Raw genomic sequence first — 60,948 nt, 5'->3', positions numbered from 1 at the left:
TGAGGGGTGCCCAATGTGGTACCCATGGGTGACATTCTGTCTGCTGGCATCTGCCAAGGGTTTTTGGGAAATGGGTGAGGTCAGAGGGGACTTTTGCCCAACAGGGACTTGGCCTCCTGTTCAGCCAGTTGATGGATGGGTGACAGAATCTTTCTCCTACTGTCACCTTCCGTGGATATCTCCCCTGGCTGAGGAAGATGGGGCAAGGGAAAGTAAAGGACTTCAGTGGAGTATAACACCATATTTACCACTGAGAAACCCCTGAAACATCCTTCAAGCTTCAAGAAACCCCAGAAGTGGCATGACCATGCAGAATATGGTTGGGAAGCATAGCTGTCAGGATCCCTCCCCTTCCCACCCCCTCCATGCCTATCTTGCCGATTTTGGGAGGGGTGAGTGGGTCAGCAAGACTATATATGATCTTATCACCCAATAAATATTCAACACATTTTAAAAATATATATTCCCACCCCTTCAAGAAGCCCTTCCACGGCCATCAAGAAACCCCAGGGTTTCACAAAACCCTGGTTAAGAAAGCCTGCCATAGAATCTACCATCCACAGCTGCCTTTTCCTCCAGGAGATCAGATCTCTGTAGTCTAGAGATCAGTTGTAATTCCAGGGGATCTCCAGGTCCCTCCTGCAGGTTGGCAACCCCAGACCCTCCAGGCTGTGCCAAGGAAAGGCATCTGAGCTATATAGAATCATAGAATCATAGAGTTGGAAGGGGTCATACAGGCCATCTAGTCCAACCCCCTGCTCAACACAGGATCAGCTCAATCCCCTGTTCAACACAGGATATATTTTTATCGTTCCCACCCCCCCTTACACCCACACACTATTTTGTGCTCACAAGGTTAGGCCAAGAGGAATTGTCAAGCCAAAGATCAGCTTCAGTGGATATGGCTGGGATTGGAGCCCAAGTCCCTGATTTCACCCTGTGACCGCTATTTAAATGTTTGAACATTTTTTTGGGGGGGGGGGGAAGCTGCTGCTGCTGCTTGGCAGGTATGAACCTGAGCAGCGCCTAGATGGGAGACCACATGAGCTGCCCTGAGCATTCCAGGGATCACTGGCAAGTGAGAAAATGAAATCTTGTCTGGCTCCTGCATGCCTTTGTGGTCATGATTCACTAGGCTCTCCCTGGTCTTGTGGATTTTGGGGTTTTGCATCCCACCCTCCCCATCCAGTTTCTCACCCTTTTACTGAAAGTTAGCGCATTGAGGACAAGGCCACCAGATTGAGGGGAATCATAGGACTGCCAGCTCTGGGTTGGGAAATTCCTGGATATTTTGGGAGTGGATCCTAGGAAGGGGCTTCAGCATTACAGTTGCCAGGTCCATCGGACCACTTGGCAGGGAATGGGGGGAATTTACAGAGAGAGGGCAGAAGCTTGGACAAAATGCAGGGCCATTCCGCACCGGGATCAATGTTGCAAATTGTTTGCAGAACGAAAAATCGCCATTTTAAATAGTGGAATTCGTCATTATGCATACCTGCCTTTGTAGTGGAATCCAGTTGCGTTTCTATCGTTTCCCACAGGGTTCCGGTCTCTGCAAAAATCGCCAGCCAGGAAGCGCTATTACTGAGCTGTGTCCCGCCCCTGGCCATCAAGCAGCCAATGGGCGGCCGTTATCATGCTCCCAAACAGCCCCTTTCCCTTTAAGGAAGGGTTTTTTTAAAAAAAAAACACCCGTTGCAACGAATATGCATTGATTCGTTGCAACTGAGAGACCCATCCAGCTCGCAGGTGGTGTTTGAGCTGCCGTTTCATCGTTGCCACGCTCCCCCCGAGTGAACCCCCCCCCTCACGGGCGCGATTTTCGGCCGAAAACAGTGTGAAAAATAAAGGGAAAATAAACCAGCAAACGGGCCTCTATGTTGCTTGTGCTTGGTGACTTTAAACAGAGGGACTGTAGCTGGGGAAGCCTCACTGGGTAAACGAAGGCTTGCCGGTGCGTTGATCTCCGCTCGCTCAGAGAAAAAAAAAACGGTGATCGCTTCGCCGGAAGATCAGAGGAGAGAGCCAGGGGGCAGGACTTTGCAGAAACCGCAACAATGGTAATGCACAGAACTTTCCCGCTGGTGTTGCAGATTGGTTGCAGGAGTGTAGCGCTTTCCGGAGGGTGAATCCACTTTTGGGGATTTCCCTGAAAGCGCTACAACGAAGCGCTTTTTGCGGATCGGTTTCAGGAGTGTTTCAGATTGTCAACAACGTTGTGCATAACGGCAAAACTGTAGCGATTTCAATTAGTAATCATTGTGCTATTTTGGACGAATGCAAAATGGCCCGCAGTCGTTTCTCATTACCAGAAAGTGATATAGGGATATCAAGGAGAGCACTCTGTTTTGGGGGCAAAACTCTATGGTAGAATTAGCTTCTTACCATAGATTCATAGATTGCTTCTTACCATGGATTACTTCTTACCATAATTCTACCACATGGGGAGGTAATAACCTTTGATCTCTAATAGCAGCATTTTGGTTTCTCTTTGTAAAGTACACTGAATTCTAGAGGATTGATTGGCTGTTTTGACAAAGGATTATCATTTTCTCTATTTGGTTATGACATGGTCTACTGATGTAACAGAATTGATTTTTGCTATATATTCCCTGTTATGTAAGGAGATCATAGTCTGACGAAGGGTGCTTGCACTCGAAAGCTCACACCTTGATTAAATCTTTGTTGGTCTTAAAGGTGCTACTGGGCTCCGATTTTATTGTGCTTCTTACCATAGAATTTTGCTCCCAAACCAGGGTCTCCCCCACCACAGTATCCCTATGTCACTTCTGAGTGACCATGCTTTTTTCAGATTTCCTGCCTGATTTTGTGAAGGATTTCCCCCAGTTTCTTAAACCCATGAAGTCTGGGGGGAGGGGGGAAGCGGGGGGTGGGGGGAAACCCCGCTGGGGACTGGCAACCCTAGATTCTATAGAATCCAAAGCAGGCAATTTTCTCCAAAGGAACTGATCTGTACAGCCTGAAGATCAGTTGTTATTCCAGGAGATCTCCAGGCCCCATCATAAGGTTGGTAACCCTAGTAAGGGAAGATTAACAGACTGTGACCTTTTAAATAACTATTTAATACAAACATACAAAGAGTGGCCAAAAAGATGTTATTGAGGTGCTCACAACCAGAGAATGAAGCAGATCCAAATCCTGTATTAGGCACAGTGTTGTGGTCAACATTTTGTGTCAGTTCAAGTGAAAGATGCAGCCTTCAATGTCCTCCAACAATCTGTGGCAAAACTTGAAGGAATAAATATGAGATAACTGCAGGAATTAATGGTATCCTCAGGAGATAAGAGAAGGAAGGGGTGTCTGGAACTGGCTACAAGTGCAATGACAGCTCCTAGTGCCCACTACCTGTAGGCAGGAGGTGCTAGAGAATGTGCATGATAACACCTGGACTGGCCATCAGGGGTTCCACAACACCCTTAGGAGACTGCTTTGCTGACCCTTCTGGCCCACCATGGTGCAAGATGTGCACAAGGTTTTCATGTCTTGTGCCATTTCCCGGAGGACATCAGAGAGAGTTCCACCCAGAATGCCCCTAGCCCCCTTCCTGTTATAGAAGTCCCATTTGATTGGATAGCACTGGATGTCATGGGGACTTTACCCAGGACACCAAAGGGAGCTGGGCACTATGCAACTGGGTGCTCATCGGCATATTATGAAAAGCGCCAAGTAGCTCGAGCTCTCATTTGCTTTTTTAAACTTACGGGCCCTCCTCGCAAGATTTTAACTGAACAAAGTCGGCTGCTCTAATTAGGCAGCTCTGCCAAATGCTAGGGATCAGTCAAATATTTATGTTGGTCTACCAACCCCACACAGAAAAGTTGGTAGAACGACTCAACCGGATTATAAAGGGTATGCTCACGAATCTCGTCCATGATCATTCTGCCAACTGGGATGTCCATGTTGATCCATTGTTGTTCGCCATCCAGGAGACCCTGCAGGTCTCAAATGGATATGCCCCGTTCAAGATCCTCTACGGGTGGATTCCCCATGGGGTCTTTGGCTTAGTGGGAGAATGAAAGGTGACACAATAACTGCATGTGGCATCTACTGGAGCAGTTAGAGAATCTGGACAAGGCCAGAAACTATAGTATGATCACAGCCCTTGCAAGCGGATGTTCCATTGGCGGAAGAGGTATTGAAATACTGGAATTGTCTGGAGCTTAATGTGGGTTTTTTTGGGAATGACCCTACAATATTACTCAAGTACTCAACCTCCTCTGTTACAAAGTGCAATGTGGGCCAACTAGGTCCAGTGGTTACATGTGAACCACTAAAAAGCCTGACACCCACAAGTCATGAACCCATACAACCTAGCCAAACATCCCAAGATTTACCAGTCAAGAGCCTGAATCCCCATGCCTAGATCCTACTCTTATCATAAAGTAGGTAAAGGATGTTCAATTCTTATTGAACAAGAATCTGAGTTCTATAGCCAGGCTGGACCATGTTGGGGACACATCATATCCGTACACTGCCCAGTAATGTGATATGGGCACTTTAGAAACCACTTCCCCAGAAGCAGTGGGCCATCATGCAGAAAGAGGTAGAAGAGATGTTGCACCTCAGGATCATCGATCTGTTCCGGAGCACCTAGGGAAGTCCCATACTGCCCACACCTGACTCTGTGGCAAGGAACCCTCCGCTGGCACTTGCACCTAAGAAGAAGCCCCAGGATACAACATCCAGTGGCACCAGGGCCTGTGGTGCGTAGAAGGATCCCAGCACAGCTCCAGGCTGGCTCTGCTAGCAACAGCCTCAACAAGGACCGTAGATGAGAGGAAATGGCTGAGAGGCAGGCAGAAAAAAGACAGAGCCACTGTGGATGGCCAGGGAGCAGGCTGGAAGTTTCAAGGGCTCTCGGCAGCCCAGAACTCTGAAAATTTCTGGCAGGCCAGGGGGCAGAGCAAGCCTGATTTACAGAGAGGCAGCCAAGGAAGGAGCCAAGGCCAGAGCCACAGGAAGCCTGGGGGGTGGGCTTTGAAGGGAAGTGGGCAGCCCAAGTGTGGTGGAAGGGAAGATAAAAGGAAGCTCCTGAAGAGGCCAGGGAGGATCTGGGCATGAGGCTTTTGATAGTAAACACAGAATCACAACTAGGGGAGAGCAGCTTAAGGACAAGATACCTGCTGCATTCCCATTCTGAGGCCTTTCCTGCAATGAACAAGATGGAAAAAAGCAGCATCGATAAAGGGGCGGTGAAAAATGATGTCATCTACAGAATGAAATCCTGAAATTTTACAGAACCTCCCTCTCCTCTTTTCAGATTTCTCTTTGACAAGCATGGAATTGATTACAAACAGTCTCCAAATTCCTAAAAAAAGTGTAATAGATTGTTGGCATTTCATAGAGAAATTAAGTAAAGAAGAATTAATATCTGATAACGCTTTTTTTCATCACTAGCAAGAAATGATGAAGGCACCTTTCTGAAATCTCCTGTGTGGTTTCAAAATTCCCCAGAACTCTCAACTGGAAGGAAAGCAAGACCCACACCAACAATCAGAGAGTGGTTTTGAAGGTTTCAAAATGGGTTTAAGCGGATGGATTATGTTTGCTGTCATACTGGTTTGTTTATCTGAGCAGTTTTCAGCTGAAAATAGGAGCTCTTTTCATTTCTTATTATAAACCAATGCAGAGACGTCTTGTTTCCACTCACTGTAAAAAGAACCATTTGTTTGATGGGACATGGTAAGCATACAATTCAGCCTTTAGTGAAGGGCGGGCATGGTGTGGCTCTCATTAATCAGAAAGGCATTGCCTGGGAAACCGAGTGACAAAAGGCAGAACGGTGAGCAAGGAGAGGAGATGTAGTCACACATTTGGGAGTGACCTGGACCGTTTATGCACTGGAGGTTTCATGCTGGGCTGCAGGCTGGAGTTTTAGTCATGGCAGGTTGCCCCACCTCTTCCTGCACCCACACGGGGGAGCATTTGGCCCAGTGCACCTCATCTGCCCACGATTTGTGCTCCTGCACGAGAACCAGGGCAGTGAAGTGCCCAGTGCATAAACGGTCCTGGTGATGCACAGCTAACACCCTGAGTTTTCTTAGGAACCGCTGGTCTCCTAACGTTTGCCGTCCAAACACATACTACAAGCATGTGGCTTTGCTTTGAGCAAATACACCCCATCTGTGGCTTGTCTGCATTCTTGCATCGATGGCCTTAAGGAGGTATCTCTTTTAGAGTGAATGCACAGAGACCTGAAAAGAAGAAATCAAGAAATCAACTTTTCAAACAGTTTGGTGACCGATAGCAATAGGAATTGGAACCTTGGTGCACTTAGGTAATATTGTCAAGGGTGGGGGGAGTAGAAAACCCCTTAGGACACGATCAGATTCACATGGGCTCTACACACTTGATATAATTATGGCTGTGCTGTATAAGGCGAACTTTGTTTATTTGTCACCTTTTTGTTCTCAGTAGCTTAGATCGAGTATATTGTTTTAGTGGATGGAAGAATTTCTGCCAGTAGGAGTTTCTCACCTGCTCCTACCACAGTAGCCCCAAATGGTTTCTCAGCGCTGCTTCTGGGGCACAGGGGACCCCACTCAAACATCACCGGGGGGCATTCTGCACTGAAACAGGAGGGGAAGGCAAGAGAGCGCCACTTGGTGGAGTCTTCTTTTCCACAGAAAAGCTCTGGTGTATCCAAGCCATTACTGCAATTTGTAGAAGGACTGAAAGTTGATAGGAACATGTGGAACCTATAGCATATGCATTTGTATGGAAATGAGACAGTCACCCCCAAACTCTACTTTTCAGACTGGGCCTCCACCCCCCCACCCCCCAAGGGCAGAGCGTCATCCTCCCCTCCCTCCCCCCAGCAGGAGGACTTGCAGGGGGAGGCATTGCAGTGAGGCTGCCAGCAATGGGGCAATATCACTTCCAGCACTCATCAGGGGGTTGACTTCAGTGTGTCACCAGTGATGTGGGATTGTCTGGTATGTGTGCAAAAACTCTATAGTAAAAAAAAAAAACATATAGGTTTTGCCTGAATATCAGAGCACTCTACATTGCTGGTGAAACAATTACATCACTTCTGGTGCATGCTGAATGTGACATCACCACATAGCCGTGACACCAGCCTAGGTCTGCCCCACTGACGTTAAGTCCCCAGTAACTCTCTGCTGGCAGCCAGGAAGGACCTGACAACCTTATTTTGGGTGAATGCTAGAGCATTGCCCAGTCTGATGCTTGGATTTCTGGGTCATGCCAGATGTAACGTCACTGAGTGGTGACTCTCTGCCCAATTAAATAACTGCTTTCTCATCTCCTGTTAGTTGCCAGGATATACCACATCCATTTCCCCAGAAATTTTTTGGTGAGCTGTAATGCCAACACTCACCAAACCTGGGGAACAGGTAGATGAGTGACAATCAGAGATCGCCTGCAAGTTTGGTATCTCTAGCTTGCCCAGGATCCATTCTATATACTCCTGAACCACCTGAACCTGCACCTGTCAAATTAACCATCTGTCAAATTGACCATCATTGACATGTGCAGGTTCAGGAATGCATAGAACAGATCCTGTGCAAAGCAGAATGATCAAAGTCACAAGGGACCTTCCTCAGGTGCTCCTCTACATGCCCTTCAAGTTCTCTCCCCCCCCTCAGTTGCTTTGAAGTTCGGCAAATATTCACACTGAATGAAGATAGTCTGCCTGGAAATGTATCCATTGAACAAACCAGCCCAGACTGCCATGAATAGCCTGAAGGTTCATAGACAGTTTGTACCAGTTGACCTGCCATAAAATTCACTTTGTGAACCATGAACCAGTCAAAATTCCTCACAAACTTTTGTTTGTGAGATGGCTCATGCCCATCCCTTGTTACTACCTAGATTGTTTTATGTCCCACCAGTGGTATGTTTACCATTGGCTGAGAACTACCAATTTAATCCATCAACAGTAGCAACAGTCAAGCTATTAAGCAGCATTTCCCATGTTCTTGCTGCTCTTCTGGAATACACCTCTTTGACATTCCCCATTGCTTTCCCATGACCTGAGTTGTGAGTCTTCTGCTAGCCTGGGGGAGAGGGACAGCTGTCCGTCACACTCTGTAATAACTTGTAAGCATTGATGCAATGACTTTGACTCATAGGATGCTTCAGAGAATCGTTTCTCATTCAGCTGGGGAATGCCAGTCATTTTTTCCTGAGTGCATACCTCTGCACTGCATGGTCTCATTTGTATAGGTACATGAAAGATGTCCAGAGTAGCAGCATGTCATCAGCAGCATACTCTGGATGAAGATTAACTCCTGATTAAAAAGACACTTACTGGAACCTGAAAGTGCTTGCCTTGAACAGGGTCTGTTTAAAAATATATATATTAGATGCCTTAAAGAGTTTTATCTGGCCTTCTGGCCCACAGAATTGACTATAGTTTTGCTGTAAAGGAGCCAACTAGCTATAAAAATTATTGTATATTTTGCATATGCTGGTTTTATTTGATGCCTGACCATTGATAAAAGCAGTAACGCCAAAACGTACCAGGTCAGTGGAGGCATTAGTAAGCAGGTATGCACTTATTTTATTGAGGCTATGCTAAAAGCCTTGGGTTTTTAATAAATACTGGTATTATATTTTTATAATTTTGTTCCACCCTGCATAAGCATAAGTTCATTTCCCTGGTGTTGACTTTTTTAGGTTCGCATCTCTCATTTGTAACATCATCAAAGTCCCTTTCAGGCTGTGTTGTTGTTGTTGTTCGGTGCGAAATCATGTCTGACCCATCGCGACCCCATGGACAATGATCCTCCAGGCCTTCCTGTCCTCTACCATTCCCTGGAGTCCATTTAAGCTTGCACCGACTGCTTCAGTGACTCCATCCAGCCACCTCATTCTCTGTCGTCCCCTTCTTCTTTTGCCCTCCAGCATTAGGCTCTTCTCCAGGGAGTCCTTCCTTCTCATGAGGTGGCCAAAGGATTTGAGTTTCATCTTCAGGATCCGGCCTTCTAAGGAGCAGGCAGGACTGATCTCCTCTAGGACTGACCGGTTTGTTCGCCTTGTGGGGCTATAGCAGAGCACAACTGACACTGTTACTTTTGCTGTACAAGTCACTGTGAGCCCCCCCCCTACACCCTCTTCCAGGGATAGCTGGAACTTTGGAAGCAACCAACAGCTTCACTTGGCTGCAGAATAGCCCAAACTTTGTTGGTCATGACAGCTGCCTAGTGTGGAACTTGTAGTATTTAAACTCATTTTCAAGGTCACCTGTTGCTATCCCAGTGTCAAACGGTGCCTTTGAACTTACCAAGGAGTGGCCCGAATGTTTTCATTACTCCTTCCATTCAGTTGATTGCTTGCTGTGGGGCTGACATGAAGCTGACTGTTTGCCCCGAGGGTGTCAAATTTCATGAATTCCTTGTGATTCTTTCTTTGTGCGCCTGTATGATTCTCAAGAGCTTGTGATGCTTAAGAGCTTAGAAAATGCAACGTGAGCCCAGAATTCATCTTCTGAAGAATACTTTAAGGCCATTCCGGTTTTGCTTATATGGGAAGCTTATATGGGAAGCTTGTGAAGCCCTATGGGCCAAGCCCTATGAAGATAGGTTGAGGGACTTGGGAATGTTCAGCCTGGAGAAAAGGAGGTTGAGAGGGGACATGAAAGCCCTCTTTAAGTATTTGAAAGGTTGTCACTTGGAGGAGGGCAGGATGCTGTTTCTGTTGGCTGCAGAGGAGAGGACACGCAGTAATGGGTTTAAACTACAAGTGCAATGATATAGGCTAGATATCAGGAAAAACATTTTCACAGTCAGAGTAGTTCAGCAGTGGAATGGGCTGCCTAAGGAGGTGGTGAGCTCCCCCTCACTGGCAGTCTTCAAGAAAAGGTTGGATACACACTTTTCTTGGATGCTTTAGGGTGCTTAGGGCTGATCCTGCATTGAGCAGGGGGTTGGACTAGATGGCCTGTATGGCCCCTTCCAACTCTAAGATTCTATGATTCTTATATGTGAAGCAGATGACCAATATGGGGAATGTACTGCTGCCAATAATGCACAGACTGCAACAGCTCAATGGACTCAATTCTATTCATTTTCCAAAAAAGCGATTAAAAGTGATTAAGGGCTCAGTTTAAGTATGCCATTTTCCAGCACTCTATATATTTTCTGTAGATTCAAGGTAGCTAGTATAATGCCGATATGGCAGGAAACAGGGTATAACCATCCAAATGAAAACAGCCATCCAACAAGACATTCATTTTGTTTAGAAGCTCACTGCAGCATCAGAAACCGGAAGTCACCTAACCAATAGTTCCCTGAAAGAGGCATTGTCCATATCCCTAAAAATAGCCTGTGCAAGTCACTCATGGAAATCTTGCCTCAAAACCAAAAGGGAGTCAAAATGGATACAGCAGGAATCTCCAAGAGGGCATCATAAGCCAACATAAACCCCATGGGTTTTGCACAGGAAGAATGCGCAAGTTGATAGAGGCCCTAAGGGAAAAGAGCAAATGTGCACATAGATACCACAGCAGGAGGGGAGGAGGGAAGGGACTGAGAACCTTGTATGAAGCCTCTGATTCCCATGAGGCATTACAGGAATGCTCAAGCATGATATGTTTCTGCGCTGAACAATTTGCCTGTCTTTGTCACTGATGACAAACACTGATAAAAGTAGCGATAAGGGATATGGACATCTTGGTGAAGTCTCTGTGAAAAATTGCTGTTCTTTTTATAAAATTGCAGAATGTGGCAGAGATCTGCTTGGAGGACAGTGACAGAGGACAGCGCAATGGCAAAGGGAACCTTTGCAGGAAAGTTAAAGGAGATTGTATGCGCAAAATCCAGATTGCAGAGAAATTGAACTTAATTAGGCAGGAGAATTTGTGGGCAGGGACATATTCTTCATCGGCACTTCTAACACAGAACCAGTGTGTCAGTGGACTGACAGTCAGGGTTTCTTCCCAAACTCTGTGGTGAGGAGGACATTCCTCTGGTCAAAGTTTATACACATGTGGGTCATTTGGGGAACAATAGGGACCCAAGTTGGTCATGTGACAAGGCTTCCTCAACCAGGGCTTCGAGAAACCGTGGGGTTTCTTGATGGCCCAATGTGTTAAACATTCATCAGGTGATATGACCATACATGGTCATGTTGACCTGCCCCCGCCCCATGGCCAGTGATGGGCCTGGAGGGAGTAGGAAGGGGAAGGGCCCAGCTATGCTTCTCAACCATATTCTACACCAGGGGTGGGAAAACTGTGGCCCTCCAGATGTCCATGGACTATAATTCCCATGATTCACAGGCAGTTTGCCCACCCCTGTTCTACACCATCACATCAATTCAGGGAGTTCTCGAAGCCTGACAAATGTTTCAGGAGTTTCTCAATGGTAAAAATGTTGAGAAAGGCTAGTCTACGGGCAAGCAAAAGATCATGTTAGGGAAAGATTCTGTCTGGAATTGTAGGGTAAGCAGACGGGGCTCGTAGGGCCCATGGCAGACCCAAGACTAGATCTCTTGATGTTTTGTTGCTTGTCTGGCTTTCATCCTGCCTTTCCTCCAAGGTGCTCAAGGCAACTTGCATTGTCCTCTCTGGTCATCCTCACAATGTGGCACATAGGCTTGGACCCCACATGGCTTTTCTGCAGGTCCAAAGACTTTGGGAGTCAATTACTTTCAGCAAAGAAGGCCATCGAATCGCGTTAGCCGAAATGCTAGCATTCATTTGCAAAGAATGCTGTCTTGATGGATGCATGGTTCCAACCCTGCGTGATTTTGCATAACAAGTTTATTTTTTAAAAAATGGTTGCGTCCTACTGTGGAAAGATTGGTTTTCTTTCTTTCTCACCTGAACAAAACACCTGAAAGCTTTTTGGCCGTCGGTGTTTCCTTTCCTCTTGCTAGTTACCAGGCCTAGTTGGCTGGAGTCTATCTTTCTGACTGCGTCCTGCTGTTAAACTGCCACCCACCATATAAGGTAGGACTCCTGGTGGAGAAGGAAGGCCTCACCAGATGAATCATAGAATCATAGAACCATAGAGTTGGAAGGGGCCACACAGGCCATCTAGTCCAACCCCCTACTCAACGCAGGATCAGCCCAAAGCATCCTAAAGCATCCAAGAAAAGTGTGTATCCAACCTTTGCTTGAAGACTGCCAGTGAAGGGGAGCTCGCCACCTCCTTAGGCAGCCTATTCCACTGCTGGACTGCTCTGACTGTGAAAATTTTTTCCTGATATCTAGCCTATATCATTGTACTTGTAGTTTAAACCCATTACTGCGTGTCCTCTCCTCTGCAGCCAACAGAAACAGCATCCTGCCCTCCTCCAAGTGACAACCTTTCAAATACTTAAAGAGGGCTATCATGTCCCCTCTCAACCTCCTTTTCTCCAGGCTGAACATTCCCAAGTCCCTCAACCTATCTTCATAGGGCTTGGTCCCTTGGCCCCAGATCATCCTCGTCGCTCTCCTCTGTACCCTTCCAATTTTATCTATGAGACCTGCACCAAATCATTCATCGGGCTTCTGAAAGCCACACGCATGCATTTCTATCAGTACACGCAGCCAGCTTCTGGGAATCCAATGCTTGTGCTCCTTTCATAGGCAGTGCTGTCTGCTGAAGCTCTACCTTTCTGTCCACAAAGCAGATAAAACAGATTCCAGGTGAAAAAGAGGAAAGGAATGTTGTGCTGGTGTGGTCCAGTGGGTAGAGTGTCATACTAGGACCAGGGTCATCAGTGTTCAAATCTGCACTACCACAATGGTTTGCAGATGTTTTTTGTTTTTTTAAGACACTGAAATGATGATTTGATGAACTTGGGCAGATTGTGAGTGGGTGGGCAGGAAGGGATGTGGCAGTGTTTTGTCTCTTGTGGCTCTTCCGTGCATACCCAGGGAATGGCTAATCACCACTGTGGGATGGTAGGTGAATATCCTCCAGGCCTGGCTGGCTTCTGGAGATTTTGGGTGGAGGGATCACTTGGCCATACAATTGGGGTCACTGTGGGTAGGCAGGTAGTCGTGAGTTCCTGCACTGTCTAGGGAGTTGGAGTAGATGACCCTGGAGGTCCCTTCCAACTCTAGGGTTCTATGATTCTACTGGACACATCTAGATTTCTGTCAGGCGAACCCAGTTCCAGTGCGAGGCAGAAGCAGTGCCTGCTACTTCCTGTTTGAGCTGCCATGGCCCCGCCTCCTCCAATCCAAGAAGGGATATTTCACTCTTTGAGCATGGTCAGCTTGACCGTTGACCCAGACAGGCCAGTATTTTCGCTGACTGTTCGGGGGAGGGGATGTCTTTTAAATGCCTAGTATTTTTCAAGGTTTTTGTCCTGGACAGTCAGTGAAAATAACAGGCTGTCCAGGTCAGTACTGTCCCAACTCTGAGATGCAGTCCCAAGACAAGCCCTTCTGGGACAGCCACACAGGAGCCCCAGGCATTGGGTAAACCAGGAGTAGTCTTTATTAGGGTAACACAGAAGCTGCTACAGGTTGGAAATCAGTTGTAATTCCACAAGATCATCAAGCCCCAAAATATCTTCTGTAGTGATGGGACAGGAATAGAAGATGAAGGAGGAGGAGGAGGAGGAGGAGGAGGAGGAGGAGTTGGTTTCCATATGCCGCTTTTCTCTACCCAAAGGAGTCTCAAAGTGGCTTACAATTGCCTTCCCTTTCCTCTCCCCACAAAAGACACCCTGTGAGGTGGGTGAGGCCGAGAGAGCCCTGATATTCCTGCTCGGTCAGAACAATTTTATCAGTGCTGTGGCAGGCCCAAGGTCACCCAGCTGGTTGCATGTGGGGGAGTGCAGATTCAAACCTGGCTCTCCAGATTAGAAGTCCGCACTCCTAACCATTACACAGCTTGAAAAAGGAATTAGATTCATGGAAGGTAGGTCTGTCAGTGGCTATGGTGACTGAGGGGAACCTCCACGTTCAGAGGCACTAAATTTCTGAATCCCAGAGCCAGAAGACAACATCAGGGGAAAGCCTTGGCCTCTATGCCCTGTTACTGGATGTCCAGAAGAACTGCTTGGCCACTGGGTGTGACGGGATGTTGGACTAGATCAGGGGTAGTCAAACTGCGGCCCTCCAGATGTCCATGGACTACAATTCCCACGAGCCCCTGCCAGCATTCGCTGGCAGGGGCTCCTGGGAATTGTAGTCCATGGACATCTGGAGGGCCGCAGTTTGACTACCCCTGGACTAGATGGACCAATGGTCTGATGCTGCAGGCCTCTTCTTCTGTTCCTATCCTATTTGAACACTAGGGGGAGCTGTAGTGTTTGCTTTTTACTGTTCCTAGCTTGTTGCCTGGTTTCTTCTCTGCCTGTAAGTTAGGCATGACCTGGAGGCCTCCCAGTTACTGGAAAATCTACAGTTAGTTAATACTTGCTGCAATCCTGTTGTTCCCGTAAACCTTGTACATGCAGTTCTGTGTGCGAGTGATGTAATTACTCCCCCATCTGTGCCACTGAGTGCAGAGTCAACAATTAGCTAACCGCACGACTGGTTCCATCCACTTTATGCCATGATGGCTGGTTTCTTCTAGGCTTACATGTGTGGTAGCAAAGTACGATTCCTCTGCGATGAAGAAAAGACACATGCCTTGGGGATACTCTCTTCCAACTATGTCATATGTTCCAAATCTAGGCCCCAGTGCTAAAAACAGATTCCCAGCCAAGGAGTCATTTTGGACTTCTTTGTGAACGCATGCAGGGGTGGCCAAACTGTGGGTCTCCAAATGTCCATGGACTGCCATTTCCATGCCAGCAGACAGGGGCTCATGGGAATTGTAGTCCCTGGACATCTGGAGAGACAGTTTGGCCACCCCTGTGGGAAACAAATAGAACTGGGGGTTGGAGAGTAGAAGCAATACTGAGGGCGGCATAGATTAAGTCGCAAGAAGTCTGCGTATTGTCAAGAGCTTTCCTTCTTGCCAGATACTCAACTTTGCTGCAGTAGTGCTAGGTAAAGGTATCCCCTATGCAAGCACCGAGTCATGTCTGACCCTTGGGATGACGCCCTCTAGCGTTTTCATGGCAGACTCAATACGGGGTGGTTTGCCAGTGCCTTCCCCAGTCATTACCGTTTACCCCCCAGCAAGCTGGGTACTCATTTTACCGGCCTCGGAAGGATGGAAGGCTGAGTCAACCTTGAGCCGGCTGCTGGGATTGAACTCCCAGCCTCATGGGCGAAGCTTTCAGATGGCTGCCTTACCACTCTGCGCCACAAGAGGCAGTAGTGCTAGAGGGCCAATTTTTTTTTAAAAAAAACCTCCCATAGAGACTACGCCTCTGCCCCAGAAATCAGATTGAAAAATAGAAGTATTTTTTACTCCACAGCTCTATATATAATATGGTATGTGATAAAACAATACACATTATATTAGGCACTCAGGTCTGACAGCAAAAGAAAAGGTAAAGAAACTAAAATCATAGGAACCCCCAAACTACCCTATGCACCCCTAAATTCTGTGCTGCTGCCATTAAGATGTTTTAAAAATTCACAGGAAAATAAGTCTTTGAGCATTTTTTATAATGGTCATCAATTTTATATAAATTATACTGTTTAGTTATGATATTATGATTCTGACTTTTGAATGCATTCAATATTTAACTTTATAATTTGATAGCCCAGCATTTATTGTTCTGGTCTAAATGACTGTACATTGTTGTTGTTGTTAAAGATGATAGATATTTATCCTTCCTAATGGCTATGACAAGTTAGTCACCTCAGGTTGTATGGTCACCCTTTAGAAAACATCTTTCAAAATCCATGATCTTGGATTCTTTTTTTTTTAATGTGTATTATCTTAAGCGTCACCATGGGCTTAATGGATCATGATTGTAATTATTTGCTGTAAGATGTTTTAGGGGCTGAGACTGATATCAAAGGGAGGCATCAGGGTTTAATTTAATAGTTTTTAACCAAATAGTTCTTAACCCATAGAGGTGTTCGGGAAGGAGGGGGAAATATGCAATTTGAAACACAGAAGATCACAGGAGAATTTCCTTGCCCTTCTGAAATACTACTCTGGCTGAGATCAAACCCCAAACCATGTGCCCTCATTCTCTACATGTCATGTGACTTGAAGAGGTGACTGAATGGGGGTGCCGGAATCTACGGAAAAGCCCCTTCGAGGATCAAACTTTCAAGACAATGGCTAGGATCAAGGATTGAGGTTTTCAGAGAGAAAGACGACAACGGAAACCGTACATTTAAAAATGACAATTGCTCTTTATTTGTCATGCAGCCTTGCATGGAAGAAAGACAAAGATCCATAGCTGTTTGGACAAAGCGTTAGAAGAACCAGTGTTACGGTTCGGAGAGCAGCCGCAACAGAAGTGATTGCCTTTCCCACCTTTGCTTCCCCTTCCAAGGAAGAACCGAAAGCTCCTCCTTGCCATACTGGAAATGATCCCTGTGCATGCTGGAACACAGGATGGGAACAGATCTTATCTGAACTGTTTCAGAAATAGTTCCTTTTGGCAAGGGCACGGTGATTTTATGGGGCTGCAGCTTGATCCTGCCTTCAATGAGATGACAAAGAACGCGCCCAAACAGGAGAAAAGATTTCCAAAAGCATGTTCTGAGACTGAGGGAAAAAAACCTTAGAAGCTTGCCAAGTGGGAAACTCCCATCACTGTCTATTGCCCAGCAAGGGAAGGCACTGAAAGCTGCTAATTCAGCAAAGAAATTAACTTCAAGTACAGGCGTAAATTCCATTGGCGCCCAAAGGGTTTAAGGATGAATCTGAAGTCAATGATAAAGCTTTTCTAGAAAAAAGGCATTTTCCAACCAAGGAGTAAGGAAGCTAGAACCAAGGAGTAAGGAAGCTAGAACCAAGGAGTTAGGAAGCTAGAACCTCTTTCACGTGGAATGCAGCCATCGATCAGGTAGAGATGGTCAATAATCAAGTGGCTTGGTCTCAGAGAAACTGAGCCTTGAAAGCGTTGAAAACTCATGGACTGCAATGGACTTAGAAGAGGTAACTCTGTTTAGGATTGCAGTGTAATTCAGCAAGAAGATTCAAGGAGCTGGAGGTAAATTGCTCTCTACCTCCTGCCCTGTGGGTCAGGATGTCTAGGAAAGTGCTGTATCATTGACCAGAGGGAGACAGTAGCAGCGACTTGCTAGTTGTGGAAGACTTGGAATATGTCTCCATATCATCGAGTTGGAAGGATCCCCTAGGTCAGGGGTGACCAAACTGCTGGCAAGGGCTCATGGTCATTGTAGTCCATGGACATCTAGAGGCACAGTTTGGCCACCCTTGACCTAGGTATTTAGAAGGGGTGGATTGCATGGTTTGTTCATGGATCAGGTTGAATCTAGACTAAACTTCTAATTTCCACTGATTTCATCTTCCTACTACAGATCATCCTCATGTTGTTCCATGGGGGTCTCTGACCCCCCAGGAGCAGCATTTTGGGGAGATCAGTGGGCTACAATCAGATGAAGTGGGAAAGACAGGAGAGTTCCACTCTGCTGATGGAAAACTGAGTTTGGATCCAATTCTGCATCCAAGTGGATCATGTGCCATTCCTGGGTTAGCAATGTGAATCTACAAAGCAATTTGTATGGCGTGTCCATTCTAACATCTAATGAACAGAGAGCTTTTCCCCTCTTCTCCTAGATCTTTAAAGAATTATTTACATGGTCCACACATTGCGGTTGCTTATCCAGCTGTACACAATGAGGTGCCCCTGATCCACACCTGCGAGCCTGTCTCTGCCCGTGGAAATCTCTCACTAGACTAGGATTCAACCACCTATATCCATGCAATGGCCAGCCTCCTGGGGAAAAGGTGAAAGGTCAGAGGGGAAGAGCTTTGCAGAGCTATTTACACACCAGATCGGAGCGTGTCGCTTGCAATTGGCAACGTGGCTCCCATACAGGTTGGTGGTGGTGGTCAACCTTTAATAGACTGTTTTCTTGGTTGAAGTGGTTTTTGATACAATTTTCACGCTGGAGCTTCCTCCACCGCCGGAGGACACACGGCCTCCTCCAGAGCTATAACTGCTACCGCCTCCCATACTGACCCCACTCCCATAACCAGCCCCGGAGCCAAACCCACTTCCCCCTCCAAGGCTGTAGCCGCTGCTTCCCCCGCCGTAGCTGCCGCCACCTCCGTAGCTGATGCCGTGTCCTCCTCCCAGGCCGACACCGTGGCCTCCTCCCAAGCCAAGGCCACTTCCGCCGCCGTAACCGACTCCAGTGGAGGTGCTGACCACAGCTGGAAAACAGAAATTTAAAAAGTTAGATTTCCTCTGTTCCTTGGAAAGAATAACCAGTTTTTAGAGACTCCTTTAAAAAAAAAAGAACTAATCCCAAGCAGGAAAGAGATACTTACAGACGCTAACATTTCCAACACCTTCACCATACAATCTAGTAGAAGAAAGAAAAGATTAGTGGGAGAAATCTGTGCAAAAGCTTTTGCTTTTTAACAGATTCGTTGTCTATTTAAAATAATCATGAATCTATTTTGAACTCAGAAGTATTATCATTTTCTTAGACAAGTAGAACGACCGAAAACTTTTCGGTCGCATATTCATGGGCCTCTCTTTTCTTCATCTTCTTATACAAAAAGCATGTTTGTTTTAATTTTGTTTATGTCAGATCTACATGGAAAGAGTCCTCTACCTGCAAATACAACCCTAACTGAAGGATGGTTAGGAACCGGAAGGGTGGATGTCCGTACAATGTAAATCATAAAATTATATGAACATTTCTTGAACGCAGTCCTCTGTGGCCAGGGCTGCATAAAAGCCATCTTGTGAACAGCAGGCTCCGTAGCTTTGCTGTTGCTCGGCCCACCAGCTACAAACTGTTTTCCTCATTTTCCAGCCCACGAGTATTTGGGCACTTTGTACAGCTTCCCCAGAACTTTCCCTTTCCCTCTGCTTTCCTCTCTAATAGAATCTCCCTATTCCACTCCATTCCTACCCTCTTCTCCCGGTCCTTCTTTACTGACATATGTAACGCTGCATGCTTGATGGACTTCATCTTTACTTTAAGAAGCAAAACCTTAAGGCCTTCATCCAGCTGTGGACATCATGTCCTCTTGTGCTGATCAATAGGGGCACTTGGCCTGGCTCTGTCACTCCCCCCCCCCCATCGAAAGAGCACACGGCTCCTTTTCTAGCAAGGATCTCTTTCCTCCTTGAGCCCCCTACCCACCTGCTCTCTTCTCCTTCCAGCAGCTTCCTGTAGGTGGCGATCTCGACATCCAGGGACAGCTTGCAGTTCATCAGCTCCTGGTATTCCTTGAGCTGTCGTGCAAGTTCCTGCTTTGTCTTCTGCAGGGCTTCCTCCAACTCGTTCAGTTTATGCCTGGCGTCTTTGAGGGCCATTTCCCCACGATCCTCGGCCTCCGAAATGGCTGACTGGAGATTGGCACACTGCAGACCGGAGCAGAGGAGTAGTTAATGCTTTCATACTGCCTGTAATATTTAGAGTGTTGGACTAGGAGACTTGTGTTCGTATCCCTGCTCTGCAGTGGTCAGTTTTTGGGGACCTTTAGGCCAACTGCACGCTCCCAGATTTGTGACTTGGATGATAGGAGGTTAGGAACGTTGGGTAACCGTAGAAGGGTATAAATGAAATGAATTTGGTGTTCTACTGGAATGGCTGCAGTAGAGTGCACATGCATATGGAGGGGAAGAATATTGTAAGCCTCTTTGATTCCACACTGGGAAGAAAAGAGGGATACAAAACTGTTTATCACCCTAAAGTGCTATGCAGCAAAGAAACCAAGCGGTAAGGTGGGTTTAATAATTGGGATCTGATTTTAATCCTTTCTTCCACGATATATCCCAGCTGCATCGTCTCAGCTCGTCTGTAGCGCCGTGCTGATAATCTTGCAGATAATATTGTTCTCATGGCATAAGCGCCACAGGGAAGTGAAGCAAAAGAAGAGAACAAATGACTTGTCTTTACAATACCTCCCGGGCATTGCAAATGAGATCAGGCATCTCTGCCACTTCCCCCCAGGTATCCCTGGCAGGAGGAACAGAGAACGTGGTTCCCACCATGGCACTCTCACACAAAGTGCTCCAACTTATTCCCAGAAACGTATTAATTCAAAGATTAGTAGACGATTAATAAAATGTCAGACTAAGCTTTCTCAACCAGGATTTTGTGAAGCCTTGGGGTTTCCCAAATGAATGGGAGTTGATTAATTTTTAAATTTGTTAAACATTTATCAGGTGACAGGATTGTATGTGGTCATGTTGACCCGACCCGCCCCTTCCCAAAATAGCCAACGATGGGCATGGAGGGGGTGAGAAGGGGAGAGGCCCTGGGTGGGCATGTATGCAACTATGCTTCCCAAGCATATTCTGCATGATCACACCACTTCTGAGGTTTCTTCAAGTCTGAAGAATGTTTCAGGGATTTCTCAATGGTAAAAAAGCTGAGAAAGGCTGACAGACAGTGCAAAAGACAAGGAATTAACCTCTTTATTATGTGATCAGCAGACTTTTCCTTACTTTACAAGCCTTTACTTAAATACCTCTGTTCAAGACAGTTGCTGTCACAAAAGACCAGCTCCCTCATTCTGCCCTTGGAGCAGAGGCATACAACAAGGCTATGCATTCACTTCCTTTTCTGTTTAACCTTTCTTTAAGCAATCTGTTCCCTGTTCTGGAAAATATGATCCCTGTTCTCCAAAATTAGCTCACACTAAAAGCCAAACTCCATGTTATGGGAGGGCCTGGGACGACACGGCCACCAATGCCGTTTAGAGGGGAATTTAGCAGCTCCAGGGGCCTGATTCTGATGGGGCACTTGGTTCAGTGGCACTGTGCAATCTTCTTCTCCCTCTCCCTTTTCATGGGCCAAAATAGTCATGGGGGGCTGTTGGGAATGATCACGTTATGGACGAGGAATATCTGCACTGGGAAAACAGCAATTTCAATTGCATTTCTCTAAACTTGGCTTTATAAATAGCATTCCTTCCCTCATATAATCAAGCTTTAACTGATAACCAGAGACCATACAAGTTGCATTGTACGAGTGCCACAAGATACCTACACAAGGACTCCTCAGGCACTGACAATGAAGCCAGGATTCTCCTCCCCTGCTTTCCCCTAGGTAGTGCCAGGCACTTGCAAAATGGCCACACCCTCCACATTCATCCAAGGAGACCCAGCCTGTTACCCAGTCTTCAATTATTGTTGCCACATTAATCACCGTTACCATCACTGTCAGCAATACAGAAGGTGTGAAATGCTGAGACAGCAGAAGAAAATCCTTCCAGTGTGGCTGCTTGTAGGGTTTTAATAAATTTTAGTAACTTAATTCATATTTTAATATTAATATATGGTTTAATCTCTTGTAATTAATAATGTTGTAATTAATAATGTAATTAATAATTAATAATAATGAGCCTCTTGTGGCGCAGAGTGGTAAGGCAGCCGTCTGAAAGCTTTGCCCATGAGGCTGGGAGTTCAATCCCAGCAGCCGGCTCAAGGTTGACTCAGCCTTCCATCCTTCCGAGGTCGGTAAAATGAGTACCCAGCTTGCTGCTGGGGGGTAAACGGTAATGACTGGGGAAGGCACTGGCAAACCACCCCGTATTGAGTCTGCCATGAAAACGCTAGAGGGCGTCACCCCAAGGGTCAGACATGACTCGGTGCTTGCACAGGGGATACCTTTACCTTTACCTTTTAATTAATAATGTTGTGAGACGCTTGGGCCTTTGGGGAATGGTGGCATAGAAACGTGACAAACAAACAAACAAATAAATAAATAAGGAAATATCGGCCTTTGAATAATTTTACCCTCACAATAATGATGCTGTGAGGTAGGTCAGGTTGAGAGGGTGTGATGGGCCCTTGGTAAGCCAGTAAGCTTCCATGGCAGAGTAGGGATTTGAACCCGGGTCTCCCAGTGCAAAATTTGACACTCCTGAAATAAATGGCTGTAAGAAGAAGGATTGACCCACTGCTGAACTGACAAACGCATGTCCAGGGCTTCTGTGCTCAAAAGGCAGTGTTTCAGAATTGCAATCAGCAAGTAATTTGGTGAAGTCAGCCTTGAAGGGCTATTTTTAAGCTGTCTAAGCTGCACCTGTGTGCTCACTAGTGGCATCTAGTGGTCACAGGTGAGGATGCAATGGAAAACCCCGAGCACACATCCTGGGGATTCCTTTATTTAAGGTGGGCTTCCGCTTACTTCCTCTTTCTTCAGTAATAGAAGATCAGTGTGTTCTTGCTGAAGCAAGGAGCAGCCATTAGGCTCTCAGCTCTTCCATATGTTGTCCTGCCTGCAAAGCTAGCCATAGAGGCTTGCAATGTGTTTTTTTTTTTGTAACTTTTGAGCTTTTGGACTCTGCTTCAGTAAGGAGACTGAAGCAAATGAATAGGATATATTTTCTGTAAATAACCATGCAGTAAAGATTGCTCTCCTTAAAACCGCAAAGCACTGTGAGTCTGAATCTGTGACTCATCCACAAAAGTAACTAGTAACTGCATCCTTCTGAATAGCTCCGTTATGCTGCAGCTCTATTTCTCTGGAGGGACCTAGGACCAATTCTAGTCCTAAAACCCCAACACTGTGCAAACAGACACAAAGTCTCCACTGGTACCTGTTTCTTCAAAGCATCAATTTCACTTCGCAGCCGCTGGATCATCCGGTTAAGCTCTGCAATTTCCGTCTTTGTGTTGCGGAGATCGTCTCCGTGTCTTCCAGCAGAGACCTGCAGCTCTTCATACTGATGTTCAGGAAGGCATAGAATGCAAAACGTATGGTTAGCATGATGCAGACAGGGAAATCCTGCTGGCATAGAAACATCAGGGAAGGAAGGGTGAACTGTGATACGATACAAGATAGTGTGCTGTTCCTCCAGGGGGACTGGTCTATGTAGTCTGGAGATAATTTGTAATTCCAGGAGAATTCCAGACCCCACCTTATTTATGTTCTCTGTTTGCAGCCCAGAAAGTGTTTCACAATAGAGTTCCTGGTGGTATTGGTTGTGAGGGTTGGAAGTTGGCCATGGGAATGAGGAATCAAGCACAACTAGACCTCTATCCCACATTTGTGGGCTTCAGATGGAACATCTAAATGCCCCCAAACACATACTGGAGGTAAAAATGCTGAAACAAGTTAAAGGGCAGCAAACGTTAATGACACCCCTTTGTTTGCTGCCTTAGACAGCTATTTCATTCCTTCAAATAATAGGAAAAGTTCTGAATAGTAAGAGGAGCTAAGCTAACAATATGATAAAACCAGAGCCCGTTCATCACCCAGCTGTCTACTTGGGGAAGTCAAATTGGGTAGGTTAGAACAGGTGGAAGTGGATGCCCCTATAGCCATGTCCTCTGACTCTACTTCTAATTTCTTTGGATTAGAAACTGTCTGATTATTATAGATTATTATATAAACTGTCTGATTATTCCATCAGTTGGAAAGGCTAATTACCTTGGATTGATACCATGATTCAGCTTCACTTCGGCTTCTGTTGGCAATGTCTTCATACTGTGCTTTGACCTCAGCGATGATGCTGTTCAAGTCCAGGCTTCTGTTGTTGTCCATCGATAACACCACAGAGGTGTCTGATACCTGCTGCTGCATATGAGATAATTCCTGCAAGGAAGACCACAATGGACTCAGCTAATATATATAGGACACAGTGGAGAATGATGGCGGTTCTGAAGACAGCTGAAGACATACCCTATCAGAGTACTGGTGAAAATGACTTCAGAAAGTGAAAATCTTAGCTCAGTTCTCCTAACCCGAATATGGCTTCGACACGTCCTGCAATCAATTTGGTTAGGTGTAGGGACCTTGAATCCCTGACTTGGGTGGCCCAAGGAAGCCTAAGTTGGTGAGATGTTGGTAGCTAAGCAGGGACAGAAATGATCAGTGTACTTGGATTAAAGACTGCCAAGTAAGCCCAGGGCTTCTACCATAGAGGCAGGAAATGGCAAACCCCCTCTAGATCTCTCTTGACTTGAAAATTGCCAAAAATAGGAAGGACCTCAAGGAAGGGGGAAATTATGTTGGGAGGTTGCTAGTTAGCATTATTATTTTTAAATCCATTCAAAAAGAATTATCCATCAAAGTTGTATTTCCAAAGGCAAATGTATAAGACATGTCTGAACCAGTGGCATGCATTGTTATGTAGACAATTACCCTAATCCTACAAGAGGGAGCTTTAAATTGGTAGCTGCTTTTAACCCATGGAGCCAAAGTAGCTAAAGACTAGACATCCCCACCCATACTGTGATGATTATCCAAGCCTCATGGAACTGACTTTTTTGATGTGTATCTTCAACTACTGGTTACATTTCCTTTGAAATATTTGCATTATCTCTCAGAAATGTCACTTTAGGACAGGGGTAGTCAAACTGCGGTGCTCCAGTTGTCCATGGACTACAATTCCCATGAGACTGCCAAGTAAGTCTCATGGGAATTGTAGTCCATGGACATCTGGAGGGCCACAGTTTGACTACCCCTGCTCTAGGAGTTCATCCAGGGTCCTTTTGTTTTACAAAGAGGTGGGTCACCAAAGTATTTGTTTTGATCATTGTCAAAACCTGCATAAAAAGTATGGGTGGAGGGGGGGGAAATGGAACTTCCCTCCCCTTCTTTGGGAAACTCACATTTTGAATCTTTGACATCTCACATCTTGGTACCAATAAAACAATATCATTGTGCAGGTTATTACACTTGACCTTTCAGAAATCTGCAACCTAACCTACAATTCAGATGCACTGGATTATATTGTGCAAAGGTGCAACAGCACAACATTGATGCCATTTGAAAGCAGGTTCTTATATTGACAAGACTTAAATGTCCCGTGATATCCCATGCATAGTCTCCATGGTGCTACTGCTGAATATTATGATTGCCTAACTCAGTAGTTGAACGGTAACGTCATCCTGAACAGATTCAATTTATTGCAAACGTTTCTCAGTTGGAGCGATTAACATGACTCAGATAGCCTGCCAAGGAAGAGGGTGGATTTCCCATTACTAGCAGTCCTCAAGTTCAGACTAGACATTGTCCCAAAGGAGATGATTTATTCAAATACGGTTTTACTTGTCTTGATCCTGAAATAGCTGGAGGAAATCGGGCTTAGGTTGCACAAGACGTGATAATTGATGTCACTAAGTTTCTACTTGCCTTAAAATCCATTTGTCTCTTCAAATAAGAAGGTAAGTGGAGAGGGGGGAGAATCACTGGGAAATGTGGCATGTCCAAAGGGGAGGGATGTGCTTTCAAATTTCTGACAGAGGAGTACACACGTACATCTCAAGAGCTGATGTGGGGTAATCTTTACAGAGACCTGGGCCCATTCCGCACACACTGGATAATGCACTTTCAGTGTGGTTTTTCAGTAGGATTTTCCTGTGCAGAACAGGTAAATCTACTTCAAAAGTGCATTGAAAGCACATTATCTAGCATGTGCAGAATGGGCCCTGGACTCAGATCTCTGCTTGATATGAAACTCATCATCTGCCAAGTCCATGGGAGGACACCGGGGGGATAGGGGTAAGGTTGCTATTCTCCATGTTGCCAGCATTAGATTGAGGCCAAGACTGCACACTTATCATCTGAAAGGGCTCCTCTGCCTAATCCCCTGCTCAGGCTTTTGCCTGAACCATTCCCCTGTCAGCAAAGCCAGGCCAAGTAGCCTAACCTCACCAGTCTCAGCATCAGGCTCAGGAGATGATTTAACTGACGGGGTGATTATGGTATATTTTAATGGAATTTCAAGTCTTGATGTTAGCTGACCGAGACCTTTTTGGAAGGAGCGGCCTACAAATCTAAGGAAATAAATATGAATGAATGAATGAATGAATGAATGAATGAATGAATGAATGAATGAATGAATGAATGAATGTTGGGAAACTGGAAGTCTGGGGGTGGAGCCTAGGGAGGACCGGAACGTCAGAGGGAGGGGAATTGATCTGTAATTCCTGGAGATCCCCAGGTCCTACCTGGAGACTGGCATCCCTATGGCTGACCTTGGGCCAGTCATCCTTTCTTAGCCTACCTTACTTCACGGGGCTATTGCAAGGACAGAAAACCACATAAACTATTCTGAGCTCCATGTTAAAAGTACATAGCGCTTTAGTAGAGCTTTGCAGGTAGGATATCCCCATTTCAATGCCCCCCCCCCCAGTTTAACAGGGCTGGGAAAGACCTGCCTGACCACTGGAGAGGTGCTGTGAATCAGATTAAACATTATTTGCGGATGTGATTTCATATGTTAGTTCCAGCTCTAGGGTTAGAAATTTGGGGTACCCAAGGTAAGATGCTCACCGCCTCAAATAGTGCTTTCAAGAACTCAATTTCATCATTCAGTGAGTCGGATTTGCCTCCAAGTTCGATCTTGTTCATATAGGCGCTATCAACATCCTGCAGAAAACACAGGGAAAATAATGTTCATTCAAAAGGAACATTCCCGCCACCCCTGTGCCCAAAGACTAACAAGTCCAACCATTCATTTGGTGTCTTGAACAATTCGGTATTTGAAATATTCAGTTGGCTCTCCTTTCTAATGATCTGTCGAACTACACAAGGACCTTGTGATTTGTGGGACTCTTATGAGTGAGAGTGCAGTGGGAGAGTGGAAAGAGAGTAGAAAGAAAATTCTCAGTTGAAAGGCTTAGCTATCATGGTACATGAGAGCCACTACTATCAGCTAATTCCCATGGAGGGGATGGCTGGGCCATTGATTGAACCTAGCATCAAGAGGATGCTTATTAAAAAGTAATCCTTACCTTCTTCAGCACAACAAATTCATTCTCTGCACCTGTCCTCTTGTTAATCTCATCTTCATATCTGTGGAAACAGCCAAGAGAAAAGATTTCATTAGTATGTTTCAATACAAGCACCTGTCATAGAGAGAAGAGTATAATGGCAGCCAAATCAATCCAGCCAGTAGGCTATTTTTCAGTCTTCTTTTCACGAATGTTCTCCCAAGATGTTTGGTCCATGGAGACTGGCTGCTCCATTTCCATGAATACTTTTTGGAAATCAAAGTGATTAAACCTTGCAGAAACTATCTCTGTGTTGCATAGTTTACCGTTAGGATTGCAGGACCATGGATTTCATTTTGTGTCTTGAACAATTCGATACTTGAAATGTTCGGTTGACTCTCCGTTCTAATGATCTGTCATACTACACAAGGGCCTAGTGATTAAAACCAGGGTTGCATAGTGGTTAGAGCCTAGAACCGGAGAAATAGAGGTTCAGGTTCACCGACAGAAAGCTTACTGACTGTCAGCCAACCATTCTTCCTCTCCCAGTCTAACCTTCCTCGTGGGATTGCCGTGAGCATAAATTGAAGAATGGGACAGCCATGTACTGAGCACCAAGTTCTTTGGAAGAAAATGAGATTAAAATATAATAGAAAACAATCACACAATAGTCTGGTCATTTGAACTTCCACTCATGTGTGAAAATGCCTCTATAAAATAGCAGGTAGATATTGACAGAAGCATGAATTCTGAGTCAATGTATCTAATTTTTAATTGACGGAATTCATCCTCCTTCTTTAGTAACTTGCTGGGAAAAGTCAGTTTATTTTTGAATTAATATTAAGAAATACCAAGTCAGATATGAAAGGTTGGGTTCCTTTGAAATCTTAATGGAAAGGGTTGGCCAAACAGATTTTTCTCCACCTTCCCCAAGTAGCTTCAAAATTCTCTCTGAGGATCAGGGAAGCCTTGCAACTCAAACGTACCATAGTACAGATGTGCTGCAGTGATGGTGGGTGAGATAAAATTACCTCATTCTCCCTCCTCAGCTGATGCAAGTTGCCAGAAGATGGAGAATGACACCAGTTCAGTCACAGCAAGCAGCTTGAGGAAGGAGATGGAAGGCTAAGATCAGCTCCGCCAACTCTTTCTGTGAACTGTTCTGTTGGCTCCAACCCTAACTAACCCATCAGCATTCTGCTATACTTTAATTATATAGATAATTCAATGTCATATTTTTACTATGGACTTAAGCTTGTTTCTCTATCATTCTGTCCTGAAAGAGAATACTAAGATGAGGGATAGGGATGACTGACATCCCTCACAAAGCTGCCTTTCCCATAATTCATAATTCCCAGGATGACCGTCAAAATGGAATAAAAGCAGAAGTTTGAGCAGAAGAAGTATATCCCCAGCTCTCCTACTCTTTGCTGTCTTGTACAGCATGTGACTTGATCTTCCTTATTCAGCAGTGTGGAACTATGAGTTCTGCTGGAACTCTTCGTCTTTCAGTGAGCACATGGTCAGTCTCTGAGACTCACTGTGGTATAGCTACATGGAGGGGTCAATGGGTGGTCCTTTGTTGGCATGAGGCAGGTTAGGCTACAATGTCTTTTAAGCCCAACATACTGCGATTCCCTTTTGCTAAGACTTTCTCCATCAGGTAAGGTCTTTTTTTCCCACTTGAAGGAGAGTAACTAACTGATCCAAGTTACTGGAATGGAGAAATTGAACCCAGCTGATCAGTTCTGTTGGCCAATATGGGTAGATCACAAGAATAATCAGTAAAATAAGAACAAGGGCTGCTTCCTGTATTGCATTTTTAGGTATACACTTAAAAGTTCATATCGCAATGAGATACATTGAGAAACACAAATACTGTATGGGTATATACAGCTATTTGTCAAATGTAAGCAAATTGGGAGCAAATTTATTTTATTGTATTTATTTATATTTTAACTTATATAACATTGCTCTCACAGACCCGTGGCAGTTTACAATAAAAGAATAAAACAACAACCCTTAAAATCCCCAGACATAAAAGATGGCAATTCAATAAAATTAACCCCCTATCTCCTTCCCTGTCCAGCTTGCAGTCCGGAGCTCTTTCATTAGGAGAAAGAGTCCTGATCTCATTGGTTCTAGGGGATCCCCTGATGGTAACTCTGGGACCACAGCCCAGCCTCAACCATATGCCTGGTAGAATAGCTCCGTCTTACAGGCCCTGCAGAAAGCTTGTAGCTCCGAAAGGGCCCTCAGCTCTTCCGGAAGCTCATTCCACCAGGTTGGGGCCAGGGCCAGGCGAATTTCCCGGGAGCAAAAATTCTTGCTGCCATGAAAACTATGGAATAGCCCTCCCAGTTATTGGTTGCAACTGTTGTAAGAGTATTGGTTGAATCCAACCGGCTTTCCTGCTATTGAAAAAGAAAAGAACAGCAGGTGTCCCCTCTGACCACCAGAGGTCTATACTGGGGATCATGGGACCTGCATGGGCAAGAGCCATATGGGGTTGCATCTGTAGTACGGAGGGGGATTTGGGGGGGATTAAATGGAAAATCAGGCTGGATCCAACCCTACAGCTACAGCTTAAAAGGGAGGTGCTACCTCATGCCGAGGATTAAATTTAATCCGTGCTTCTTTAGCTAGGCTTGGCAAAAAGAGCTGGTAATAGGTGTGCTCATGGAATTTCATGACTTCAGGCCCATTCAACCCATCGAGTAGACAAGATGGGGCTGGCATCCACTAGAAAAGAGACTGGAAGGATTTGTGTCTGGCAGGTTCTTTGTAAGGGCTTTTGATGCTAGGCTTTGGATTCATTTTGCTTTCCAGCAAATGACTTTCAACAAGTTTTGAATGGATGATGCTGGGGAGGAGCTTGGAAGAACCCATATGGGTTTCTGTGCAGTGTTGCAATGCTGTGAGCAGAAGTTAAGAAATGTCTGTCTCTCTATTGCTTTCAGAACTCTAATAGACATGACCTCCCTCTGCCGACCCTTGGCCAGCTAAGTGGGTTGGTTAAGTGCAAGCAACAACTTGGATATCAGTTACTGACATTTGTAATTTCTCATGCACACATTAGTGGTACAGCATCTGTCTGGATCAATTCAAGTAGGGCAAGTTTTAAATCTCAGTTGTCCCAGCCAATAAGGTGGCAACTTCACTTGCTGCCAGATCAAGGGGATACAGGGAATGTGTATTTGGGACTTGACATCAGATGAAACATGCCTAAGATTGTTCTGTCTATCTAGCAAGCAAGGCACTTAGAATTTAAAAGGAGTATTTTCATTCATGCAAATTGGGATGGATGGGAGAGGCTTACTTGTTTTTGAAGTCTTCCACCAAATCTTGCATGTTCCTCAGTTCTGAATCCAGCCTTCCTCGCTCACCAAGTAGACTATCGTATTGCCTCCTAAGATTATTAATATACACATCAAAAAGGGGTTCAATGTTGTTTCGTCGAACCGTTGTCCCCTGCTCTTGTAAGAGTGTCCATTTGGTTTCAAGGACTTTATTCTGTTGTTCTAGGAATCGGACCTGCAAGAGAGAAGAGGGGAGAGATTGGTGACATTGGATTACACAACTGCACAGCCACTGGAAAGAAAAGGATGCTGTCCAAGGTATGTGTGTGGAAGAAAGAGAAAGAGCGAGATGCAATGCACAGCTCTTCTATGGAACCTTAGCTTTCATCCCCAACTGAAAGGATAAAAACAATAAGGATAAAAGCAAAGAGAATTATTCAGGTGAGTAGCCGTGTTGGTCTGAAGCAGCAAAACAAAGTTCAAATCCAGTGGCGCCTTTAAGACCAACCAAGTTCTATTCAGGGTGCAAACTTTTGTTACAAAGAGTGCATGCACCCAAAAGCTTATACCTTGAGTAAAACTTTGTTGGCATGCCACTGGACTTGGACGGAGAAGGTATAGATGGAATTTTGAAAAGTGTTCTGGAACACTAGCAGTCCTTGTTTTGAGATTGAACCTGGGACCAGATCCTCTGCAAACACAGACCAACATAACTTAATTAGGGGCTAATAAGGACACCACTTGGTGTCTATTCCAATTTTGTCAGAAGGATAATAAGACATAAGCTTTTCCCCAAGCAGCATGAAACAGACTGACATATGCATGCCTTTTCAAATGCATTCCCCCCCTGTTGCATGTTATTTGTTGCATTTTTTTAAAAAATGTCTTCCTTCTTTCAAGAAGGTCCATACCTTCACATTGGCTCCCTTGAATGTCAAGTGTGTTGCAAAGGCATGTGTTTCATCAACCAAACTATTAGCAACACCATAACTAATAACAAGCATTCATGAAACCACCAGGCAGGCTGAAAAGTCTAATTTTGGGACAAAATAAGCTGCTTCTAAATCTACTCAGTTGATTCATGCAGATAATACACTCTGGACAAATTGCAGTTTCCAGGGGTTTTTTAAGCTGCAGTTAATGAATAAAGTACTTGTCCCTGGCCCCCTCTCTCTATTTTTGAAGCAGGGACCATCCCAACTAGACAACTGTCTGTTTTCTCTACTTTGAAGATCCATATTCACTTGGGAAACCAAAATGGCTTGAGGTCATCAGGCCAGAAGACTAGGAACAAGCAGTCCACTTCTCCTTCTGTGGTTACTTGTGTGTCATCAGTTATACCATAGAGCAAGGATGCCAAAATTAATTGCTGGAAGCCACTTATTTTCCAGACACTGAACCTATGGAGCTGTCTCATATTAAATCAAGCCATTACTTTATCAAGGCTAGTATTGGCTACTCTGCCAGTGGCTCCCCAAGATCTCAGAAAGAGGTCCTACTACCAGAACCTTTTCTCCAGAGATGCTGAGGATGGAGCTGAGTACCATCTGCACGCAAAGCTGATGCTCTACTGCAGAGCCATGAGACATGGTCCCTGGATATTACAGGCATCCTTGCCACAAAATTGCATGTACACAACCACTTTAGGGGTGAAATAAAAGAGCAATTGTCCCTTCTTACCTATCCCTACTTATAATGTAGCATTATGGAAGAGAAAACACTTGCCTGTTATAAATCATCTCAAATTATTGCAGTGGAAGATGAGTGGGATGAGTCCCCTTAGATTTAGAAAAGCTCCCAGTATTCAAGAAGGCATCAATCTGGGTACTTACCTTGTCAATAAATGAGGCAAATTTGTTGTTGAGTGTCTTGATCTGCTCCCTCTCATGTGTGCGCACTTTCTGGATCTCTGGGTCAATCTCCAGGTGAAGTGGCTGCAGGAGATTCTGGTTGACTGTCACCTCTTGGATGCCGCCGGGTGGGCACATGGGAAACCCTGGTCCACCTCTTCCACCAAAACCTGGCGCCCCTACTGCAAAGGCAGATCCAGGAACTCCAAACCCTGGTCCACCAAAACCAAAACCTGCGCCACCTGCGCCACCACCATAACCAAAGCCAGCCCCTCCACCAGCGCCGTATCCACCACCGAAACCTGATCGGTAACCTCCACCGTAGGAAATTCGTTTGTTTCCACCTATGCTGTACATGCTTCGACTGCCAAAGCCACCACCGAGTCCATAGCCACCACCTCCACCTCTGGCGCCTCCAACCCGAGCGACGGAGTAAGAGCTAAAACTTGATCTACCGCCGCCGCTACCACCAACAATGGCAGAACCAGAGGAGAAGCCCCTGCTGCCCCCTCCGGAGGATGTTCTATAGGAGATACGGCTCATAGTGGTGGTGGTGGTGGTGTTCAGAGAGGGAGAGGGGAAAAATTGCAAGGAAAGGTTTTGGCTACAAGCAGAGCTTCAGGGAAAGAGCAGAGAACGAAGGAGGCAGAACCCCTCTGAAATAGAGGAGCGGGAAATCTCCCCTTTTATGTGCCTGGAGAGGGGGGAAAAAAAACCTGGCAAGAGATTCAAGGCAATCTGATATGTACATCGGCTTGCCTTGCAGCAACTTGTCTCATTAAACACACCTACTCAACAGTAAGAAGGCGGGACGGGGAGGGGGAGAGGCATCGTCTGCAGACAGAGAGGAAGGCACCGGAGGAAAATGAATTTTCCCTTTTTCAAGGAGGGTGTGCCATAAATGACAAAAGAAATGGGAAATGAGATTATGACCACAGTGTTTGCATACCTGGGATTTTCGACAGTTCACCTTAAGAGTCTGTTCGCACAAGGGTAGGGAGAGGAACGTACTGTCTGACTTGGACATCATGACAGGTCAGGTGGATTTTCAGTGCTCCACCACGCGAAGGTCTTCAATGAGACTTAGGAAGGAACAAGAGCTAAAGCAGGCTGACCTCTGCCCAACTTGACTTCTTTTGGCTTTTTTGGGCAGTGATGGGCTCGAAGGATTTGCCATGGGCAACAGTTTGATCTCTGCTGTATGATTTAATATAATCAACCTCTTTAAAATGGTGTATAGTGGTTCACTGTTCTTAGATTGAGGACTTCTCAGTGAAATGGGCTGGACAGGGAAAGCACCTCAGATGGACACAGACCTTCAGGGCTTTGAGACGAGTGTTGTCTATTTCAACTGAGCCATTCTCTGGGATCACTGGCAGAGAATGGTCTCCCCACCCTTCTATCTGAGAGCCTTTCATTAGAAATGCATGAGATTTTAGCAGGGATCTTCCTCAGGCAAGAGGTATGCTATTAGGGTCCTTCAATGAAGATGGTCTATCCTCTGAATGATGCACAGAGGCTCCTCAGAGCAGGGTCAGCAACGGATTCTCCTTTAGAGAAGAAGCTAGCACTCCTTTCAATTGGATTTCATTGCCTTAAGGAGTCCCAGTTCCAAACATTCAGCTGTAACGGGGGAGTAATCTTCACATACCGTTCATTATCTTTGCGGAAGATTTCAAGCTAATCTCCTTTGCATCTTTCTAATTTTAGTACATGCGCTGCCAAAACAAGTACTCTTCGTGTACGATTTCAAAAGGCTTATACATGCGTTGAAAACTGGGTTCATGACGGGCATTGTGAGATGAGCGAAACAGACGGTCGGGGGGAATTCTAATAATATCTTTCCTCAGAACAGTTGCGTTGCAGGAGGGCGGCTGAATGTTGGGGTAACTGTCCGTACCCCAGAGGTGACTGGGAAATTGCGCCCTAGGTGTTATTACCCCCCCAAACGGAACAGGTAAGAGAAATCGCTACAGGTGTGTCCGTCCCCAAATTGTATTGTAGCTGGATTTTCAGTAATGGAAAAGCCTTAAGGAAGTCATGCATAATGAAGAAATATGATCCCTTTGAAAGGTTTCTGAGCCTGCAATAAAAGACAAGTAGCATAACTCAGCCATTGGGCTGTGATGCCAGCTCGTGTATCTTGAATTGAAGTGGCTTCCTCGATTTGCCTGGGTCATGCTCAAGTGACTGTAAGCTCAGTTCAAGAGCATATGGTGCTCTTCTTTTATTCCAGGGAAAGCAGGTCTCAACCTGCTTCCCATCTGGATGGAAAACAACCTTGGAGTCCCACAGAACCCACTCTGCTGCTCCAATGGGGGAGCGCGCCAATTGACAGCGTCAGCATGTTTCCATGATGATGATATCCCTAGTTTCGTTGCTGCTTTCTGCAGAGCTGCACAGAATTGCCTGGGATTGCAGAAGCTCACAATGAAAGGAGTTGCATAGTCAGACCTGTGCTATACAAGCCCAGAGATTGAATAGCTGAAAGGCATCGGCATGCTGGGAACATTGTGAAAAGTGATTGCACTCATAGATTAGCTTCTTCTGGATTTTTTTTTCCACATCTCCAATCTATTGGAAGGCTTGAGAGAACCTGAATCGAGGGCCAATTTCTTTTCTCATAGCAATCGGAAAAATCTAAAAGGGTGTTTGCACAATTTGTTTCGTTTCCAGGCATTCCTGTCACGGCACGCTGCCAACCGGGGTGAGTCATTCGCCCCTGAGGCTCACTTAACAATATCTGTTATTGTGTATTAATATTCTTTGGCGTGACACTTCGGCTGCATGGGCAAGCCTAGATTGTAGCAAGGGGGTGCTCTCATCTTGAAAAACAAGGAGCTCAGGAAAGCCTTACTTCTTGGGTGTTCTTGGCAAGCCTCTCTTGCTGTCCCTGATGGTCATTTCTTCATCCATTGAGAGAGATCTGTCCACTGTCAGATCTGTCCACAGCATGTACGCATGGACTGTCCATTGGGGTTTGAAATCCTTACCTCATTTTGCAACTGCTGTGAACGGTATGATCTCAGTGGTAGGGTGAGAGTTTGGGATTGCTCAATGGTGGTTCATTGACCACTTTCTAAGCTTCCTCAGAGCTCTGAGTGTGTGGAGCATTCTAACATATTTGACCCAGTTTTGGGCTGTGTATCCACTGAGATGCGTACGCAGGGCTCAGGAGTGCGGATGCAGTATTTTCAAAAAGGGCACTGAAAAATTAAAAATTGTGAATGCTTTTCCCTTTTCGCTGCAGTCCATAAGGAAGGAAGTCCTTGAAGGTAAGAGAGCTCCATGTACTCAGAGGAGCTCTTGGAAGAATCTGCTAGATTGGGGAAAATAGTCCCCAGGGTCAATCAGAGATCCACATGCATATTGGAGCCCCTGAGTATTCACCATCACCAGACATCAGAGATTTGAGACTGTCAACATTTGAGACTGTCAACATTTTCCATAAAGGACAAATCTACAACTGAATTGTTCCCCCCCCCCCCAAAAAAAATATTTTTGTTAAATATATATTGCAAGCATATTTTAAAAAAAAATCAGAATACAATTCATACTTATTATTTTAATGGAATGAACTGGTGTGTAGATTCACCACTTGACTCTTTTGGTACATTAACATTGCCGGAAAATGCATGTAGATCTTTTAAAAACTCATTCTTGAGGATACAAACATGTCCAGGCATTCCTTTTTTATTACGGTAGTATGAGATTCTAAGTGTCAAACAGCTTTTTACATACATCCGTGGCCCATGTAATGATTTCATATGGAGGCTTCTAACAGTTTAGTTATAAATAAAATTTGTGTTAAATACAGAGCTGTCATTTGGGATTTCAATTACTGAAAGGGAACGAGAAAAGATGCGGTTCTTGCTAATGAAGACAGAAATGGAAAACAAGCATACGTGAATATTGTTTTCTTGCTTGGGTTGCTGGGAATTCTTCAAGCTTTAGTTTCTGACAGTCTTTTGGGTGATGGAAGTTTTGGAGATAATTTTCAGCCCAGAGACGCTTCCTGTCCCAAAGCCTTTTCCACTCCCGGAGCTGAAATTACTTCCTCCAAAGCTTAACCCGCTACCACCCCCACTGTAACCGCTTCCTATGCCACAGCTCCCAATGCTGCCACTCCCCCCAAAGCCCAAGCCACTTCCAAGGCCAAACCCCCCTCCTCCTCCTAGGCAGCCATAGCTTCCTCCTAGGCCAGCTCCACCACTGCCAACACCTCCAGCGCTGGAACTGACAACAGCTGTAGGGAAACATTGACACATTAGATACACATAGACACAGAGCGGCCTTTGTACATTCTATAATGATTAAAGAAATGGCCCAATTGTGTGGCAGGAGTTGCTGCTTGAGACCATTGATCTTCTTCCCTGGTCTGTTTCAGAGGACAGCTGTGTTGGTCTGTAGAACAGCAAGATTTGAGTCCAGTAGTATCTTATAGACCAGATATCTGAAGACGGGAGATGTCACTCTTAATCGTTGATACTCCCCACCCAAATTTCATTGGTTTCTAAGGTGCTACTGGACTCAAATGGGGAAGGCACTGGCAAACCACCCCGTATTGAGTCTGCCATGAAAACGCTAGAGGGCGTCACCCCAGGGGTCAGGCATGACTCGGTGCTTGCACAGGGGATACATTTACCTTTACCTTTTACTGGACTCAAAACTAGCTATTCTACTGGTCTACGTATTTCAACCATGTATCTGAGCAACTGTAGCAATTGTGGGCCACTGTGATGCCTCTGGGATTCCTCTGGTCCGGTCATTGTGTCAGGGAGGCCCAGCGATACTTAGCACCTCATGATCATGTTGCTGTCTGTACTTTGCAAGATGGAGCAGCAGTACCAATGGCATTTCTGCTTTAGTGATTACATGCAACATTTTTTTTCCCAAGCACACTTCTACTCCTTTCACCACACGCTAGGGTACACGGCCCAGTTAGCCACTTGCAATAATGTACTACTGTGTAATAACGTACTATTCTTGGCCAAACTGCCAAGCAAATAAACAAAGGACAAATAGCCTGGAGCTCCAAGCTGGGGCGTCACCAGTATGCTGATAACACCCAGCTATCTCTGCTGATGGGCAGCCACCTGTCCACCCCTCCTGAGTCTCTGTCTGGTGGAACATTCTGCCAAAAGAGACCAGAGCCCTGCAGGACCTATGAGTTCTACAGGGCTTGCAAGGCAGGCCTACAGTTGAGGACTAACAAGAGCTGACATCAGATCTCTCAGACCTGTGGCTTCCAGACAAACGTTTCGGGAAATTTAGAAGAGTTGGTTCTTCTATGCCGCTTTTCTCTACCCAAAGGAGTCTCAAAGCGGCTTACATTCGCCTTCCCTTTCCTCTCCCCACAACACTGTGAAGGAGGTGAGGCTGAGAGAGCCCTGATATTACTGCTCGGTCAGAACAGCTTTATCAGTGCTGTGGTGAGCCCAAGGTCACCCAGCTGGCTGCATGTGCAAGAGCGGGAAATCAAACCCGGCTTGCCAGATTAGAAGTCCGAACTCCTAACCACTACACTATGCCCTCCCTCCTCAATCCCACACTAGGATTTTATGGGCAACATTCAAATTAATTTGTTCTGAAATGTTAATGTAAATTTGGGTTTTGATTGTATTTTATTATTTTATGGAATTCAAATATGTTGCAATCCACATTGAGTCGCCCAAGAAAGGGCAGAATAGAAATTTGAAGAATAAAAGAATAAATAAATAAATTCAAGCTACTTACAGATGCTCACGGGATTGACACCCTCTCCACTGAGCCTGTCAAAGAAGGAATGTGAAACTGGATGAAAACATGTCCATTGGCCACTGTAAACATGGGATGTCACATATTCTGGCTGACCTCTGACCTGGGGATTCCAGTCCTGCATTCGCTGGCAGGAGCTTCTGGGAATTGTAGTCCATGGACATCTGGAGGGCCGCAGTTTGACTACCCCTGCTCTAGTGACTAGTCACTCCCAGCTGCAGTCCCCTGTTGCTTCCTCTGGTAGCCCAACCCAATTGGCCCAACTAACATTTCCTCAGCTGCAGCGATTTTAAGTTGTACATGTTAAACAGGGCTAGCTCATTGGCTTAAAAGAAATCACATGATCGATTTGTTTATTTAGGGTATTCTTAGGCCATCTCTTCAGAGATCTGCTTGAGGTGGATTTACAAATAAACAGGCCATAAAAACCACCATAAATGATTAATATTAAAAAGAAACCAATAAAACCAAGCCAGGGGCATATAAAAGGCATAAACTAGCCATTGTGCAGCCTGAAAATTCCATGAAACACACCTCAGGCTAGAAGCCGACTATTAAATGCCCGCAAAGAGATAAAGACAAATCCTTTGTGAATCCCAGGTGAAAAGAAATGCTTTGGCCCTGAGTTCAAAAGACAGTATGGCAGGCACCAAACATAAGGCATCTCCATGGATACAGCAACACAAAGGAAAAGTCGTCTGACTCAGAATGACTGACTGGTGTGTCTTACTGGCATCATTTGTGCAAGTGCTAAAAAAAAAAAAAAAAGGAAAAGGAACAGAAAGAGAAAATAAAAGGAAGCATAGCTCCAAGGAATTCATAGTAGGGATGGGCACAAACCGGTTCATGAGCCAAAATTCCTCAAGAACTTGGGCTTGTTTGTAGCCCCTGATGTTCAGGGAAGGCTCCATCCTGAACATTTACTGCACTTTTCTCTGGCTCAGGTATTTGGGCCATTTAAACCTAACAGCTAAATGGTGGAGTGGGGTATCTATTAGGTTTTAAAGGCTACAAGTCTTTTAATCTGTCCTGCCCCACCTGTAAAGTTGGGCCATCTGGCTCCTTAGAAGAAGAAGAGGAAGAAGAGTTGGTTCTTATATGGCGCTTTTCTCTACCCGAAGGAGGCTCAAAGCGGCTTACAGTCGCCTTCCCTTTCCTCTCCCCACAACAGACACCCTGTGAGGTGGGTGAGGCTGAGAGAGCCCTGATATCACTGCTCGGTCAGAACAGCTTTCTCAGTGCTGTGATGAGCCCAAGGTCACCCAGCTGGCTGCATGTGGGGGAGTGCAGAATCGAACCTGGCATGCCAGATTAGAAGTCCGCATGCCTAACCACTACACCAAACTGGCTTATCATGCCCTTGGTTGTTTTGGCTGTTTCCTTCCTGTCTAGAGGTGTTAGCTGTAAACTGTACTGTCCTTTAATGATAAGAACTATTCTGTGTGAAACTGAAATGTGTACGAGAGGAGGGGGGATTTGCCTCTAAAGTTGTTTCTTGTTTCCAGTTGCCTTGGTCTTCAACAACACAGAGGTCTTGTGATGCCGTCTGTACTCTTCTGAATAAACTACTGGGTTTCTAGCCAGGACTCTGAGTTTGCTTCTTTTGGGGAGAATTGCCACTGAACATGGCATCAGCCGTTAAACACATCCATTGAGCTGGGAGCCATTTATGCCTTTCTGGGTAACCCTCCCCCATTTTCTCCCGCCTGTAGGGAGAAAGGAGGTTTGAACTGTTGGGCCAGTTCAGGGAAATTCTGGCTCAATTAATTTCAGTGTTCAGTAACTATTGCTGGGTCAGGGTTTTTCCATACACATAGGTAACCTCTGCCTTCAAAATCTTGTATTTCTGTCACTCTTCAAAAGACTTTTGGAATAAAAATATTTTACAGCCTGAAGTGATGGTACAATTCTGATCTCTTTCAAGGAGGAACTTCTACATTGTATGATAAGTGATGTATCTTTTATGTTTTAAGGCAGTGGTGAGTCATAGAGCCCCCAGAATCATAAGCCCCCAGAGAACGAACTTTTTTTCACTGCTGTTTGGAAGAACCTGCTTCAAAGAAAGCCAACATGCATGATGAGAAAGGCAAGATGATGAGGCAATGCTCTTTAGTGACAAATAAGATTTTTCCATAGCTCTGCCTCTTGGTTTGCTCCTCACTATGAGACACCTTGTGAAGTTTGCCTTGTGTTTTCTGTCCATTACTCAGTGTCCTAGTCTTGACATTGTTAAGGTAATTTCCCTGGCTCTTCCTCTTTCTGTCATATAACTGAAAAGTCCGATGACTTCCTATCACAGGCTTGCAGCTCAGTGAGTCCTATAGTTGGTGGTCCCAAGGTCTGGAAAGGCTGAAAACCACTGCTTTCAGATGCTAATATCCATTGACAAGAACATTTGGAGCTGCCTTATACAGCATCAAGCCATCAGTTCATCAAGGTCAGTATTGTCTATGAGAGCTGGTGGCACCTCTCCAGGGCCTCAGGCTGAGGTTGTTTCATATCAACTACTACCTGATCCTTTTAACTGGAAACGCCAGGGGTTGAACCTGGGAATCTTTGGTGCGAAGAAGAAGAGGAAGAGGAAGAGGAAGAGGAAGAAGAAGAGGAGGAAGAAGAAGAAGAAGAAGAAGAGGAAGAAGAAGAAGAGGAGGAGGAAGAAGAGGAAGAAGAAGAAGAAGAAGAAGAGGAAGAAGAAGAAGAAGAAGAAGAAGAGTTGGTTCTTATATGCCGCTTTTCTCTACCCAAAGGAGTCTCAAAGCGGCTTACATTCGCCTTCCCTTTCCTCTCTCCACAACAAGACACTCTGTGAAGGAGGTAAGGCTGAGAATGATGCTCCACCACTGATCCAAAGCCTTGGAAGGAGAATTCTCAACTTTCCTAACAGCCATTGAGCTCCCCCCACCCAATTCTTCACACTAGAGACCTTAAAAAGAGATTGGTTTAATGTCAAAGATTTTGCTCGTGCCTGGTCACACCAAATCAGATCCTACAGGTAGCTGTATCCATGGAATGACATTCAACATAGAGTGTTTTCTGACTGTTGCAAGGTGTCCATAGCAATAGCTGCAAGTCAGCACTGATATTAGTCTTTGCACACCTACCTGCTCTCTTCTCCTTCCAGCAGCTTTCTATATGTGACAATCTCAATATCAAGGGCCAATTTGACATTCATCAGATCCTGGTACTCCCGCAACAAGCGCGTCATCTCTTCCTTGGCTTTCTGCAGAGCATCCTCCAACTCAAGGAGCTTGGCTTTGGCATCTTTGACAGCCAATTCCCCACGCTCTTCAGCATCTGTAATGGCAGTCTGCAGACTGGCACACTGTAAGAGTAAAGGGCACTGTTCAGTTTCTCCAACGCTTTTTAGTTTTTTTTGTCATTCATATAATTTAAATCTTTATTGCTATTGTTCCATTTTTTGTTTCAGCATTGGAAGAAATTAGGCTGCAAGTCTAGGTAATAAGTGGCACTTACACCAGAGCAAAATGTATGGCTAACTGGGGGACCTAATTGATTTTTACAACATCTGTTAGAGCAGGGGTAGTCAAACCGCGGCCCTCCAGATGTCCATGGACTACAATTCCCATGAGCCCCTGCCAGCAAATGCTGGCAGGGGCTCATGGGAATTGTAGTCCATGGACATCTGGAAGGCCGCAGTTTGACTACCCCTGTGTTAGAGGATTAAACTTAGAAAGCTTGCAGCCTGCTTTAACAGTGGCTTTCAGATTTCCTATGCTCAGAGAACTCTTCCAATATCCGTTTTGTTAGAACTCTTATGATTTGCAAAAGATTATGAGGACTGTTTTAGAATGCATAAAGGCTGCTTTCTGAAATCGTTGGCCACCCCTGCTCTCTAGTAATCATTTTCCGCTGGTTTATCTTGCTTATGCTAGGAAAGTCCACTTGTGAATGATGTGCATAATGCAACAATAGCACAATATGCAGCAATGCGTGTTGGCCAAGCTTTCTGCGATTTGCCACACAGAACATCAGAAGCCATCTTAAAACTCAGCTGCCATTGGCCAATGCAGAGGTCATATTCATAACAGGCAGCTGGCTTTAATCCACCCTTACAGAAGTTCACGAGAGATTCCTGATGAGGTTCTGATAAACCCCCGATGTTAGAATCATAGAATCATAGAATTGGAAGGGGCTATACAGGCCATCTAGTCCAACCCCCTGCTCAACGCAGGATCAGCCCTAAGCATCCTAAAGCATCCAAGAAAAGTGTGTATCCAACCTTTGCTTGAAGACTTCCAGTGAGGGGGAGCTCACCACCTCCTTAGGCAGCCTATTCCACTGCTGAATGACTGTGAAATGTTTTTCCTGATATCTAGCCTATATCATTGTACTTGTAGTTTAAACCCATTACTGTGTGTTCTCTCCTCTGCAGCCAACAGGAACAGCATCCTGCCCTCCTCCAGATGACAACCTTTCAAATACTTAAAGAGGGCTATCATGTCCCCTCTCAACCTCCTTTTCTCCAGGCTGAACATTCCCAAGTCCCTCAACCTATCTTCATAGGGCTTGGTCCCTTGGCCCCAGATCATCTTCATCGCTCTCCTCTGTACCCTTTCAATTTTATCCACGTCCTTCTTGAAGTGAGGCCTCCAGAACTGCACACAGTACTCCAGGTGTGGTCTGACCAGTGCCGTATACAATGGGACTATGACATCTTGTGATTTTGATGTGATGCCCCTGTTCATACAGCCCAAAATGGCATTCGCCTTTTTTACCGCTGCATCACACTGCCTGCTCATGTTTAGTTTACAATCCACAAGTACCCCAAGGTCTTGTTCACACACAGTGTTACCTAGAAGTGTATCCCCCATCCAGTAGGCATGCTTTTCATTTTTCTGACCCTTGAATAATTTTTCATTTTTCTGTTCCTTGAATCACTTAAACTTACTGCTCAAATCTTGGAGGAGTTTTGTATAGGAGACATTTTATATGTGACTGAAACTGGAATTCACTTCTGCAAAGATCAGAGTCCCCAACTATTTCTTTTCCTTCTCATGCAGGAGTTTAGCAGAATTTTTGTGCAGGATGTCTGCATTAGTATTCTGGATTCGGAATGATTTATGGATCATGGTTTCCCTTATTCCCCCTCCAGCACAAGCAATATTAACTTCACTATCACAGCCAATGAGGAAAAGACCCTTCCTGGGCAGTGAAGGATACCTCTAAATCTTGGAGGAAAACTGAATGGAGCATTAAACTCTGGAATTTACTGCCAGTGGATCTAGTGATGGCCAAAATAGACCTCTAATAGAGTTAGATAAATTCATGGAGAAGAGGTCCACCAAGGGCTACTAGCCATGGTGAGTAAAGACAGCCTTTGCATCCAGAGGCCGTAAACCCCTGAATACCAATGCTGGGAGAGCCTTGGCCTCTATGCCCTGTTAGTTTGGCCTGCCCAGGAAGCTGTTTGGCCACTCTGTGACAGATGATGCTGGTCTCTATAGACACTGTTTATGTTCTTTATCTTATGTCCTGTATCCACAAGGATGGGCCCCAGATCTGCTGCCATGATGGGTTGAATCTGGTAACAACTCTCCCTGTACCACTATTGGTAGGTATAGAGGAAAACAAAATCAGTCTTTGAGATATTTTTGTCCACCAGAAGAATATAAAAAGAACATTGCTGCACCAGACTATTCAGCTCAGCGTTCTGTTTCCAAATAGTGGCTTATGGGGGGGGGGGGATTTCATGTCCATGGTGACCATGGTGACATCAATCATTCTTTCAAGCGAGCTGTAATGAATTGTCAGCTTTATGGGGAAGGGGAAGACATATTGATTAGAAACTTCCTCACCTGGTTCCTGGTATTTTCAATTTCAGCCCGTATCCTCTGGATCATCCGACTGAGCTCTGAAATCTCTCCTTTTGTATTACGCAAATCATCACCATGTTTCCCTGCTGTGGCCTGGAGCTCCTCAAACTAGAAAATCAAAGGGGAGGAGAACAAATTCATGGTCCGGGACAGCAACTACTTTTATCAAAGTAAATGGTAAAAACCACCCCTAGATAGCCAGTTGTTCTGTCTTGGATAGCCCAAGTTAGCCTGATCTCATCCAAGTGTTGAAGTTACAGCAACAAGTAAGGAAAGGGTTAAAATTCCCCACTGACAGAGAAACTTGAGGAACAGGCAGATCCAAGTGTTCTGCTTTGCCAGCAACAGCTGAGAGGGAATTGATATATTAGCTGAGTGCTGGGGGGAGTTTATTCTGATTCCGGTTCAGACAGTGAGCAGATTCTGACAGAACCTGCCCGTGTGTGAGCTAATATCTGCTCTGAGGAGAAGAATTTCAATCAAAGAAAAGAGTCTGAAAGCAGATATCCACAGTATCTGGAGAACTGTATTTGTCAGTGTCAGTGTCTTGCAGGCCTTCTGGAACTGTCGAGGGTCCCAGGACCCTGATCTCACCAGGAAGAGCATTCAGCCTATTGAAAAAAAATATGTGAAAAAAAAGCAGGTGGTGGGAAAAAATAGATTTCCAGTGAAAGGGGACCTCAGCTGGTGACTCTACCCACCTTGGTTTGATACCAAGACTCAGCTTCAGCTCGGCTCCTGTTGGCAGTGTCGTCATAAAGGATTTTCACCTCAGCAATGATGCTGTTCAGGTCCAGGTTTCGGTTATTATCCATGGAGAGGACGACGGCAGTGTCGGACATCTGGGTCTGCAACTCAGCCAGCTCCTGGAAAACACCCCCACCCCAGAGCAGGGTTGGGGAAAATGCTTCCGATCAGTGGGCCTCAACAAGTAAGGAAGTCGGAATCAGACTGCCGCTTGCCCCTTCATGTGCACATGCACAGGACAGTGTAAATCAGGGGTAGTCAAAGTGCGGCCCTCCAGATGTCCATGGACTGCAATTCCCAGGAGCCCCTGCCAGCATTTGCTGGCAGGGGCTCCTGGGAATTGCAGTCCATGGACATCTGGAGGGCCGCACTTTGACTACCCCTGGTGTAAACGATTATTCAATCTCCTCCGGAACAGCATGTAATTATTTCAGAATTCATCTTGATCTTGAAATCTGACTGAAAACCTAAGCCTGGCAGATGGGTCCTAAAGAAGTAACGTGAGGCCTCACATCTTCAAATTATTTTATTTTTCCCTCTAAAAATTCCTAATTCGTAACAGCATCCCTAATTATGAATCTTGGGAAGGGGGGACAGTTAAATTGAACAGGGTCTGATTTTTGCAAGCAAATGGGCAATAGGAGAATGTGTTTGCAGATTCCATTCGCCACCCCCAGGCAATTTAAGTCCTACATATTTCTAGAAGATGAGTGACCAGGTGTACAAGATTTACCGAGTCCCTTATAAATGTAGCAGTCTCTGCAAAGGTGGATCAATTGCTTTTGCACATGAAAATGAAAGGCTATCTTTCATTTTCAGTTAGCTCAGAGGATAGGTCCTTACCACAACCCAGCCAGTCTGGCTATATGAATCTATGCCATGACAGCTTTGAAGTTATTGTAATAGGCTCCACATTCATCTTGTAATAATAATATATAATAATAATAATACAATTTTATTTTTAGCCCACCCTTCCAAATTGCTCAGGGCGGATTGTAGCATTCCTAAAAACATCATACAAAATTGTCAAAACATTATTAATCTTGAATGCAATTGCCCCCAACTAATATTTTTCACAGATAGGGTTTTGGGACCAGGAACTCCCCAGTTGTGAGGCCAGCATTCACTGGTTGTGGTGGTTGTTATTTTGCATCCCACCCATACATCTGGTGGAATAGCTCCTGCACTAACTCTACCAGGTACAGAACGCTGCAGCTCATTTACTATTGGGAGGTACAGGTGGTATGTTTCCAGATCCAGTTCAAGGTATTGGTTATTACCTACCAAGCCCTTCATGACCTAGGACCTACTGGTATACAGGACTGCCTCTGTCAATGCACTCTAATGGGACAGCTTTGGTCATCTCAGCAAAGCCTTCTGAAGGAGCCGCCCTGCAAAACTGCTGCCCGTAGCAAAACATTCTTTGTTGTCACTCCTACCTGATGCAATGGCCAAAATGATGAGGTCAGGAAGACTCCACCACTGCTACCATTTCTCAGAAGGTATCAAATGGCATGTCCTGACCTGGATATCCCAGGCTAGCACAATCTAGTAAAATCTCAGGAGCTAATCAGGGTTGGTCTTGGCCAATATTTAGATGGGACGCCACCAAGGAATACCAAGGTCATGACATGGAGATAGCTAATGGCAAACCACCTTTGAATGTCTATTGCATCAAGCCAGTCTGCTATAGTGGTTAAAAAGGCAAACTCTGTATTAGGGATTATTAGGAAAGGGATTGAGAATAAAATGGCCAATTTGTAATGCCTCCGTATAGATCTATGGCGCAGCCTCATCTGGAACACTTTGTACAGTCCTGTTCACCATATCTCCAAAAGAACATTACAGAGAGGAAGAAAGTACAGAGGAGGGCAACCAAGATGATTAGGGGGTTGGAGCACTTTCCCCACGAGGAAAGGCTAAAAAGTCTTGGACTTTTCAATTTAGAAAGGAGATGGCTAATGTGGGACATGCTAGAGATATATCAAATTATGCCTGGGGTCGGGAAAGTGGGCAAAAAGAAAATGTTCTCCCTCTCCCAAAATACTAAAACTCAAGGGCATCTAGTGAAGCTGATGGACAGTAGGTTCAGAATGGACAAAAAGAAATACTACTTTACACAGAGTGTAGTGATTGCCACAGGAATAAACAGCTTTCAAATGGGACCCAAGGGGATAACTCTAATTAAGCCTCTGAATCCCAGAGCCAAGAAGCTACATCAGGGAAGGCTGTGCCATGTTGTTGGCTCTCTAGAGTGATTGGTTGGTTGCAGTGTGAGACAGGACACTGAACTAAGTGGACTATTGATCTGATCCAGCAGGGCTCTACTTATGTTCTTATGCCTTGAAAACCCCACCAGGGGTCACCATAAATCAGATGTAACTTGAAGGCATTAATTAATAAACAAAATGGAACAGTTTAGGATGGCATTTTTACAAAGGGAATAGGGATGTGGTTGAACCGAATTCTGCAGGAGGGTACTTTCTGCAAAGGTAATACGATCCTAGTTTTAATTGCCTGGGAAAATATTAGGCCGTTTCTCTCCCTCCCTTTTCACACTATGCTGCTTATTGGAAGAGCTGCACTGTGCTTATTTCATTGTCCTCCAGTTATGAAATGCAGTTCTTGGGATGTGTTGGACTGGTTTGGTTTTATTGTTCTTTAATTGCGTGAGCCACTTGCATTGTTCACCATATGTTTTTTTTTTTCCTCCTTGCATTGCTTTGCTATCTCTGTCATCCTCCATGAGTCACTGTAACCTGCCTTGGGGCAATGAGCCTCTGCAAAGGGGGCTGCCATGTTGCTGGAGATGGGCACACACATCTGAAGCCTGCTCTTCATCACTTCATTGGAAGAACCCAATTTTCAGAAGCTGAAGCTGATTCCAAACCAATTTAAAAAAATTCTGGAGTGGTTTCTCCCTGTATTTTCAGGTGAAGACTTGTAGGAGTGAATCACTTGTTGTCATGCATGTAGCAATTCCTTTCAGTTCTGGGATTTGGATCAATATAACATTTATGTATTTATATGGCAGAAACAGCATGATGCTGATTCTCACTTGGGCTCAATGAGCTGATTTCCCATTAGGAGTCTTTTCTTTTTTTGCTAGAGATCTCCTTGGAAGTACTCTTAAAGCAAAGCACCGTTATCCTACATCAGTGATCCCAAATACTGCACCAATGTGCTCCATGGTGCCTACTGAAGTGTTTCATTTACTCACTTGCTTCTTCCCCCAAGTACTTGAGCACATAAGAGGAGCCTTCCTAGATCAGACCAGTAATCCATCGAGTCCAACTTCCTACCTTACACAGTGCATTTATTTCTTCCTCAAAACAAAGACCTGGTTCTAGTACTGTCCAACTCATTAGAGCAGGAGATGCTTTGGAAGACCCTGGAAGGCATCGCCTTGGGGTCTGCTTTAGAGTTGTCAATAGACCAGGATAAAAATGTCTTGCTCCTTTAATAAAAGTGTGATGTATGGAATGGACAGATGAAGTTTTCATGGCCTGCTAGTAAAGAAGTTCAGGTGGTGAATCACATCCTTTTGAGCCTCTGTTGAAGCCACTTCCCTCCAGGCAGTTGGCAAGCCAAGGACCCATTCAGAAATAGTTAATTGGCTTAGTCCCACTCAGCATTTTGTTATTACGTGCCATGTCAGCCATACTGTGGTGCATCTCACTATGTTATATCAATATTTCAGAAGCACCCATCGGCTGAAAAGGGACACCTGTTCTTCAGGTTGTCAGCCTCCCCTGGATCTGGCAACCCTTTATGTTCTAAGTATTGGCAGAAAGCCCACAATCAGAATCCAGAGCACCAACTATCACTTCACAAAATGTCAGCCAATGCTTTGTAAGCATGTTTGTCTTAAGTCTCTTTGTAATTTTACAAAACTGTTCTATTTCCCAAGTAAAAGAAAAGTGAATACCGCATCATAGAGGGCCCTTCGGAAGTTGAGTTCATCTGTCAGGGAGTCCACCTTTGCCTCCAGCTCCACTTTGTTCATATAGACAGCATCCACATCCTGAAAAAAACAACAAGGAACAATGTTGATCTAGGAACTACGGGTCATTGTAACCAGGAGTGGATGAAGGATTTGCAGGGCAGAGGGGAAAGGAGTGTCATCCAAGTGTCCTTAAAGAAGGGAAAGGGGGGAAGGGGGGAGAGTCTATGGCATTGAGCCATTGCGGGAAGGCACCGCATTTGGCCCATGGCACAAATTTAATGTGCTACATGGACAAACCAGCCCTGGCAGGAGGCTTGATTTAAATGTGACACTTAGGCTGGAACAAAGTTTGCTTGGTTTGCATTCCATACATCTTGTTCAAACCAAGTCACCTTCACTTTCCAAAGTCTCTGTGGCCGGGATCAGATGATGCACTGACACACTGAAATGATTGCCCATGTAGGAGCTGAAAATCCTATTTAAATAAGCATGGGATACTGCCCAATTCTGTTTTACTTACATGGCTTCACAGAGGTCTTAGTGTGGATAATGTGAGAACAGATGAGTACTTGTCATGGGCCAGACCAACAGCCATGGCTGCCAGGCTGAGCCTGACAACTGGCAGGAGGGCACTGAGTGGGGATATGGAGGGCACGATGCCAGTGGTATTGTCATATCACTTCCAGGAAAGACCCAGGAGTGATGTGGCATAGCTCTAGGGATCACTGGAAACCCTTTGGAAATGCATAGAGTTTCTGGCAATTCCTAGAGCTACCCTACATCACTTCCAGGTTTTCCCCAGAAGTAATGTAACGATGCTACTGATGTCATTGGCTTTTTTCTTTTCTTCTGATGCCTCCTAAACAGCAATGGGTGAAGTGGGCTGCCAGCAGAAACTTGGCAGCCCTACCTCCAGCCCATCTACTCTAGCTCCTGATTCACTCAGTGCCCAACCAGTTCAGCAAATCAGACTTGGAGGCCAAACTCCCCACTATGGTTGCTCTAGAGAGATGCTGCCTCTGCACATGGCAGTTCCATTTGGTCAGCATGATTGATCTATCCTTCATGAATGTGTCTAATGCAAGTGTACCAAACAAGTTCCTTACATGAAGGCACCACACTGCAGCTTCTCAGCATGCTAACTCTAACTCTCCAGGCATTTCAGAAAAAGTGTGAAGAACAGCTTCTCATATTAACACATCAACCCAGAAAGAAGCAGTGTCACAGCAACACTGTGGCAAGACCAGGGTAAGGATCCATTCTAATCAGTGATTAGGTTATCATAGAGTTGGAAGGTACTTCCAGAGTCATCTAGTCCAACCCCCTGAAAAATGCAGGAACTCACAATTACCTGACCACTCACAGTGGTCATATTAGCTGAACAAAGAGGAGTCAAGTCATTCCTTACTCCATGTCATGTATTCCAGTATGAGATAGACCAAAGTTCCAAAAGCCATCAGGCTCACCTGTTATTTTCCTGTTTTCCCCCTTGACCCCCCTCCATCTTTCTTCCTCATTGGGCTCTCCGCCCGCACATCACCTGGTTCTGACCATCTCTTGGCCACTAGGGCCCGTTCCGCACACATAGGATAATGCACTTTCATTGTGCTTTGGCAGCTGGATTTTCCTGTGCAGAACAGGATAATCTACTTCTAAAGTGCATTAAAAGTGCATTATCTATTGTGTGCAGAATAGGCCTAGGTGTAAAAAGTGTAACTTTCAATTTGTTCGGTTCTTTGAAGATAAAAGCCCTTCTGCCATGGGAAGAGCAAATGGTGGGAAACTGAAGGAATGATAGACTGGGGGTAGGGGGGCGTCAATATGTATCCTAGGACTGACCATTTGTTCTTAGCAATAGATTTTCTATCATAAAGATCCCAGATGTGCTCTCTTGGACACAATAAAACTCTGGACTCTTCAAAGAAGAATGTCTCAGTTTTTCTCATCTCCTGTGAGAGAGTAGCCTTGATTAATCACAAGAGGATTCACAGATACTGCAGTTCCAAGATGACCACAGGAATTTGTTGGGCCTTGTTTTAAGAGGGTTTCTAAAGGAGGTAGCTGTTTTTCAGAAGTACCACAATTAGAGAATTAACTCAGTGCTGCTTTCCCCAATACCACATGCACATAGAAAACAATAACATCATTAGCTGTTTTAGTTGTTGAGGTTGGTGTTTTCCCCTTTAACATATATATACACACCTGGGGACTTCCTGCTGTATTTTAAAGGGGAAAACTATGAGTTTTGTCAGACAAGAAGCCTGAAAAAACCTGTGACGTTTCTATGTCAACCTGAAGTAGGTATGTCAGTGACATTGAAAGGGTGATACTCTGGTTTTTGAGCAAAACTATAGTAACAAGCTAATTCTATCATAGTGTTTTGCCCAAATACCAGAGCGTCAGCTCCAATGTCCTGACATCATTTCCAGGGCCCATTCTGCACATGTTGGATAATGCACTTTCAATGCACTTTAGAAGTAGATTATCCTGTTCCGCACAGGAAAATCCAGCTGCCAAAGCACATAGAAAGTGCATTATCCAACGTGTGCGGAATGGGCCCTGGTGACAAAGAAATCTCTCTTTTTCAGGCTTCTTCCCTCCCCACATCAGGTAAGTCCCCCCCCCCATGCCCAGGCAATCATAGATCTCAACCACATAGGAAAATGAAGATGTACTCCTTCACCCTCCCTAGATGGTATATGTGGTTTTTACAGCTCGCAAAATATGCATTTTTTTAGACATAGTTATTTCTATCCAGGGAATGAACGTCGTCAAGAAACACAGAGACACCAGATACACCGAGACAGCAACTGCGCAATCTATGCAGAGCTACTGATCTAACCCCAAGGATTTCACCACAAGTCAGTCGGAGACAGTATCATTTGATCAGACGGAATATGTAATCAGCCGAACCCCAAATGTCCTCGGGAGTATGGCGCCTCACCTTCTTGAGCATGACAAATTCATTCTCTGAAGATGTGCGCCGGTTGATTTCATCTTGATATCTATTGGAAGAAGAATGTATCCTTAAGCATTACTTCATGTTGTTGCTTTTAATTTGTGTCCTATTTCTGATCCCATTTTAGTATGCAAAACAGTGACATCAGGACATCTTCCTTGGTTGCAGGGAATGACAGCAAAAGATGCTAAAACTGGATGGCAAGAAAGCAGATTCTGCCCTCCCACCTGGTTCTTGTGTGCCTCAACTAAAGGTAAAGGTAAAGGTATCCCCTGTGCAAGCACCGAGTCATGTCTGACCCTTGGGGTGATGTCCTCTAGCGTTTTCTTGGCAGACTCAATACAGGGTGGTTTTGCCATTCCCTTCCCCCGTTCTCCCCCCCCCCCAGCAAGCTGGGTACTCAACTAGCAACAGCTAATTTACTTGTAGTAAGGAAAGGGTATCATGTCCGAGTCTACCTCGAATGAAAAGGCAACATCAGCATCCCGCCGAAAATGCAGGTGTAAGGCAATAACCTGTCTGCAAAGCGAATTCTTCCAGATGACTCAAGAAAGTGAGGCAATCCACAAATTCCCTAGGTAGACAATAAAATCCCCGAAGGCTTATTAAACAATGTGATCTGGAGGAAGGGAAGAAACCTTCTCCAAATTAATCTAGCCTCTCAATGACAGATCTCCTTTGTCTGTTGCAGTGCTGCTTGGGGAGGGGGGGGGGCAGATTAGGGAAAACAGCAGGAGTTCCCAGGAGTGGATTTTCCCAGGATTATATAAAGGAAAACAACCCCTCTGCAGAGCCTGGATTCAGAGTGGGATCATTGAGTTGGAAGACAGGTGGCTTAAACCTTACTGTGATTGTGATTTTGCTGGTAAAAACTGACCTCTTTAATGATATTACTATCCTGGAAAGGACAAAAAATAGACAGACAAAGCAAGAATCCTTGCCCTTTTCTCCTTCTAGGACTATCAAGAGCATGGGGGACAGTGCATCAGTTACAATAGGTAACACCTATTTACATTGAAGCCTAATCTAAATTACAGCCTCCCGGATCAATAGTTTCCCTTTTGAAAACAGGGGGGAGATCCATTCATTTGTCTCCTCTGCATTTGGCTCCAAGAGGAGAGCTCAGGTTATGGCTAATTGGGTCAATTAAACGTAGGCACTTTCAGGTACGGTCATAACTAGGGGGCTGGAATAAATGTGAGAAGGATCTGATCAGAGAGGTTCTAAATCCCTTTCCTGAATTTTAATTTAAATATTAATTTAAAAAAATAATCTTTAGTCTTATTTACAGAGATACAAGTGGGGAGGGGCACTGCATCCCCATAAAGTGTATCTTCCAGGAGTCACAACAGCTCAGGACAATGACAAGAGCAGCATAGCAGGGCCAAATACAGATAAGGAAGGGGTGTCCACATATTTGTGGGACTCCTTGAGTAGGTGCAGAAATGTGACTTTTTAAATTACCCTTAAAAGAATGCCCCCAACCTTATTCAAATCGAGCCAACAAGGGCTGAAAGTGCTTCAGAAGAGATGGAATGCTGAGAGCTGCAGGGACAGGGGAAGAAATCAGCTCTGCAAAAGCCAGTGAGAGCTTTGGAATTCATCAGATGGTAGATTTGTCTTATGGAACCTCCGTTTGCCGTCAGCCACACAGAGAAGGGAGGGTTTAACTCTCGCTTACTCCATACTTGCTCCCATGCTTCAGCTATTAAGATTTGTTCATCGTTCCTTCATACAGTCAATCCAGCAGCTCTCAGAATATTGAACTATACGTGAGGAGGGCCTTGATGCAACAGATCCAGCTTGTGATTCACTGGCTTGACTCATGTATATTTCTTGGGATGAAGTTGAAGTCTGAACTCAAAGCACCTTTCCAAGGTTTCATGCAAACACTTTTCCCCAGCTGTGTTAGCTGAGATCCTTACAACAGCCGATCCTACAGGTGATACTTGAGCACTGACAGTAATTAGAAAACTGTCCAGCGTACAAATCAAGTCCATTTCAGGTTGATTTCATCACACTGAAAAGGAATAGTTGTATGATTCAGGCTTGAATCAGCAGCCCATTCTCACTGTTCATTGCTGTTATTTGAGTCCAACGGCACCTCTACAATCAACAAAGTTTTATTCAATAAACTTTGTTGAATAAAACTTCATTGGCCTCAAAGGGGCAATTGGACTCAAATTTTGTTTTCCTATGTCAGACCAACATGGCTATCCCCCTGAACCTCCCTTACTGTTATTGTTACGGATGCAGTTCAAGCTCATAATTTTACTTTATTGCATTTCTAAGTGTGGAGAAACACCCTCTGCCCTATAATCTGCCTCAGTATTTATTGGTCAGGCCTGTATTCTATGCATGTTCCAGAGGCTACAGTGCTGGTATGAGGCCGGCAAAAAAGAGAGTATATACAGATTGTTCAAGCATCAGGCTAAGCAAGAATAAAAGCAAATGGTGGAAACATGCAGTCCTCTTACCCTACACTCTATGCTTATCCTAAATGGTGCTTCGTTAGGAAAGGCCAGTCATGCTTGAGATTGCAGTATTTAAAGTCCATCATCATCTTAGTTCTCAGAGTTGGAGCTTCTCCCATTGTTCCTTGCATGTATACAAGACACAGTCCCTGGGCAAAGCCTTCATCATCTGTGCTTTGTGCCTATCCAAGGAATAGATGGTGTTCTAACAAAATGACACAGGAGATCAATAGTGCCTGAAAAGCTAACACTATTTATTTCAGCACCAGCTTTTGTGTGTCAGAGCTCACTTCTTGAAATGCTTAGAAGTGTACATCTTTCTTTCTTTCTTTCTTTCTTTCTTTCTTTCTTTCTTTCTTTCTTTCTTTCTTTCTTTCTTTCTTTCTTTCCTTCTGCTGTTGAGATACAGCTGATTTATGGCACCTCTTATAGGCTTTTCAAAGCAAGAGACTTTTCGAAGTGACTTGCCTGCCTCCGGGATATGAACCAGGTATCCCTTGGTGGTCCTCCATCCAAATACTGGCCAGGGATGACCTTGCTTAGCTTCCGATATCTGACATAATCAGGCTAGCCTGGGCTGCTCAGATTAGGGTGTATATCCATCCAGTCTGCTTAAATACTCAGCACAAAGGGGAGAGGGGCAAAATGTCACAACGAGAAGCTCATGTAAAACAAGACCCAATCAAAAGAGAAAATAGCTTATCCAGGGCATTTGGAAAACACTTCCAGCCAACAACAGCACAGTAGAGTGAATTTTAAACATGTAGTTTGGAATGAAATAGCAGAACAAATAAACGTTTTCTGGATCTTTAAAGATTACAGCAAAACTTTCGACTGTGTGGATCATGAATAGCTATTGTTGACATTAAGGGAAATTGGTGTGCCACAGCATCTGATTGATTTGATGGATGTTATACTTTGGACAAGAGGCCACTGCTAGGACAGAATATGAAGAAACCTAATGGTTTCCAAATGAAAAAGGTGTCAGACGACGATTCATTTTATCTCCCTGTCTCTCCAATCATTCTGTACCCAGAACATATCATAAAGAAGGCTGGATTAAATTTAGATGAAGTGAAAATCTGTGAAAGGAATATGAACTATTTGGGATATGCAGATGATACCGCATTAGTAGCAGAAAACAGTGAGGACTTGAAACGACCACTAATGAAGATTGAAGCAGAAAGTGCCAAAGCAGGATTACAGCTGAACATCAAGAAGATAGCAGTAATGACGACTGGCAAATTATATGACTTTAAACTTGACCATGGATGGTCTTTGGTTGAGGCCAGAGCAGCTAAGATCTGTGGCCTCCCTGAAGGGGCTAGAACAACTGCCCACCCTTTTTTCCCCATCTGTCCCCTGAGGCACACATCTTGGCAGTCCATTGAGCAGGTTCTTCACCACTGAGAGGTATAGCTGTTTTATTGTTTTACGGGGAAATTTATTGTGAGTTTTTTATTGTGCTACCAGCCATGAACCAGCTTGGCCAGGAGTAAGTCCTGTAAGTCAAATAAATAAATAATGAAGAAATTGTTCAAGTTTTCTATTCCTTGGCTCTATCATCAACCAGCAAAGAAGACTACACCCCAGATCAAGCCAAGCCTAAACTCTCCCTAGGTAATGACTAAACTGAGGATAAACTGAAGGGTTGTGTCAGTACTTGGCTCTTGTGGCCCTTTCCTATATGTCCAGGGAGATGTCGATCGCCACTTTTGGGTTGGGAGGCACATTTTCTCCAGGACAGACTGGCCAGGGATTCTGTGGTTTTTTTGGGAGGGAGGTGGGGGGGACATCATCTGAGCATGGAATTGGGGTTACTGTGGATGGGCAGATAGTTATGAGTTTCTTCTGTTGTGCATGGAGTTGGACTAGATGACCCCGGAAGTCCCTTCCAACTCCATGATTCTATGACTACGTCATGAGATGGACTGACCACATTAGGGAAACCTCAGCCCACAGTTTGAAAGACCTGTCTGTTCATGAGATCACATTTTGGAGGACATTAATTTCACAGGGTTGTCATAAATCAGAAGTGGGCTGATGGTACATAACCTCCACAGTGGAGGAATGATTCTCTGCATGTGAGAAAGTGAACTCAAACTTATGAAAGCTAAAGCTGAAATAAATATTTTTAGTCTTTACGGTCCTTGTGGACCTCTGTATAATTACCATCTTAATAAGGCCCACTATGGTGGAGACTGTCATTGCCAGTTGTGGCATCTTACTATGACCTCTGTTACCATTCCTTTCCCATAGCTATGACAAGTAAACGTCTGATTCCCAGCTTTGAAATAGCCACTTACTTCCCTTTAAAGTCTTCTACAAGCTCTTGCATGTTCTTCAGTTCACCATCCAGTCTCCTCCTTTCATTGATGAGGCTACTTAGCTGCTTCTTCAGATTGTTAATGTAGGCCTCAAAGAGTGGCTCAAGACTGAGCTTGCTGGAGCCAGATTTCAAGCCTTGGTCCTGCAAGAGGGTCCACTTGGTTTCGAGAACTTTGTTCTGCTGTTCCAGAAAACGGACCTGAAACAGAATATATGAGGGTCCTGTAAACTGAGTCAGGCCAAGATCGAATGCTTTAGCCGGCAATGGCTCTCAGAGCATTCCTCCCTGGGATGATTTAACTGGAAATACCAGGGACTGAACCTAGGACCTTCTGCATGGAAACGTTGTGATTCTACCATTAAGCTCTGGTGCTTTCCAAGAGGAGACATTTTTAAACAGGTAATGTTCATGAACAGAAGCATTCACCAGTCTGCTTGATGATGCTTGGGGTGAGGAGAAAGAAATATGGAAGAAGAAGAGTTGGTTCTTATATGCCGCTTTTCTCAACCTGAAGGAGTCTCAAAGCGGCTTACATTCACCTTCCCTTTCCTCTCCCCACAACAGACACCCTGTGAGGTGGGTGAGGCTGAGAGAGCCCTGATTTTACTGCTTGGTCAGAACAGCCTTATCAGTGCCATGGCGAGCCCAAGGTCACCCAGCTGGCTGCATGTGGGGGCGTGGGGAATCAAACCTGGCTCACCGGATTAGAAGTCCGCACTCCTAACCATGACACCAAACTGGCTCTCTGACAAATTAGACAAATTAGACCTGTTGGTTGACTGTTTAGAAGAAAATGGGGGGGGGAAGCAATTGGTGCTTGTAGGGAAAGATTCTTAATATTTGTGAAATCCCAATGCATTTTGCGTAAAGCTTCTTCAGAGGGATGTAAAAGGCCCTCTCTCTGTTGGCAACTGCTAGTCACTGTCTCTTTCAGCATGAATGGTCACTATCAAGGAAGCATTTACCATTCCCCTTACCCACTCAGCCAGTCTTCCTCCAGCAGCTTTTATACTGACAAAATGTGAAAACCAGCCACAATTTAAAGAACAAACCCAAAAGCGCAGACTGCAATGGTTTGGCCACATGTGCAGAATGAACACCAGCAGACTGCCTCATAAACTCCTCTGGCGAGAACGACCAACTGAATGGGAGATCCAATGACTGGCACCAAAGAAAACATGGCTTAAACCAGGGGTAGTCAACCTGTGGTCCTCCCGATCTCCATGGACTACAATTACCATGAGCATTTGCCGGTAGGGGCTCATGGGAATTGTAGTCCATGGACATCTGGAGGACCACAGGTTGACTACCCCTGGCTTAAACAGATCAAGGAAGGCCTTAGAAACCAGCAATTGACTACCACATGGCCAAAATGACTGCCACCAATCGGCAAGAGTCAAAACACATTATAAACAAGGGGGGGGGGAAATGCAGCGGCACATACAGCAGCGTATTGGCTGAGAGGACAACCTGCTCCACCAATCACCAGCTAAAGGATGAAAAGAAGAAAGAAGATACTGACAGCACATAAAAAGAGGGCCATATGTAGCATACACTTCTAGAATATAAGGGAGGTATGCCAAGAATGTAATGCCCAAACAGAGGATGTTAGAAGAAGCCTAGATGACTTATAAGGAGCAGTTGTCTAAATTACATGAAAATGGAAATATTGATTGTGTAATTATCGGGCTAAATGTCAGCTTGAACTGCATAAACAACAGTTTAACTCTGAATGTTTGTTGCCCGGTTCTTTTTAAAGATTTGAAATTGATTTTGACAACATAAAGGTCTGGTGCAGGTTGGTGGCTTTAATAAATAAGCTGGTAGTAATGTTGGCCATCTTTGAAGCCAGGGGAAATTCACCCACTTGCTGGCAACAGCTCACTACAAAACTAGTGTCTTTTCTTTGAAAATAAGGTCCCCCCCCTCCTACTAATTACCATCCAAAATGTTGCCACTTTTATATCATATAATAAAAGAGGGGTCAGAGTTTGGAATTGTTATTTGTCCTCTAAAAGCAGTAAAGGCATTTTTGGTCAAGTGTTTCAAAGCAGAAAAAAAATTATCAGGACATTTTTTTTCACAGTCAGAGTAGTTCAGCAGTGGAATAGGCTGCCTAAGGAGGTGGTGAGCTCCCCCTCACTGGCAGACTTCAAGCAAAGGTTGGATACACACTTTTCTTGGATGCTGTAGGATGCTTAGGGCTGATCCTGCGTTGAGCAGGGGGTTGGACTAGATGGCCTGTGTGGCCCCTTCCAACTCTATGATTCTATGATTCTATAGAAAGGAGATTCATTCTCAAAGTGTCTCTCTCATGCTAGGCTCAACTGGCAGGCTTCAGCCTATCTAAGGAGTGCCAGGAGAGTGTATGAGTTGCCCTTTAGATGCTGTACTCAGAGTGTGTGAAACACTTTCACAGCCATCTCCTGGCACTCAGATATTTGAAGAGTCATGGAACATTTTGAGATTTCTACTTGGGCTTAACACAGGAATTTCGAGGGATGCAAAAAGAGCTATGACTAGCCTACCAAAATTCCATAAGGAAATTTCCAGTGAAAATATTTTTAACATCCTTATCTCCTTCTCTATTTCTATTCTTCTACCCTTCTTCTTTCTTTGTCTTAAGTTACATTTGTCTATTTTGGCAATCAAACAAAAGTTTGTGTGTGTGTGTGTGTGTGTGTGTGTGTGTGTGTGTATGTAATGCATGGTTTGATAGGCCATTTCTTTGGCAAGTTTAGTTTTGACATGTCCACGGTATTCAACATCTTTAATAGCATTTATACATTATTTCAAACCATTCATGCACTTCTTTTTCTGGGCAAAAGGATGGTTGCAGTAGTGAGCTGATTGTGGATAAACTATGAAAGAAACCTGAGTTTCCAAACTGAACCATGAGATTCCATAACATCCCTTATCTGCCTTCCTGTATCTATAATTCTCTCTGCTTATCCCCACACATGTTCTCCCTCACACACCTCCATACTGGTTTACAATATCCAAAGGAACTCCTACCTTGTCAATGAATGACGCAAATTTGTTGTTGAGAGACTTGATCTGTTCCTTCTCTTCCTTTCGCACCTGTTGGATGTGTGGATCAATCTCCAGATTCAGGGGTTCCAGGAGGCCCTGGCAAACAGTCACTTCTTGGATGGTGCCAGTCCCAGATCCGCCACTACCGAAGCTTACGGAATGTCTAGGCGTACCGAGACCCCCACCAAAACCATACCCCACCCCTGCACTTCCAGCACCAAAGCCATTCCCTCCACCAAGACCAAATCCAACCCCAGGACCAGCACCCAAACCAAACCCACCACCAGATCCTCTGCAAAAACCGAATCCTCCACCACTGAGTCCACTATGCAGGCTGCTCCCTTTGTGGATGGAAATTTTCCTAGTGCCACCAAGATTGTAAAGACTCCTGCTAGCCAAACCACCTCCACCACCACCACCAGCACCAGCACCAATGCTAATCCTTCCCAAGTTGCCACCCGCACCTGCTCGAGCAAGAGATACTGAGCTGAAAGCAGCTCGGTTGGCACTTGGGGTGGTGGCAGAGAACGCACCAAAACTCCTACTGCCACCACCCCCTCCTTCGCCTCCTGCTTTAACGCGGTAGCACTGCCGGATCATGTTGATGGTTGTTCTCTGAGAAGATGCCACAGAGGAAGGAAGAGCAGAACTTTGGAGGGGGAGTGCCAGAATCTGGCCTCTTTTATCCTCAGGGGTACCTGTGCTTGGTTGCACCTGGAATCAGCCAATGAATTGATTAGTGCATTCATGCTTTTGACACACCTGGGAGGCAGGTGTCTAATTGGACTTATTGAATGTTAACTGAACACAACACACACCGATGGAGAGGGATCTCTCTGTATTGCCAGAGGCTTTAACCCCTACAGTTTGCATGCAGACATGGAATAAGGACCGCTGATAACTTCTGTTGGGTACAAAAAAAGAGCCAAGTTTCTTTGTTGACATTGATCAACTAGGATCTGTAGCGGCCACAGGCCAAAACCTCATTCCAAACCCAGATGCAATGTGGGAGGCAGAAGAGTCAGGTCTCCTCTTGTTTGTGCATCCCTGGATTGACAGGTAAGACCACCCAGGTTCTGAGGTGCGAGCTGTGAGCTGTCACATACATATGGCTCAAACTCTTTGAGAGATCTAGGTGCCAGTTCCTTGCCCACTAGCTATGCAGGCTATAGGTCAAAGATAAAGGCACCACTCAAGGCTTCCTGTCCCAGGTCCAGGTAGGCATGAAGGTTGCAGGCCTGGTCTGAAGGCTAACCCTCCACCATGCAAATGATGCCCCAGGGTGCTCACCTAAGCTGCACTGGGTATCATTCAATCAACTTGAGCTGCACTGCTACTGCCAATATAGAATGCCAGTGACTAGGCATCACCCAAAATGGTGGATGACCAGATGCCCTTTTCAGACCTAAGTAGGCAAGAAATTCACCCAGGCCAATCCAATGGGGAAAAGATTCCTACTTAGCCCCACTGTGGGTGACCAGTTAATGCCCACTCTGAATTAAAGGGAGGGGTGGATGTCTCCCTTGTTGGTGGTCAAAAGAAGAGAAGGGGCGGGGCACATGCTGCACCTTATATGGCTTCATCGCCCTACCTTCAAATGCACCTCAAGGTGGTCGCATCGTCTACCCAGCTCTCCCTTCTGGCCACTGATGCAAACTTTAGTTTCTTCCCAACTCTTCCTGTGTCAAGAGTTCAGGAACTCACTTTGCTTTGAACTCTTGCCAGCAGCTTCTGGCATTTTCCATTTTCACTGACCAGAAAGGGAAAGTGCAAATTCTGTGCCATGTCATAAAATCAGGGACAGGAGCTTTTGTATCTGAAAAACACAGATCACCTTTTGGGGTCTGTTTTAATTTGTATATTACGATTTGTTGGTTCATAATGCCATGTTGTTTTTTGCAGTGGCTAAAATGTGTTGATTTGAATTCAATCTTAGAGACCAGGGGCACCTTTAAGGCCAACAAAGTTTTATTCAAGATATGAACCTTCATGTGCATGTACATTTCCTATATTATATCTGAGGAAGTGTGTGTGTATGTGTGTGTGTGTGTGTGCA

The 60,948-nt window shown here is 45.0% G+C and overlaps 2 protein-coding genes across 2 annotated transcripts; both read right to left on the bottom strand.

The window, feature by feature from the left end:
* Window positions 1-16,172: 16,172 nt before the first annotated feature.
* LOC143833273 (keratin, type II cytoskeletal 6A-like) lies at window positions 16,173-32,485 on the bottom strand. The gene is made up of 9 exons (XM_077328885.1): window positions 31,796-32,485; window positions 29,984-30,198; window positions 26,686-26,746; window positions 26,225-26,320; window positions 23,375-23,539; window positions 22,542-22,667; window positions 19,133-19,353; window positions 18,306-18,340; window positions 16,173-18,188 (listed from the first exon to the last, which is right to left on the bottom strand). The coding sequence occupies exons 1-9, from the start codon at window positions 32,354-32,356 to the stop codon at window positions 17,872-17,874; spliced, it is 1,797 nt and encodes a 598-aa protein (XP_077185000.1). The 5' UTR covers window positions 32,357-32,485; the 3' UTR covers window positions 16,173-17,871.
* A 2,819-nt stretch (window positions 32,486-35,304) lies between these two features.
* LOC143833279 (keratin, type II cytoskeletal cochleal-like) lies at window positions 35,305-59,530 on the bottom strand. Its single transcript, XM_077328894.1, has 9 exons — window positions 58,875-59,530; window positions 55,837-56,057; window positions 51,042-51,102; window positions 48,080-48,175; window positions 44,106-44,270; window positions 43,387-43,512; window positions 40,672-40,892; window positions 37,550-37,584; window positions 35,305-36,059 (listed from the first exon to the last, which is right to left on the bottom strand). The coding sequence occupies exons 1-9, from the start codon at window positions 59,490-59,492 to the stop codon at window positions 35,764-35,766; spliced, it is 1,839 nt and encodes a 612-aa protein (XP_077185009.1). The 5' UTR covers window positions 59,493-59,530; the 3' UTR covers window positions 35,305-35,763.
* Between the last annotated feature and the right edge of the window lie 1,418 nt (window positions 59,531-60,948).

Source organism: Paroedura picta, chromosome 3 (genome assembly GCF_049243985.1).
Source record: "Paroedura picta isolate Pp20150507F chromosome 3, Ppicta_v3.0, whole genome shotgun sequence".
Taxonomy (NCBI): domain Eukaryota; kingdom Metazoa; phylum Chordata; class Lepidosauria; order Squamata; family Gekkonidae; genus Paroedura; species Paroedura picta.
This window is presented reverse-complemented; position numbering and strand designations above follow the sequence as displayed.

Coding starts and splice junctions, on each gene's coding strand:
- LOC143833273 (XM_077328885.1), bottom strand. CDS start 32,356: ATGAGCCGTATCTCCTATAGAACATCCTCCGGAGGGGGCAGCAGGGGC. Junction 23,540..26,224: donor TGAAAGCACTATTTGAGGCG/GTGAGCATCTTA, acceptor TCTTCCTTGCAG/GAATTATCTCATATGCAGCA. Junction 19,354..22,541: donor TTGATGCTTTGAAGAAACAG/GTACCAGTGGAG, acceptor TCCGGTCTGCAG/TGTGCCAATCTCCAGTCAGC.
- LOC143833279 (XM_077328894.1), bottom strand. CDS start 59,492: ATGATCCGGCAGTGCTACCGCGTTAAAGCAGGAGGCGAAGGAGGGGGT. Junction 56,058..58,874: donor TTGCGTCATTCATTGACAAG/GTAGGAGTTCCT, acceptor ATTCTGTTTCAG/GTCCGTTTTCTGGAACAGCA. Junction 40,893..43,386: donor TTGAAAATACCAGGAACCAG/GTGAGGAAGTTT, acceptor TTACTCTTACAG/TGTGCCAGTCTGCAGACTGC.